The sequence below is a fragment of the Triticum urartu genome, chromosome 4 (assembly GCF_003073215.2).
Source record: "Triticum urartu cultivar G1812 chromosome 4, Tu2.1, whole genome shotgun sequence".
In the NCBI taxonomy this organism is placed as follows: domain Eukaryota; kingdom Viridiplantae; phylum Streptophyta; class Magnoliopsida; order Poales; family Poaceae; genus Triticum; species Triticum urartu.
Window position 1 is genome coordinate 423,977,949 of NC_053025.1, and position 72,089 is coordinate 424,050,037.

Sequence of the window (72,089 nt, forward strand, 5' to 3'; positions counted from 1 at the left end):
AACAACGTCTACAAGAAGAAGGTTGTGTAGTAGACATCAAGCTCTTTTCTGGCGCCATTGTCGGGGAGTCTACGCAAAAAGTCAACATACCAAGTACCCATCACAATCCCTATCTCTCACGTTACATTATTTGCCATTTGCCTCTCGTATTCCTCTCCCCCAATTCACCCTTGCCGTTTTATTCGCCATCTCTCTCTATCCTCCCTCTCTATTTGCCTCTTTTGCCCGCTAGCTCTTGTTTGCTTGTGTCCTAGTTTGTTTGCTTGTCATCATGACTAGTCTCATATCTTCTCCGTTGTCTCCAGAGAGTGAAGTTCTAAATTTTAAACAAAGGGAAGGATAAAATTTAAAATATGCTTGGTATAGAATTTGGAATGCTCAAAATAGATCTAACAGGAAGCAATCTACCTTAGTTCTTCTCCGCAATTTTTATGTAGGTATTAATCCTTGGTATAGATATATCCTCGATACCATTACCGGAGGGAACTTCTTGGGTAGCCATACTTTTGATTCTTATAATGCTATGCTAAATTTGGGAACCGCTTTTTCTTCCATAAAGAATACTCCAAGTCCTCCTACTAAAATTGCCAAGCTTATGTATGTTCCTAAAAATAAGGGTGAATCATCTAAGGAAACTGCGGATCTTAAATCTATAAGCATTCATCCCAATCTTTTTGATATCATTAAGGAACCATTTGCTACACATGAATTTTTTGATCTTGTGCCTAAAATTTTAATAATCACTAGAAAGAAATAAATTCCTAAGGGAAACATATGCTTAATCGAAGAATTGCCTACCAAAGATGGCAATACCTAGATCTATCCTCGCTTTTATGCCTAGTTAGGGGCGTTAAACGATAGCGCTTGTTGGGAGGCAACCCAATTTTATTTTTATTCCATCCTTTTTTTATCCTGCTTAGTAATAAATAAATTATTTAGCCCCTGTTTTGGTTGTGTTTTTTGTGTTTAATTAGTGTTTGTGCCAAGTAGAACCGTTGGGAAGACTTGGGGAAAGTCTTGTTGAACTTGCTGTAAAAAAACAGAAACTTTAGCGCTCACGAGAAATGCTGTCAGTTTTATTTGAAGAGTTCTATTTAGTTAATTATTTTTGCAGATTATTGATATATAAATTCCTCAGGTCCAGCAATTTATTTGAGAATTTTATGAGTTCCATAAGTATACGTTTGATTCAGATTACTACAGACTGTTCTGTTTTTGACAGATTCTGTTTTTCATGTGTTGTTTACTTATTTTGATGAATCTATGGCTAGTAAAATAGTTTATAAACCATAGAGAAGTTGGAATACAGTAGGTTTAACACCAATATAAATTAAGAATTAGTTCATTACAGTACCTTGAAGTGGTGATTTATTTTCTTGTACTAGCGGAGCTTACGAGTTTTCTGTTAAGTTTTGTGTTGTGAAGTTTTCTAGTTTTGGGTAAGGATTCGATGGACTATGGTACAAGGAGTGGTAAGAGCCTAAGCTTGGGGATGCCCAAGGCACCCCAAGGTAATATTCAAGGATAGCCAAGAGCCTAAGCTTGAGGATGCCCCGGAAGGCATCCCCTCTTTCGTCTTCGTTCATCGGTAACTTTACTTGGAGCTATATTTTTATACACCACATGATATGTGTTTTGCTTGGAGCGTCAATTTATTTTGTTAGGATTTGCTTTCTATTATTTAGAATAATTTTTTGCATCTTTTATTTCAATAAAAGTGGCATTGATAGCCTTTACTATGCCTATGTTACAAGTATACATGTTGCTGCTTGAAAACAGAAAGTTTACCGCTGTTACAATAATTCCCTAGAAAATTCAGAATGTGATAAAATGTTGAAACCTTTTGCATATTAATATCTGATAAATTTACTACAGTGTGAATTTTCTTTCATAATTTTTGGAGCTAGGGAAGTATGGATGTTGCAGCATTCTTTACAGACTATCCTGTTTAGGCAGATTGCTGTTATGTTTGCATTGTTTGCATATGTTTTCTTCTTTAATGATTCTATTTGAGGATAGGACTATTAAATATGAAGAGGCATTTATTATGCAATGTTGAATAATAATTTTAGTGGTTTGCTACAGTAGAGTATGATAAGGTTTTTGCAATGGTTTATACTAACTTATCTCACGAGTCCTTGTTGAGTTTTGTGTGGATGAAGCTTTTGAGATTTAGGGAGACCGTGATATGAGAGGAATTAAGGAGACAAAAAAGCTCAATCTTGGGGATTCCCAAGGCATCCCAAGATAATATTTCAAGAAGTCTCAAGCATCTAAGCTTGGGGATGCCCCGGCTGGCATCCCACCTTTCTTCTTCAACAACTATCGGTTAGTATCGGTTGATCCTAAGTTTTTGCTTCTTCACATGATGTTTGCTATTCTTAGAATGTCATTTTATTTTTGCTTTGCTTGCTATTTTCATAGAATACCAAGATCTGAAATTATTAAATGTTAGAGAGTCTTCACATAGTTGCATAATTATTCAACTACTCATTGATCTTCACTTATATCTTTCGGAGTAGTTTGTCGATGCTCTAGTGCTTCACTTATACCTTTTCGAGCATGGTGGTAGTTTTATTTTGAAGAAATAGATGAACTCTCCTGCTTCACTTAGATTATTTTGAGAGTCTTAAATAGCATGGTAATTTGCTTAAAATCCTAATATGCTAGGTACTCAAGAATAATAAAATTCTCTTATGAGTGTGTTGAATACAATGAGAAGTTTGATACTTGATAATTGTTTTGAGATATGGAGATGGTGATATTAGAGTCATGCTAGTTGAGTAGATGTGAATTTGAGAAATACTCGTGTTAAAGTTTGTGATTCCCGTAGCATGCACGTATGGTGAACCGTTATGTGACGAAGTCGGAGCATGATTTATTTATTGATTGTCTTCCTTATGAGTGGCGGTCGGGGACGAGCGATGGTCTTTTCCTACCAATCTATCCCCCTAGGAGCATGCGCGTAGTACTTTATTTCCATAACTAATAGATTTTTTCAATAATTATGTGATTTCTTTATGACTAATGTTGAGTCCATGGATTATACGCACTCTCACCCTTCCACCATTGCTAGCCTCTCTAGTACCGCGCAACTTTCGCCGGTACCATAAAACCACCATATACCTTCCTCAAAACAGCCACCATACCTACCTATTATGGCATTTCCATAGCCATTCCGAGATATATTGCCATGTAACTTTCCACCATCCAGTTTATCATGACACATTCATCATTGTCATATTGCTTAGCATGATCATGTAGTTGACATAGTATTTGTGGCAAAGCCACCGTTCATAATTTTTCATACTTGTCACTCTTGATTCATTGCATATCCCGGTACACCGCCGGAGGCATTCATATAGAGTCATACTTTGTTCTAGTATCGAGTTGTATCATTGAGTTGTAAATAAATAAAAGTGTGATGATTATCATTCAATAGAGCATTGTCCCAAAAAAAGAGAAAGGCCAAATAAAAAAATAAAGGCCAAATAAAAAAAAGAAAGGCAAAATAAAATAAAAAGGGACAATGCTACTATCCTTTTACCACACTTGTGCTTCAAAGTAGCACCATGATCTTCATGATAGAGAGTCTCCTATGTTGTCATTTTCATATACTAGTGGGAATCTTTCATTATAGAACTTGGCTTGTATATTCCAATGATGGGCTTCCTCAAAATGCCCTAGGTCTTCATGAGCAAGCAAGTTGGATGCACACCCACTAGTTTCTTTTGTTGAGCTTTCATACATTTATAGCTCTAGTGCATCCGTTGCATGGCAATCCCTACTCACTCACATTGGTATCTATTGATGGGCATCTCCATAGCTCGTTGATACGCCTAGTTGATGTGAGACCATCTTCTCCCTTTTTGTCTTCTCCACAAGCACCATTCTATTCCACCTATAGTGCTATGTCCATGGCTCACACTCATGTATTGCATGAAGATTGAAAAAGTTTGAGAACATCAAAAGTATGAAACAATTGCTTGGCTTGTCATCGGGGTTGTGCATGATTTAAATATTTTGTGTGGTGAAGATGGAGCATAGCCAGACTATATGATTTTGTAGGGATAGCTTTCTTTGGCCATGTTATTTTGAGAAGACATAATTGCTAGATAGTATGCTTGAAGTATTATTATTTTTATGTCAAAATGAACTTTTGTCTTGAATCTTTCGGATCACAATATTCATATCACAAGTAGGAAGAATTACATTAAAATTATGCCAACTAGCATTCCACATCAAAAATTATCTTTTTATCATTTACATACTCGAGGATGAGCATGAATTAAGCTTGGGGATGCTTGATACGTCTCCAACGTATCTATAATTTTTGTTTGCTCCATGCTATATTATCTACTGTTTTAGGCAATATTGGGCTTTATTATCCACTTTTATATTATTTTTGGGACTAACCTATTAACTGGAGGCCCAGCCCAGATTTTCTATTTTTATGCCTATTTTAGTGTTTTGAAGAAAAGGAATATCAGACGGAGTCGAACAGGAAAGAAATCAACTGGACAAGTTATTTTTGGAAGGAAACACACCTGATGGACTTGGACTCCACGTCAGAAGATACGGGAGCTGCTCATGAGGGTGGGGGCGCGCCCCTGCCTCGTGGGCCCCCCGTGGCTCCCCTGACGTGCTTCTTCTGCCTATATATCTCCATATACCCTAAAACTTCCAGAATGCATAATAGATCGGGAGTTCCGCCGCCAGAAGCCTCCGTAGCCACCGAAAACCAATCTAGACCCGTTCCGGCACCCTGCTGGAGGGGGCAATCCCTCTCCGGTGGCCATCTTCATCTTCCCGGTGCTCTCCATGACGAGGAGGGAGTAGTTCTCCCTCGAGGCTGAGGGTATGTACCAGTAGCTATGTGTTTGATCTCTCTCTCTCTCGTGTTCTTGAGATGATACGATCTTGATGTATCGCGAGCTTTGCTATTATAGTTGGATCTTATGTTTCTCCTCCCCCTCTTCTCTCTTGTAACGAATTGAGTTTCCCCTTTGGCGTTATCTTATCGGATTGAGTCTTTAAAGATTTGAGAACACTTGATGTATGTCTTGCCGTGGATATCTGTGGTGACAATGGGATACCACGTGCCACTTGATGTATGTTAAGGTGATCAACTTGCGGGTTTCGTGACATTGGGAACCTATCCATAAGGGTTCAAAGAGGAAAGGAATGGGGGAAAGTAGTGGGGAAAGTTGTATCGCATAAATCTAGGACGTGGTTCAAAGAGGAAGGGAAGGGGCGAAAGTACTAGTTCAAAAAGGAAAGGAAGGGACAAGGCTGTAGAGTTTGAGCAGGACTAGATTTGCTGCGCTCACATAGGGAAAGGCGTCTAAAGATTACAAAACTGGGACCAACACAAATATGCTCCTTGGTTGCTTGTTCTTTGTTGCAACAGACTGTGCATGACCACAGTACATCGGTAGATGCACATGGTGCTGGTGCGTCCACTGTCTAGTGCAACTCATTAGCTGTTGTTAATCTAAGGCCCTGTTTGGTTAAAAACTCCCTAGTCCCTACCTGCTTGGTTCCAGGGACTAAACATGGACTAGAGGTTATTAAATGACATGCTAAAAGACCATGTTAGCCCTAGTAATGAACTAATAGAGACAAGGTGCGATGCGTGGCAAGGGCAACTGTTGGAAAAAGTCCCAAAAAGACTCCCTCGGGTCTTCTTTCTTTAGTCCCAAATGCCCACTTTTAGTCCCTAAAAGTCCCTCCTCTTTGGTTTAGATGGGACTGACACGGAGTTTTTTTAGTCCCTACACCAAAATGTCCCTATAAACAAACACCCTCTAATAATGCCACTGGAAAATTGATGCGATGCCACAGTTAAAAGCAAATTACATGTTTAACGAATTTTATTGTTAATATAATCTCTATGTTAATATTAATCAATGTCACCGTTTGAGAAATGCTACTGTCTTGCTTTCTTTCCCATTTAGATAAGGTAGATGCTTCTTTTTGTTGGCTTCTGTGTCATCCACCATTATTGACCACTAATTGTTTCCTTTGCACCTCTGTGTAAACAGGGTTATCTGCTTCACCTCATTGCCATTGTGACCTTTTGTTGCACTGCACAAAACACTTTTGTTTTAAGAGTGTTTTGTGCAGTTCAACCAAAATTTCACACCGACAACGTTGCTTGATTGCATGATCTTAGTGGAACCGCACAAGAGGAGATCTTACTTCCTATCCGTTAAGGTGAATTTGGTTCAGATCTTCTTCTTGTGAGTTGTTTGAATTCCGCATCATGAGAGGTCAGTACTAGCCTTCTTTCACATGATTCTGCAGTGTGCATTCATATTTTGTGTGATACGTCTCCAACGTATCTATAATTTTTGATTGCTCCATGCTATATTATCTACTGTTTTATGCAATATTGGGCTTTATTATCCACTTTTATATTATTTTTTGGGACTAACCTATTAACCGGAGGCCCAGCCCAGATTTGTTGTTTTATGCCTATTTCAGTGTTTTGAAGAAAAGGAATATCAGTCGGAGTCGGAACGGAACGAAATCAACTGGAGAAGTTATTTTTGGAAGGAAACACACCTGATGGACTTGGACCCCACGTCAGAAGATATGGGAGCTGCTCACGAGGGTGGGGGGTGCGCCCCCCTAGGGCGCGCCCCCCTGCCTCGTGGGGCCCCTGTGGCTCCCCTGACGTGCTTCTTCTGCCTATATATCTCCATATACCCTAAAACTTCAAGAACACATAATAGATCGGGAGTTACACCGCCAAAAGCCTCCGTAGCCACCGAAAACCAATCTAGACCCGTTCCGGCACCCTGCCGGAGGGGAAATCCCTATCCGGTGGCCATCTTCATCATCTCGGTGCTCTCCATGACGAGGATGGAGTAGTTCTCCCTTGGGGCTGAGGGTATGTACCAGTAGTTATGTGTTTGATCTCTCTCTCCCTCTCTTGTGTTCTTGAGATGATACGATCTTGATGTATCGCGAGCTTTGCCATTATAGTTGGATCTTATGTTTCTCCTCCCCCTCTTCTCTCTTGTAATGAATTGAGTTTCCCCTTTGGAGTTATCTTATCAGATTGAGTCTTTAAAGATTTGAGAACACTTGATGCATGTCTTGCCGTGGATATCTGTGATGACAATGGGATACCATGTGCCACTTGATGTATGTTAAGGTGATCAACTTGCGGGTTTCGTGACATTGGGAACCTATGCATAGGGGTTGGCACACGTTTTCGTCGTGATTCTCCGGTAGAAACTTTGGGGCACTCTTTGAGGTTCTATGTGTTGGTTGAATAGATGAATCTGAGATTGTGTGATGCATATCGTATAATTATACCCACAGATACTTGAGGTGACATTGGAGTATCTAGGTGACATTAGGGTTTTGGTTGATTTGTGTTTTAAGGTGTTATTGTAGTACGAACTCTAGGGCTATTTGTGACACTTATAGGAATAGCCCAACGGATTGATTGGAAAGAATAACTTTGAGGTGGTTTCGTACCCTACCATAATCTCTTCGTTTGTTCTCCGCTATTAGTGACTTTGCAGTGACTATTTGTTGCATGTTGAGGGATAGTTATGTGATCCAATTATATTAGTATTGTTGAGGGAACTTACACTAGCGAAAGTATGTACCCTAGGCCTTGTTTCCTAGCATTGCAATACCGTTTACGCTCACTTTTATCATTAGTTACCTTGCTGTTTTTATATTTTCAGATTACAAAAACCATTATCTACCATCCATATACCACTTGTATCACCATCTCTTCGCCGAACTAGTGCACCTATACAATTTACCATTGTATTGGGTATTTTGGGGACACAAGAGACTCTTTGTTATTTGGTTGCAGGGTTGCTTGAGAGAGACCATCTTCATCCTACGCCTCCTATGGATTGATAAACCTTAGGTCATCCACTTGACGGAAATTTGCTACTATCCTACAAACCTCTACACTTGGAGGCCCAACAACGTCTACAAGAAGAAGGTTGTGTAGTAGACATCATTGTGCTACTTGTATGATAATGTTGCTTGATTTTAGTGAACTGCACAAATGGAGACAAGACTTCCAATCTGTATGTGCACCGTAATATCCCATTGAGGTAAGATAAGGATATTTCACAATTGTTGTCCTGTATTTTGCCACTTTCATCAGAAAATTAAGTTTAGTACTATACTTGTGCTCCCTAATTGACATGCCAAATCTTACATTGAAGGCGAAGCTTGTTTGTTATTGAACCAAGTGATGAAGGGGAAGAACAAGGGGAAGAAAAACAAAAATCAACTCCTGGTGCTGTCATGAAAAAGTGGTATTGTCCTTGAGAAGTGCTTCATCTGTGCTGTTTTAAATATTTCCTTTCCTTTTTTTGAGCAAACAGTGATGCTAGCATTTAGTAGTCCTCTTGTCTTTGCACAACAGGATCATCTTCCTCTGAAGAAGAATATGGAGTACGTGAAGTGACTAGTTCCGATTATGCCAGGATGAAGAAGCCATGTCTATATTATCATCAGAAGGAGCAGTTGAAGGATGGTTACATTACTCCCCACAAGACCAAACTAACTTCAGCTCAGAAGGACTGACAAAATCTCCATTTTTTGTTGTGATGCGCGAGTACAATGTTGTTCTAGGATTCTTTCTGGTGAGTTCCATTTTTATAAAAGTGTGCTCTACATGGACCATGTATGTGCCTGTTGAAACTGTCAATTCATAGTACACTTTGCTCTATACTAATCACTACTTTGTATTTGTGCAAACAGGGGTGCTCAGCTTGATTTCAATGGGAACTGCACAAAATGTTCATGAATACATCAAATCATTCATTTCCACCACAAGAAAGGAGGTGCCGATAAGTTCAAGGCGTTGCAACATATAAGGGCGAAATCATACAAGCTACGCGTGAATTTGGTTGATTTTGGTGGAACTGCACAAAAAGAACAGCTGGTTTATTTAGCACGAGGTGCCATGTCAATGTCTGAAAAATATGGCAAACCCTGCCCATTCCACAATCGTAGGCATTTGATATTTTGGAATGGGACAACCTTGTCAAATTTTGCTCATTGATTTTAGCAAGACATGCGTTTGATATTTTCGAATGGGACGCCCTTGCTGTCAGCAGCGTCGATCAATTTTTTCTTTATTCTTTAGTTGTGAAGTAAATATTGCCTCTAACATGTGAGTCGCTGAGATGCATAATCATCGATTGTTTTGAATGTTCTCTATGAATTGCCAGGCCTGTGTGTTTGATTGCAATGTACAGAAACGCTAAAAACCTGCTCAAACTCTTTGTACTCGTTTTGTTCCTTTTTACTTTGCACATTGTGAAAGTTCATACTTTTTTGTATAAGATTGGTCAAAGTAGAGATACTTTGACTGCAAACAGAACTTGTATGCAGACTAGAAAGGACCGGAGGGAGTACATGTGAAACTGCTGCAAACGAGGTGATCACCCTGGGAATAATACTAGTACATATTGTTTTGCATGTTCATCCAATGCCAGTGATACAGGAATTTGAACTAATCGAAATAAATTCATTCATACACGGTCGAATTTCATATAAACATGCCAGATTTCATTACATTTCATACATTCTTCAACTAAAAAGGGATGCGCTGAAGGCATAATTAATTGACCGAAGCTACCCACCTGTGTCCCGCTGAGCCGAACAGAAGCTTCAGTGACTTAACTGCAGGTGCAGTTGCGTAACTGACATGTGGCCTGTTGGGCCCACGTGTCAGTCAGCCAACTGCACCAGCAGTTAAGTAGAAGCAGCGTTATTCTCCACCAGAACTCCCCGACTCCACGTCCCCGCCAAGAAGCTAACCGACCGTCAATGGTCAACCCGCCTAGCTTGGCTTCAACAGGAGGGTAGCAGCGGTGGCCTTACTTGGACCCGAGCGGTGGTGACCTACCGTGTTCTACTCTTCCTCATTTTCTGTGTGGCGCGGCCTCGTTGGCAGCGGGGCGGGGCCTCGGCAGAGCCGGCGATGTCCTCTGTCTTGTTGCCGGCGGGCGGCGCCTCAGCGGAGCGGTGGAAATCATCCCCCGCGTTGCCGGCAGGGTGGCGCCTCGGCTGAGCCGGCGATGTCCTCTGCCTCGTTGTTGGTGGGGCGGGGCCTCGGCGGAGCCGGCGGTGTCCTCTGCCTCGTTGTTGGCGCCGCGGGGCCTCGGCGGATCAGGGCCTCGTCGACGCCAGTGGAGCGGGGACTCATCAGAGCCGACATTGTCCTTTGCCTCGTCCTCGGTCTCGCCAAACAGCGCCTCGCCCGCTTCGTCGCCCTCTTTGCTAGCCTCTTCCTAAGCGGCTGCAGCCTCCGCCACCCGCATGCGCTCCCGCCAGCGCTCAAGGCGGCCCTTGCGGGCAGAGCGGTACGAGTCAAGCAGCGCCTCCTGCTCCGCCCGCTCCGTGGCGATCTGCTCCTCCGCCTGCAGATGGTCCTGGAAGAGATGGTGGTTGTAGGCGGCATCGGCCCGCGCCTCCCGGAACTGCTCCTGACGCATCTGCCTCACACTGTCCATATATTGGGCACGGGCCTCGCCGGTGGTCATGGTGCAATGCACCGGCGAGGATGGCGCGGAGGAGGGGGTTGGCGCCGGATCATCGACTACCATGTTCTCCATTGGGACGTCGTCGTCCTCCGGCTGCCTGCCGGCCAGCTGGTCGGCAGCAATGGCTTCCATCTCCTTGTGGTCCGTCGTCCGCCTGTCCCGAAGAGCGCTGGAGCGCGAGGAAGCCATGGTGGGGAGTAGTGGTGTGGACAGGAGAAAGGGAACAGATGCAGATGACTGCGGCTATGGCCGGTGCAGCAGTTTATATAGCAATGGTGGGCGGGCGGAGGGACGGATGTGCGGAGTAGCCACCTCGGCAACCGTGTATCATTAATGTGGGCGGCAGATGGACGGACGGACAACACTTGTGTCGTTTGAAGGCGGAGCAATCGCCTGCACCAGGAAGCGGGGCGGGCGGCGCTGACTATTTCGGGCGGAAAGCGCGCGCGGGCGAGGAGATGACTTTACTTGGAGAGGATGACAATGGGGACCCACCAGGTCCATAGCCTATGTACGCAAGTGCCTCCTTATTATATATATATATATATATGTGTGTATAAAACTATACTCCCTCCGTCTAGGTGAATAAGTCATATTAGAAGGTGCATCACGACCTAGGTGCAAGCAGATTGGTGGAAAAGAAGAATATTTGTCTCTTCTAAACACAACATTTAATCACAACAGTTAAGAGGATGCCTTATTAGCTACCCATGCAGGCCATCGTAATTCATAGCATGCAAAGCGCTTTTATTTCTTGCCTAACAACCGCATGGACGTGTTGCATGCATTGGTCCTTGCCCGAGCAAAAAAAATGGAGGAAAGGGGTTTCCACGGGAGACAACTAGGCAGAGGTGGAAGCGCTCGTTGGAGTTATTTATTTTGCTTCCCCCTGGTTTCCTGACATCACGGTCCCACACCATTGTCAACCTATGTAGTACTAGTCAATAAACGAGAGAATTGCACAAGAAGCGGCCGACAGCTGGGACCAAGCAGCTCGAGCAGTATTTGTGTTTTTGAGGTGTGAGCACTGCAGAGTTTTTAGATGTTTAGCCCAGATATTAATTTTTCTCCTCTGAACAACAACGAAAACATCGCTGCAGGTATTAACTAGGCGGGCTGTGGCCCGTCTAGCCCAGGCCAGATATCCAGCCCAGATATTAATTTTTTTCAAGCTAAAAATGGCTAGCCCAGCTATACTTTTTTTTAGGAATACCCAGGCAAGGCCAAGTTGTTATTCTCCGCCCCGCTGGGCTGCAAATCTTTCCTAGGAGGGATGCATTAGGCTTAACAAGAAAATGGGCTTTAAGAAATAATAAATGGGATGTAATTATAAAAACCTGGCAGTAACTATAGAAAATGCACCAAACACGTGATTACTTTATAAAATATTATTTTTGGATATTGAAAATTTTAATTTCATTAATTGTTGCGAGCGCAAGGTTTTGTTGGATTTTTATGTAATATAAATTTATATTGAAATTGTATTTAATCTGACTAGAAATTTCGGAATAAAAATATTTCGGATCCCATCAAAATGTGGGAAATTTTATTGAATTCTGTTTTGAACGGTTGGTTGAAATGGGCTGTACTTTTAACAAACTGTAAATGGGTTGTAGTAAATTCCATTAGAATTCAAAAATGGGCTACACATTCTTACAAATCTCAAATGGGCTATAAGTTCTCTGCCACACACTTCTGGCCTTACTAAGTTGACGCGGCCCCTAAAAAAATAGAGTTGACGCGTATGCAAGGCTTTGTCAACTTATAGTCAACACACGGTTCTAGCAGCAGTGGCCGTTGGATGTCCATCCAATGGATGCCGTGCTTCTTCTTCAATCTCGGATATTCTAGCTTCACCCGCCCAAAAAATGATTCCTCCCACTGACATCTGGGGCGCACCGTTTCGGAAGCTGACCTGTGGGCCTACTAAGTTGACGTACCAAGGGCTTTGTCAACTTAGTCAATATAAACGATTCTAGCTGCAGTGACCGTACGATGTCCATCCAACGGCCGTAGTGCTTCTTCAACCTCTGGTCTTCTTGCTCCAGCCGCCCAAAGCAGCGCCGGTCGTGCCGCCTGCTCCTGCCTCCCGTGGCCGGCTGTGCTGCCGTGGAGGCCTCACCGCCCCTACTATTCCCACCGCTGGCCAGGCCCTGCGGTGACGGCAGCCTCACACCGCAGCCGAACGAGTGAATCGTCATACTCCTCTCCGCGTGGGCATCCACTACCGCGTCTTCACCGGCTCCGCGTTGTCCCCTTCCTAGGCCTCGCCGTCGTCCACCGCCCTGGTGCTCTCGGCGCGGCGTGGTCAACATGGAAGGAACGACTTCCATCGGATGTGGACTGTACGTGGAGAGGCTGACAGCTGGGTCCACGACGGCAGCAAGGAAGCGCCTCCTTATTACACGGAAAATAATGATTCCTCCACCTGACACCAGGGACCCACCGGACGGGCCACCAGTATTTTGCGAAAAAAATCGTTTCCCCATGATAGCTGGGACCCACCGGATGGGCCACCGTATTTCGTGAAAAAATGTTTCCCCCGCTGTCAGCTCAGACCCACCGGAAGTGCCTCCTTATTACGCACAAAAAAATGAATACTCCGCCGGCTAGCTGGGACCCACCTTGCTGGGAGGCTGACTTGTGGGCCTACTAAGTTGATGGGGACGAAGGGCTTTGTCAACTTAGTCAATATGAACGATTCAAGGTCCAGTGACCGTACGATGTCCACCCAACGGCCGTAGTGCTTCTTCAACCTCTGGTCTTCTTGTTCCAGCCGCCCAAAGCAGCACCGGTCGTGCCGCATGCTCCTGCCTCCCGTGGTCGGCTGAGCTGCTGCAGAGGCCTCACCGCCCCCTACTACTCCCATCGCTGGCCAGGCCCTGCGGCGACGGCAGCCTCACACCGCAGCCGAACCAGTGAACCTCGTAGTCCTCTCCGCGCGGGCTTCCACTGCCGCGTCGTCCCCTTCCTAGGCCTTGCCGTCGTCCACCGCCGTGGTGCTCTCCGTGCGGCGTGGTCAACGTGGTCAAGGAACGACTTCCATCGAAAGAGTACTGTACGTGGAGAGGCTAACAGCTGGGTCCACGGCCACAGCACAGTTTTTTTTTGTGATTTGCCAAGTAAGTCGCTTTATCAGGCCTGTTGGGCTATAAATCTATCAAGACGAGGAGAGCTTTCATTCGGCTGACCGAGAAAATGGCCCATCAGTAATGAGAAATGGGCTGTACATTTTTAAAACACATCAAACCGGCAATTAGTTTCAAATATCTTTTTTTTTTCATTTCAAGATTTTAAATTACATTAATTTTTATGCGTGGAGAATTTGTTGGATTTTATATTGATATACATTTATTTTTAAAATCAGTTTGAATGTGAGTCGAAATTTCGGGATTAAAAGTAGTTCGGACCGCACCGAAATATGCAAAATTTCATATAATTTTTTAACCGTTGCCACAATATGGGCTGTAATGCTAACAAAAAGAATATGGGCTCCAAAAAACCCTTAAGAATTAGCGAATGGGCTGTAAATTATTAGAAATAATGGCAGATGGGCTGTATGCTGTTTTCCACAGATTTGAGGCTTTCCTAAAAAAAGGTTGACGCACAAGCACTAACTGTTGGATGTCCATCCAACGGCCGTCGTGCTTCTTCAATCTCTGCTCTTCCTGCTCTAGCCGCTCAAACAAGGGCCGACAGGACTGCCTGCTCCCTCCTCCTTGCGGTCGGCTGTGCTGCCGCGCAGGCCTCACCGCCCGACTGTACTCCCATCGCTGGCCTAGCCATCCCTCTACTCACCGACACCTGTTGTTATTCTCCGGCGACGACAGAAGAACCAGTAAACCCTCGTACAATCGTACTCCCCTCCGCGTGGGAAACAACTGCCGAGTATTCCCTGCCTCCGTGTCGTCCCCTTCCTAGGCCTCGCCGTCGTCGACCGCCCTGGTGCTCTCGGCGCAGCGTGGTCAACGTGGTTAAGGAACGACTTCCATCGGACGTGGACTGTACATGGAAAGGCTGACAGCTGGGTCCACGGCCGCATCAAGGAAGTGCCTCCTTATTAGCAGAAAATAATGATTCCTCCACCTGACAGCTAGGACCCACCAGACGGGCCACTGTATTTCCCGAAAAAACGTTTCCCCTAACTACTGGGACCCACCAGCTACGTCTTCGCACACAAGGAAGTGCGCCCGAGCAAAAAAAACGATTCGCCCCCTGACTGCTGGGACCCACCAGCTACATCTTCGCAGGCAAGGAAGTGCCTGACAGTCGGGACCCACCTGGTCGAAGCGTACGTAGCGTTGTCATTCTGGTCGCGGACATCTACGTACATACTGGTTGATGTAGAGGCGCGCATGTGTCGTAGTAGAGGCGCACACATAGCATGTACACGTACGTACAGCGGCCAGGGTGCAAGAAAGAAAATACGGCCATGTATGTGTACATACGGGCGGGGTCTCGAAGGCCTACTCGCGCATACGTACGGCCAGGGCTCGTGTACATTGCTGGGTTGGAACGGAGAAACAACATGGTCGTCGTGTTCATTGTTGAGGAAATCGTTAACTGGTAACTGCTCGGTTGGCTGGCGAGTAGGGGATTAATAGGCTAATCGGCAAGTTAATCGGCCATTTAATCAATTAACCGGACGATTTATCAGTTTATCGGCTACTCGGTCACCCTATGAGTAGGGATTAATCGGCAAGTTAACTGGTTAATCAGATGAATTCTTGAACAGGGGTTGTGTTCATGGGGAGGCAACGGAATGCGTCGTGTTCATCGGGAGGGCTTGGACAGAACAGGCGATGGAAACGAGGTCTGGCGTACCGCACAACGGAGGAAACGGACCTCCTATGTTCGGAACTGGGTCCTGTTGATCGGGAGGGGTCTGCCGTACCGCAAAATGGAGGAAACGGACCTCCTACGGTCGAAACGGGGGTCCTGTTGATCGGGAGGGGTGTGGCGTACCGCAAAACGGACGAAACAGACTTGTGTTGGAGCGCTACGGTCGAAACGGGCTGTTCATCGGGAGGGGTGTGGCGTACCGCAAAGCAGGACTCCACGGGATACTGTACATCTCCACCGTCGACCCCCTCCAGCCTCCACGAGCTACTGTTCATCCACCGTCAACCTCCTCCAGCCTCCACCTGCGACTGTTCATCCATGGGCTCCTGTTCATCTAGCCTCCGCCACGCGCTACTCCACCGGCTACTGTTCAACCAGCCCTCTCCACGGGCTCCTGTTCAACCACCCTTCCACGGGCTACTATTCATCCTGCCCTCCACCATCTACTGTTCATCCTGCCCTCCACGGGGTGGTCCTGTTCATCCAGCCCTCCACGGGGCCCTGTTCATCCAGCCCCAACCGGCTCGATCGATCGGGGTCCTCTTCATCTAGAGGCAACACCACGGGGTCCAGTTCATCCACCCCCACCGGGAACTGTTCATCCAACCCCCCCCCCCCCCCCCCCCCCCCCCCGCAACGCTCACTGATCATCCAGAGGCAGCATCGATCGGCTTCAGTTAGCAGCTGTAGCGAAGGAATCGCTCGATTGGGTTCAGTTAACAGCCATCGCTCGATCGCTCGGGTTCAGTAACGCGTAGCCTGCAGTGCAATCGCTCGGGTTCAGTTAGAGCCCAATGCCTCGCTCGGGTTCAGTTAGAGCCAACGCCTCGCACACACGCGCGTACATGTATGAGAGAAACGTGCATCGCTCGGCCCCCAACCTCCCACCGTAACTGGGAACTCCCCAAAATTTTCCTCCCCCTCGCTTCTACCATGGTTTTTTCTGTCATGGACGGCCCAAAGAATGTCATGCAGCTGCGTCTCCGGCCCGCCCAGGACGAAAAGCCCATTTTCTGTCATGATTTTTTGTCATAGAAGTAGGAGCCCACCACATCTATGATGATACCGGGTTTTGTCACAATTATCGTCATAGAAGTGTCATATGTATGACAGAAAAAAAATTCATTCGGCCCAAAATGTCACGGATGTGTCTTTTTTTTGTAGTGAAGCATTTAGTCAACACAATGGCGACTTAATGTCCAAAGCCAGGCCGGGTTATCAAAACTCCGGATAGATTCAAATTTGAATCATAAAGATGAAGGAAACATGGCTTGAACCAACTTTAAACCATACATCAATATGGTACAAAAAGGTGAACCCAAACAAAGTTCAAAAACAAATCAAAAAAATCAAGGCTTTCATAGGCGGCCAGGCCTAAGTCATCAAGTGCTTTTCATGGGCTTGCACAACCACTAAGTTAATCCTTCATTCAAACCTTGTAAGCCGGGCCTCACATGACCAACCGCCGTTTTAACCTTGACAAGTTCAGGGTCTTAATAAGATTGACTGTCAAGAGTTCGGCGGGTCATTCCAGGATTACCTAGGCGGAGTGGCAGACGTACAAGGCGGGATCAACTGAATTTTTTTGGTGTATACACCTGGCGTTTCAAGCCAATCAAAAGGGTTATCAAAGCTATGTTCAATGAATAGGGAGCCCCCAAGTGATATATATTTAACCATCAGGGCAAGGTACCTATGTTTGAGATGCGCTCCGCAATAGACTCTCTTTGGTCCCTATAACCCGGGCATCAAGCCTCCAAGTAGGTTGTAGAAATGACGTTCAAGCCGGATCAGTAGGGTAGTCACAGCTCAATGGGTAATAAGCCCCCAAGTATTTTGTAATCATGGCATATAAGCCGGATCAAGAGGGTAGTCATAGCTATGCTCAATAGGCAGGAAGCCCGCAAGTGATCGTATGAAGTAATAATAAAGACTCATATTCTCATAAATGAAACGACAAAGGCCCTGAATTATCAGGGATGCCGGCTTTATTATACTAGTCATAATATATACATTGATAGAAGTATGTACATCACAAGAGTGTCGGTGGCTCAGGTGTAATAAGGCCGAAAATGAGCAATATTCCACGGCTGGCGGGTCTCCTCCTCGGATGTGCGTGAGTCCTTGTGGTCTTGAACATCGATAAGGTAGTATGACCCATTGTTCAAATTTTGCTGACCACAAAGGGCCCTTCCCAAGGTGGGGATAGCTTGTGCATACCAATTTGATCCTGGATGAGCCAGAGCACCAAATATCCTTATTGAAAGGTCCTGGTTTTAACCCGGCGGCTGTGATAACGACGCAAATCTTGCTAATAAATCGCTGAACAAGCCGCCGCATGGTCACGCTCCTCATCCAACAAGTCAAGATTGTCCTGGCGTGCTTTTTCATTATCAGCTTCAACATAAGCCGCCACATGGGGTGAATCCTGACGGATATCACTATGGAGAACCGCCTCTACTCCGTAAACCATGAAGAAAGGCGTGCAACCTGTAGATCTGTTGGGGGTGGTATTGATGCTCCAAAGCACTAAAGGTAACTCCTCAACCCAACAACCCGGTGTTCTCTGCAAAGGGACCATAAGCCGGGGTTTTATGCCTCTCAAAATTTCTTGATTGGCTCTTTCAGCTTGGCCATTGGACTGGGGGTGAGCCACTGATGATACATCAAGACAAATATGCTCTCATTGACATAATTCTTTCATAGCACCTTTAGACAGATTAGTGCCATTATCAGTTATAATGCTGTGAGGATAGCCAAATCAGAAAATCACATTTTTTATGAATTGAACCGCCGTCACCTCGTCACACTTACTGACCGGCTCTGCCTCAACCCACTTTGTAAATTTGTCAACCGCCACCAAAAGGTGGGTCTTTTTATCCTTGGACCTTTTGAAAGGTCCAACCATATCCAGCCCCCAGACTGCAAATGGCCAAGTAATTGGAATCATTCTCAATTCTTGAGCTGGTACATGGGCTCGTCTTGAGAATTTCTGACAACCATCACATTTACTGACCAAATCCTCTGCATCAACATGATCCGTTAGCAAATAAAACCCATGACGAAAAGCCTTGGCTACGAGAGACTTAGAGCCGGCATGATGACCACAATCTCCTTCATGAATCTCTCGTAGAATCTCACAGCCTTCCTCAGGAGAAACACAATGTTGAAATACCCCTGTGACACTGCGGCGATGCAACTCTCCATTGACAATAGTCATTGACTTAGACCGTCGGGTTAGCTGCCTAGCCAAAGTTTCATCTTCAGGTAGCTCGCCCCGGGTCATATAAGCCAAATATGGAACTGTCCAATCAGGAATAGCATGAAGAGCCGCCACCAACTATGCCTCTGGGTCAGGAATAGCAAGATCTTCCTCCGTAGGCAATTTGACTGAAGGGTTGTGCAGAATATCAAGAAAAACATTAGGTGGTACCGGCTTGCGCTAGGAACCTAGCCGGCTCAAAACATCAGCCGCCTCATTTTTCCTGTGATCAACATGTTCCACTTGATAACCTTTGAAATGTCCAGCAATAGCATCAACCTCTAGGCGGTAAGCCGCCATGAGTGGGTCTTTAGAATCCCAAGTGCCTGAAACTTGCTGAGCCACCAAATCTGAGTCGCCAAAACACCTCACCTGGCTTAAATTCATCTCTTTAGCCATCCGAAGGCCATGGAGCAAGGCCTCATACTCAGCTGCATTGTTCGTACAAGGGAACATCAACCTTAAAACATAACAAAATTTATCACCTCATGGGGAAGTCAAAATAACTCCAGCCCCCGAGCCTTCCAACTGTCTGGATCCATCAAAGTGAATAGTCCAATATGTGCTATCCCGCTTCTCCTCAGGCATATGCAGCTCAATCCAGTCATTGATAAAATCCACGAGTGCTCGAGACTTGATAGTTGTCCGAGGCATATACTTCAAACCATGGGGCCCAAGCTCAATGACCCACTTGGCTACCCGACCTGTGGCTTCTCTGTTTTGAATAATATCCCCAAGCGAGAAGAACTGTCCACAGTGATGGGATGACCAAAGAAATACTGCTTCAGCTTACGACTTGCCATGAACACTCCATATACCAGTTTTTGCCAATGTGGATACCTCTGCTTGGATTCAATGAGGACCTCACTAATATAATAAACCGGCCGCTGACCGGATATTCCTTGCCTGCTGTCTTTCTGTTCCACCACAATTTCTACACTTATGTCTCGGCTATTAGTAGCCACATATAACAATAAGGGCTCCTTGTCAATAGGAGCTGCAAGGATTGGCGGCTCAACTAACTGTTTTTTAATGCTTCAAACGCTTGATTGGCAACATCACTCCAGACAAAGTGATATGTTTTCTTCATCATCTGGTACAGAGGGATAGCTTTTTTGCCCAACCGGCTCAAAGTCGTGATACGATCCGCCAGACGCTGGACATCATTGATACACGCCGGTTTAGCCAAAGAGGTGATAGCCTTGATCTTCTCCGGGTTAGCTTCAATACCCATTTCAGAAACCAAAAAACCTAAGAGCTTGCCTACTGCACACCAAAGATGCATTTGGCCGGGTTAAGCATCATCTTGTAGACCCGGAGATTGTCAAAGGTCTCTTTCAAATCATCTATCAATGTTTCCTTCTTCTTGGACTTCACAACAATATCATCCACATAAGCATGAAAATTGCGCCTAATCTGGTCATGGAGGCAATTCTGAACACATCATTGATAAGTTGCCTAGGCACTCTTGAGCCCAAAAGTCATATACACATAGCAGAAGGCTCCAAAGGGAGTGATGAAAGTTGTCTTCTCCTGGTCCTTAAGTGCCATCTTGATCTGATGATAATCAGAGTAAGCATCCAAAAAACTCAAACGCTCACAACCAGCCGTAGCATCAATAATCTGATCAATACGGGAGAGAGCAAAAGGATCAGCCGGACAGGATTTGTTAAGGTCTGTGTAATCCACACACATCCACCAAGTACCGTTCTTCTTGAGTACCAGCACCGGTTTAGCCAACCACTCAGGATGAAAAACTTCAATGATAAACCTAGCCGCGAAGAGCCGGGCCACTTCTTCACCAATGGCCTTGCGTCTCTCTTCATTAATACGACAAAGGAATTGCTTGACCGGTTTAAACTTTGGATCAACATTAAGATGGTGCTCAGTGAGTTCCCTCGGTACACCTAGCATGTTAGAAGGTTTCCATGCAAAGATGTCCCGATTCTCATGGATGAACTCGATGAGCGCGTTTTCCTATTTCAGATCCATATTAGCACTGATACTGAACTACTTGGATGAGTCACCAAGAACAAAGTCAACCATCTTAGTGTCATCTGCCGACTTCAACTGCAATAGAGGACCATGCTCTGTGGTCGGCTTCTTCAAAGGTGTCATGTCTGTCGGGTCAACATTATCTTTGTAAAACTTCAACTCCTATGTTGCACAAACGGACTCAGCATAAGCAGCATCGCCTTCTTCACATTCCAAGGCTATCTTCCTGTTGCCATGTACTGTGATGGTGCCCTTATGACCCGGCATCTTAAGATGCAGATAAACATAACAGGGCCTTTCCATAAACTTGGCATAAGACAGCCGCCCAAACAAGGCATGATAAGGGCTCTTTATCTTGACCACCTCAAAGGTCAATGTCTCAGCTCTGGAATCATGATCATCACCGAAAGCCACTTCCAAAGCTATCTTGCCCACTAGATATGCCGACTTACCAAGCACCACACCACGAAAGACAGTATTAGATGGCTTAAGATCCTTATCAGTCAAACTCATACGATGAAAAGTCTCATAGTAAAGGATATCTATGGTGATGCCGCCATCCATGAGTACTTTAGTGAACTTGTACCCTCCAACCTGAGGTGCAACCACCAAAGGTAACTGACCCAGATTGTCAACCCGGGGCGGGTGATCCTCGCGGCTCCATACAATTGGGTGTTCAGACCACTGCAAGTAGCGAGGGACCGCCGGCTCAACTGCGTTCACCGCCCTTTTACGAACCTTCTAGTTCCGTTTGCATAAATTCATGGTGAACACATGATACTGACCACTATTGAGCTACTTCGGATTACTCTGATAACCAGACTGTTGCTGTTGGTTCCCTTGACCAGATTGCTGATTGAAACCGCCTTGGTTACCTTGCCCCTGAAAAACGGAACTTGAATCGCCGCCTCCATAGCCAGGTCCGTGTGAGCCGGAACCAGACCTTCTATGCGGGCCATTACCATTGTTGCGGTCCTGGTTAAGGCAGTAATCCCTGTATTCCTTCATGATGAAGCAATCTTTCCACATATGGGTAGCCAGCTTATCCGGGGTGCTATGCTTCGGGCAAGGCTGATTCAATACCGCCTCAATATTAAACTTTGGCCCGCCAAGCTGGGGCAGGAACGCCTTCCCTTTACGACGCTGGTTACCGTTCTGAGCATTGGTATTAGCCACAAAGTTTGAACTACCTTCAGCCTTGCGCTTTCCATTATTACCCCGACCCGCCGTATGATGTTGCTACCCCTTTCCATTGCTATTCTTCTTCCCCTTGCCAGCTTTCTCTTCATCAGGTTCTGGATCTTTGGTGCTATCTGAGTCGGCGTATTTGACGAGAGCCGCCATGAGCTCCCCCATATCATTACAGTGGCGCTTAAGCCGCCCTAGCTTCTGCTTGAGGGGAAGGAAATGACAATTCTTTTCTAACATGAGGACAACCGAGCCGACATTAATATTGTCCGAGAAATGAATAATAGTCAGGATCCTGCGCACCCAATGGGTCGTTGACTCACCCTCACCTTGGACACAAGTATCTAAATCAAGAATCGACATGGGCTACTTGCATGTATCTTTGAAATTCGGAATGAAACGGGACTTCAATTCCGCCCATGAACCAATGGAGTTAGTGGGCAGTCCTTTCAACCAGTTACGGGCGGACCCATCCAACAACATGGTGAAATACCTAGCACATGCAGCATCAGTAACATCCAGCATCTCTATAGCCATCTCATAGCTCTCAGTCCAAGCTTCTGGGGGTTGATCCGCCATGTAGTTAGGCACCTTACAGGGCCCTTGAAATCCTTAGGCAAGCGCTTAGAGGCCGAGGAATTTCCAAACTCGAAAATTTGGATTCCTGGGTGTTGTCCAATGAATCCAGCCCGTCGCCTAACTCTAAGTTCAGGTCTTGAGTGATATCCTCCCCTCCGCGGGTATCCGGCTTGGAGGGATCGGGAATCCGGATGTAGCTAGTCCTTAAGATAGATGAAGGGTCGCCGCACTGTCCCTCTACCACAGCAACGTGATGGGTGACTTGGGGAGAGTTAATCTCTCTCAGATCGGGTTTAGGCTCAATCTGGTCGTAATCCGTAGTGACTCCCAGGGCGGCAATGCGATCCAAGAGCTCGTTTATGGAGGAGAGCTCCATTGGATCTAACTGCTCGGCGAGTTCCGAGCTGACATGAGGATTGTTTTCGATGGCTCGAGAGGTCATCGTCGGCGCAGAAGCCGAACAGGCGGTCATAAGAAAACCACCTAGCCGGAGGGTTTGGCCGACAGCCAAAGCTCCCTTAGCAATGGTGCCGTCTTTAAAGACGGGGCGAGGCATCCTTCCTGATGGCGACGACACAGAGGAACTCTCAATGAAAGCACCAATGTCGGTGTCAAAACCGGCGGATCTCGGGTAGGGGGTCCCGAACTGTGCATCTAGGCCAGATGGTAACAGGAGGCAAGGGACACGAAGTTTTACCCAGGTTCGGGCCCTCTTGATGGAGGTAAAACCCTATGTCCTGCTTGATTAATATTGATGATATGGGTAGTACAAGAGTAGATCTACCACGAGATCGGAGAGGCTAAACCCTAGCAGCTAGCCTATGGTATGATTGTTGTGTCCTACGGACTAAAACCCTTCGGTTTATATAGACACCGGAGAGGGTTAGGGTTACATAGAGTCGGTTACAATGGTAGGAGATTTACATATCCGTATCGCCAAGCTTGCCTTCCACACCAAGGAAAGTCCCTTCCGGACACGGGATGAAGTCTTCAATCTTGTATCTTCATAATCCAGGAGTCCGGCTGAAGGCATAGTCCAGCTATCCGAACACCCCCTAATCCAGGACTCCCTCACGCCTGTTGAGCAATTGCTGTCTGAAGAAGCTCTCTGGCCCTCCGTGTCTCTACCGCCCCTGGATACTCACCTTCAACTGGGAGAGCCGCCAATCATGTTGCCGCGGCAATCATGTTATCTAGAGGGTTAGAATAATGACCCGGAGGTGTCGGAACATGCTGAGGTGGAGTCATATCCAAACGAGGCAGATTCGCAATACGCGGCTGAACCGACGCTCCGGTCACGAGCGCCTCAACCGCCCAGTTCACCATAGGCGGGTCACTGGTCCCTGCCCCAGGTGTGTTGAAGAGGTTTCTCGCTTCGTAAACCGGAGGTAAGCAACTCTGGAGCCTCCTCCTCATGATGGCATTTGAAGCGTTTTGATCCAAAGTAAGCCGAAAAGAGTCTACATGAATCCTTGTGCCTAAGCGTCCAAAGCAGCTCTCTCTATGGCCATCCTAGCATTCTCCACTGCCAGCTCCTCCTTAGCCTGTGCTATCTCATCTCGTAGCTTCGCAACATCCACTTTATGTTGCTCTTGAGTGTCTGGGGTCACCTCTACCCCTCAAAGCCGCCAAAGCATCCAACAATTCGGTCAGAACCTAAGCTGGCGGGCGCGCAGAGCCGCTAGCCCCAGTCGTTGAGCTGGAGGTCATGGCTGCGGCGGTCGTCGAACCGAGCACTGGTTGTGTGGCAGCCACGAAGATTGCAACCCTGTTCGGCGGCTCATAGGGCCCGGAATACTGTCGCCATCGGAACAACCCCCAAGCCGGCCATCATGCACTTGGTACATTGAATAGGTCTCACCGGTTGACGACTCACCATCAGAGTAGATGTCCGTCTCACCACCAGACACAGATCCTTCCTCAAGTTCCGCCCCATGGATGAAACCCACGAGGGTGTGCTTCACAGCGGTTTGATTCTTGGCGGGTCGCGCATGCTGAGCCATCTCGATGATGTCGGTGCAGGTGTCCGGCTCAAGGCCCAATTCGCCAATCTTGTCGCTGAAGACGTGGATTCCGCCGAAGGGGACCCGGTACCCGTACTCGATTGAGCCGGCCTCGGGATCCCAGCCTGCATCGTCGATGTAGAGCTTGTCGCGACGACTCTTGGTCATCCGGCCCATGGCGTATCCCTTGATCCCTGTGAAGTTGCCCTTCAAGAACTCGAAACCACCATGCGCTGGCCCCACGGTGGGCGCCAACTATCGTGGATTTAACATGGCACATGCCCTAGCGAAAGGACTTAGGTGTGGAGCCATCGCAATTAGGTTAGCTTGAAGGGGTTAATCTGGACAAAGGACTTAGAGAGTTTATACTCGTTCGGCCCCTCGCAAGGAGGTAATGGCTTAGTCCAGTTTGGGGTTGTATTGCTTGGGTTTCGATTACCAGGGAGCGAATATGCTTGACCTAGTTCTCGACTTGTTGTTTCTTATCTTAACCAGCCGCCGGGTCACCCCTTTATATACACAGGTTGATGCCTGGCGGCTTACAGAGTCCCGGCCGGCTCATACACAACGTGTCCGACCCGGTGACTAACTAAGCATGCCTTGTAATACAAGTTACACAATACTGCGGTTCATACCCATGGACCTCAAGTTACCTCCGGGTCTTGGGCTTTCAATGAGCTTGCTCTATGGACCGCCATCCTCATCGTCCTCTTGGGCCATCTCTTCTTAAGCCGCCAATGGCATGACCCGGCCCCTCCTGGGCGGGTCATACCCAATAGTTATATCCCCAACACTAGGGCTAGTTGAAAGTGGTAGTTTTTTGTTAAATACTCTACATACTATAAGTAGGAGTGAAAGTTAAGCTTTGGAAGCCAATAAGCACGGCTAGTTACATAGTGCCTATGTGTACGTAATTGAAACGAAATATCAACCATGAGTGACTAATATCTTGATGGAAAACTCGAAACAATGGAAATACTAGCATTTTTTGCATGGTTGGAAATACTAGAAATGTTCACGTGTATTGCAACAGATCATAATTAGAATAATACTTATTCACAAACTTGATAGAAAACTCTCTAATTTTGATCTACATATATCACTAGAGATATATTATGTTTCAATCAGAATATATTCCTTGGGCTATTTTGGTGAGGTGAGGGAGGGATGTGGTTGGTTTTAAGATACTAATTATGGGTTTTTCTGCAAATTGGTAGAGAAGTGGGATGTTGGTGAGAAAAGGCAACAACTTACCTCATAGTCATTAGATGTAGATCTAATGGTCAGAAATGAAGGATGGCAGACACACCATCATCACCAACTAAGTCTTCTGTAGGAGTACTAGCAAGATGTCCGTGCATTGCATGGAACATCAAGAAGCATTTTTTTTATAAAACACCTGTTGTGATTGACCCATGCGGGAGTAATCCCATGTGTAAAAACTAATGATATCTCGAGAAAGAGGAGAGATAAGGTGAGGAGGAGTGGGGCGTGGTGGTGATTGGTGGTCGGACTGAGCGGAGGCATGGGGATGGACGACGCCGGCAGGGACCACCATGCCAGTTTGTTCCAGAGGCTTCCTTTATTAATTGCTCAACAATGAGGTTGTTGGAGATAAGGATGAACGAGGGAAGGACTTGTCTGCAAATGTGGAGACAGGTGTGGGTATCTTTTAATTTAATTTCTATCTGTCAGATATAGATCGGACGGTCTTTATTGCAAGAAGGCAGGCGTATACCATCGTCACCAACTCGGTTTTTTATAAGAGAATAAATAAAAGTATGGAGATACAAACATATTATCGATACTTGTTTCCGTAAACTTGGATCTACATTCTATTCAACGGCTCAACATGTGGGGCCTTAGCACTATGACTTCTCGACTGTGTAAAACATAGGTTTTCCCGTCGCCGATAAGGAGAGGGTGACGGCGTCACGCTTTCGTCTTGCTCTAGTCCTAGTAGTCATACTAGGTGGTCTAGCACGTGTAGATTTATTCTTTTCCACATCTCATGTTTGCCATACTGCCACGATTGTTGATGAATAGACGGTAAGTTATTCACGGGAAAACCTTTGTTGAGCGTGTGTGCGAGAGAGAGACAGTGTGCGTGTGTGATATGTGTAGACACTAAGGCAATGATAAGAGATTCTTTGTGTCTCTGTGTGTGGAGGATAGAGAGAGACATGTGCATGGGGCTTTACATTGTGTAACATGGAGACACACAGACATAATTAGAGAGTAAGTGTGTGAGATACACATGCGGACATGTGGAGAGATGTGTGAGTTAGAGAGATGGAGAATTTTGGTGTGCATCTAAGCTAGAGAGAGGGGGGGATATATACATACCTAGAGCTGGAGAGAATATGCAAGGGTGTGTGTCTTAAAAGAAGGATCCAAATAGATGGGTGTTTGTGCGTGTTTGTGTGCGTTTGTGCGTGTGTGTGTGTGTGTGAAAAGTAGTGTGTGTATGTGGAGAAGAGAGACCACTAATGATGTAAACCTAGTATAGGGAAGGGGGAATGGTGTGACATGTGTGTCAAAGAGAGACGAAGGCATGTGTAGTAGCGGGATAGCATGGGTGCGGGCGGGGAGCAGACTATTTGGAAGAGACATCGAGTGTGTGTGGGAGAGGGGTGTGAGAACGAGAGAGAGCTAGCGAGGGGGAGAGAGAGAGAGAGTAAGAGAGGGGTCGTTTGTGTGCAGAAGTGGCGTATAGATAGGGAGACAATGTTGATGTTGTTCGAAAGTGGCCTATGTATGGAGACGCAAGGGAAGCGAGTCATCGTGTGTGTGATAGGCACTTCATGAAAGATCTAGAATATATGGTGTAGAGAATAATGTGCGAGATTGAGAATGATGATATAGTAGGGAGCTATGGAAAGAGTCACGACATATATGTATACAGGGAAGGAGCTAGGGCGGGCCCGCATGTGGGAGAGATAGAAAGAGGAGAGTGGTGCACAAGGGGACAAAGTGTGCTTGTTTGTAGTGGGGGTGGTGTGTGAGGTGAGTGTGCGAGAACCACATAACTAGGGAGATAGAAGTTTGGGGGCGACATTTTGTGTGTATGGGAAAGATACACTCTATATAGTTTGTGTGCTTGGGAAAGAGAGATGTCAGGAGACCTAGAGAGTGGGGGAAGATATCCGTGCATGCCCAAGAGACTAAGGATGGCAATGGGTAGGGTATGGGGCGGGTAGAGCAATACCATACCCAAACCCGTGTAGTTAATGGATACAAAGTTGTACCCATACCTGTACCCATGGGTATGAAACTTTACCCGTACCCATATACCCATTGGGTACCGGATGGGTAGATCAAATTGTACACAAGTTATTCATAATTTTATATTCATTCATAACACATTTGACGAAAAACATTTATCTAAACTCAACAACAAATAGATGAGCACAAGATAATCTCACTTCAAATTGACAATTGGGGGCAACTTTAAAGTAGGTTTACAAACTCACCAAATAACATCAGAAGTGTAACATGCATGTCAGTATAAATGGGTAGGGCATGGATATACCCATGGGTATAAGGCTATACCTGTGCCCTACCCATGACTTAACGGGTAGGGTATGGGTACTCCCCATGGGTATAAAATTGTGCCCATACCCTGCCGATATGGGTACAGTATCCGCGGGTACCCGTCCCCGTCAGTAAAATTTCCATCCTTACAAGAGACAAAGTCATAGAGATCTATATTGGGGTCGGGGCTTTAGAAGAGAGGGGGAGTGTTAATGTGCTCGTGTGTTCGTGTCCGGGGGAGAGTGATACGTCTCTAATGTATCTACTTTTCCAAACTCTTTTGCCCTTGTTTTGGACTCTAACTTGCAAGATTTGAATGGAATTAACCTGGACTGACGTTGTTTTCAGCAGAATTGCCATGGTGTTATTTTTGTGCAGAATAAAAAGTTCTCGGAATGACCTGAAACTTCACGGAGATAACTTTTGAAATTAATAAAAAATACTGGCGAAAGAATTAGCACCAGGGGCCCACACCCTAGCCACCAGGCGCCCTCTAACCTTGTGGGCCCCCTGGACCTCCACCGACCTCAACTCCCACTCCATATATTCTCTCTTAGGGAGAAGAAATCAGAGAGAAGGATTCATCACGTTTTATGATACGGAGCCGCCGCCAAGCCCTGTTCTTCCTTGGGAGGGTAGATCTGGAGTCTGTTTTGGGTTCCGGAGAGGGGAATCTGTTGTCGTCATCATCATCAACCATCCTCCGTCACCAATTTCATGATGCTCACCGCCGTCTGTGAGTAATTCCATCGTAGGCTTGCTGGACCGTGATGGGCTGGATGAGATTTTCCATGTAATCGAGTTAGTTTTGTTAGGGTTTGATCCCTAGTATCCACTATGTTCTAAGATTTATTTTTCTATGACTTTGCTATGCCTAATGCTTGTCACCAGGGCTCGAGTGCCATGATTTCAGATCTGAAACTATTATGTTTTCATAAATATATTTGTGTTCTTTATCCGGTATTGCAAGTTATAGTCACCTACTATGTGTTATGATCCAGCAACCCTGGAGTGACAATAGTCAGGACCACTCCCGGTGATGACCATAGTTTGAGGAGTTCATGTATTCACTAACTGCTAATGCTTTGGTCCGGTACTCTATTAAAAGGAGGCCTTAATATCCCTTAGTTTCCAATAGGACCCGCTGCCACGGGAGGGTAGGACAAAAGATGTCAGGCAAGTTCTTTACCATCAGCACGTATGACTATATTCGGAATACATGCCTACATTATGTTGATGAACTGGAGCTAGTTCTGTGTCACCCTATGTTATAACCGTTGCATGGTGAATTCCATCCGACATAATTATCCATCATGGGTCCATTGCCTACGAGCTTTTCACATATTGATCTTTTCCTAGTTACTTCTCCGTTGCCACTTTTACGATTGCTACAAAACTGCTACTATTACTTTTGCCACTGTCACCGTTACTTCCATACTACTTTGCTAGTAAATACTTTCCTGCAGATATTAAGTCTTTCTGGTGTGATTGAATTGACAACTCAGCTAATATTACTCAAGAATATTCTTTGGCTTCCCTTGTGTCAAATCAATAAATTTGGGTTGAATACTCTACCCTCAAAAACTGTTGTGATCCCCTATACTTGTGGGTATCAAGATCTTTTTCTGGCGCCGTTGCCGGGGAGCATAGCTCTATTCTCTGAGTCACATGGGATTTATATCTGTTGATCACCATGAGGAACTTGAAAGATCCAAGAACTAAGATTTTTCCCTCAACTACGAGGGGAGGTAAGGAACTGCCATCTAGCTCTACACTTGATTATCCTTCAGTTTTGAGTAAACTTGCGACACCTACACCTGCTATTGATTCCGATACGTCGCATGTTATTGATCAGGCCACATCTGCTATGCATGATGCTTATGATGAAACTGATTTTGTGCTTGATGATACTGTGCCACTAGGTGAATTTCTTGATGAACAACTAGCCAGGGTTAGAGAGAATGAAATTACTGAAACTGATGATATTATTGAAAATGATGATTATGATTCTCCTCCTAGATATGAATTGCCTGTTGTTCCTGAGGGTTATGTTATGGATGAAGAAACTGCTAGAGACTTCTTTGCTTGCAATTGTCGGCGTTCTAGGAACGGGGGTCCCCAGACTTGCCTGCCTGCGGCCTGCGTCGTGGCTCAAAGGGGGGCCCAGCACGGCCCATCTTCACCAACACAAACTCAAGACCCTCGTGAGGGGCCAAGCCTCGCGGGGCGGACGACACGGAGCTTCCTCGGGCACGGCCTCGTCAGGCTGGCTCACGAGGAGGCGGAGAGATCAAGGCGGGGTACCTCGCGAGGTACCCGTGACGCAAGCCATGACGACTCAGGGTGCTAGGCGGGTGCCAGCCCGCGCAGCGTCCTCCTTTCCTCTTTGGTGCAAAGGGGGCAAGCACAGCCGCGGAGTACGGAGGCATCAGGCAAAGGTTGCCATTTCGGTGCAACGAGACCAAGACCAGGAGGATTACGAGACGGAGGTCACCATGGAGCCCAAGACGGCGTCATCACCAGAGCTTTGCACAGGCGAAGACTACTTTTGTTAGGATAGTTGATACTTGTTGTCCCCTTTCAAATTAGTGCGCCATTGTTGGCTCCCTTCCCGCTCAATATTTGGGGAGAGGACCAGGGCCACTATAAATAGGACCGGCCACCCACGTAGCAAGGGGTTCGGCTCAGTCTCCTCCAAGGGCTCGACAAGTAGAGTGGTGGTAAGCAGAGAGAGAGAGTGAGATAGAGAAAGGTGGCCGAACTCCTCCCAGCAGTTCATCGCCCCAGCCAAGAACAGACCCTCGCGAGGCTATTCTTCCTTATACTGTTCATCAGAATCAGCCCAAGAGGCAATCCACCACACCACACACTGGAGTAGGGTATTACACCACAACGGTGGCCCGAACCAGTATAAACCCTGTGTCCCTTGTGTTGTTCTTTTCATAGCTTTGATCCTAGCGTGGCGGAGGGGTGTAGGAAGGTAGGAGGCGAAATCTCCGCGCGCACCCCAGTGTTCGAACCTCAAGGGTCTGCCGGAACCCGAAATTCGACATTTGGCGCGCCAGGTAGGGGTGCGCCGGAATTCGTCTTCCACCGCTCCGCTCTCCTCCGACCATCACACTCATGTCTGACGCACGTCGGGCCCGCGCGGCGCGCCGGGCCGCCCTCGCTTCCCGCGTCGCCCAGACAGCCCCTGTCGGCGGGCGTCCTCGCCGTTCCCCGTCGCCCGCCATCAACGCCGCCACCGGCCCGGCGGGGGACGAGAAGCAAGCATCGTCTCAGCATCCATCCGTGCGCCAAGACGGCCGCACCGCAACTCACTCGCTCACCCCAGCTGGTTCTTCGTCCCGCGTGCTCCGCGCGCCCACGGAGCCCCGCAACCTCTTCCCCGCCTATCGCGCTGCACCAACACCCCCAGTTGTTGCGGCCCTATTGGGCGGCTCGCAGGCGCCGCCTACAAGTTACCACGTCAAGCCGTTCATCCGCCGGGTCAGCGCCGCTTCCACACGGTAGGGGGCTCCCCTGGGTCGGGCGGCGCCCGAGACCGGCCTGAGCTTCAGCCCGGAGGACCACCCCTCCAACTCGGTCGGCTCGGGCGCGCTCCCCATGCTATGCACCCCCACCATCTGCCAGGTGGTCGTCACCAGAACTCTTATCGATGGCGGGGCGGGCCTCAGCGTGCTCTCAGTCGAGGCCTTCAACCTCCTCTGCATACCCCTGGAACGGTTGCCGCCCAGCCGACCCTTCTCAAGCGTTGGGGGCAGGTCGTCCAGCTCCTTGGGGCAGATCCGGCTCCCAGTGACCTTCGGCACCTACGACAACTTCCGCACGGAGCTGGTCGACTTCGACATCGCCCACATCGGCCTCCCCTACAACGCCATCCTCGGCTAAACAGTGCTGCCCAGTTCATGGCCGCGACGCACCCGGCGTACAACCTCATGAAGATGCCCGGGAGCAGCGGTGTACTCACCGTGCACGGGGATACTGGTGACTCTCTGCGGGTGCTCAAGCTCGTCTTCAGGACAGCAGCGTCGGCACAGCCTGCCGACTTGGTGGCCCCGAGCCCAAGGGGGCTGCGCCCGCCAAGAAGAAGCAGTTGTTCACCCAAGACAAGGCAGAAACCAAGCAGGCACCCGTCGATGAGGACGGGTCCACCAATGCCACTTTCACCATAGGCGCCCACCTCAAACCCGAGCAGGAAGAGGCCCTGGTCGCATTCCTACGCGCAAACAAGAAGGTATTCGCTTGGGAGCCGGACCTGTTGGAAGGGATCCCCAAGAGCGTAACCGAGCATCACCTCTGTAAGTGCATCTAATGCCACCCCTAGTTGGTTTTGGAGTATTGACGACAAACCTAGTTGAGGGACTAATGTGGTTGTGAGAATTGCAGGAAAACACAGGTAGAAGTCCCTCATTGATTCGGTTTTACTACCAGAGATGACCCCTAAAAATGTACGAAGACATTGAAGACAATGGTAGTTTATGAAGATATTTATATTGAAGACAATGACATGAGAAGACTCCCTATGAAGCTTATGGAACTCGAAGACTTAGATCCTTCGTAGTTTCATTTCATTTATGTTGTGTCGTAGGAACCACCGTACTGTTAAGTGGGGTCCAAGAGAACCAGTCAGAATGACTGAAGTGATGCCTAATACAAATCCTATGTCTTCGAGCGAAGACTATGAGAGCAAATCTTGTCCAGAGTCAGACAAGTCAGCTTTACTTGAAGCACAAGTAAAGTTGCCGTGTGAGTTCAAAATTCGACCGTTGGTACACGTGTCAGTTCCTTAGAGACCCAGGGTCATTTCGGACAAATCAGGTCGGGTTGCCAAGTGGCTATAAATAGCCCACCCCCACAACCATAAACGGTTGGCTGCTCAGATTTCAGTGCACGGCTTTTGTCGTTTGAGAGCAACCCACCTCAAAGCCTTTGAGAGAAAATTCCTAGCGAGGAGAAAAGCCCTAACCACCCAGAGCCAGAGTAAATTGGGCATCACTTAAGTCTTCGTGTCTGAGTGATCTGAAGACTTATTACACTTGAGGACTGTGCATCCTCCAGACGGTTAGGCGTCGCGTTCTGAGCATCCAAGAGAAATTGTGGATTGCCAGTGAACGAAGTCTGTGAAGGTTTGGAAGTCGCCTGAAGACTTACCACGAGTGATTGGACGAGGTCTGTGTGACCTTAGTTCAAGGAGAATACGGTGAGGACTGGGTGTCTTGGACTAAGTGTCCTTGACTGGGTGTCCGGGACTGTGTGTCCTAAGGTTTAAATACCTAGCCGGTCCAACTAGACGTACAGTTGTCACAGCAACTGGAACTGGTCCAACATATCATTGTCTTCAACGAGTCACTGGTTTCATCTTCACTTCCTTTGACTTACTGTTATTCATTGTGAAGCCATTGCATGCTTGCTCTACTATCTTTTGTCTTCACAACGTAACTGTATGAGTTGTTTGGCTTCATAACTTCTTCCTACCTGATCCTTATTACACTGAAGCTGTTTGTCACTGTGCTTTCACTATACTGAATACTTGACCATGGCTTGCCTTGTGTAATCTAACTTCCGCTGCATAGTAATAGGCATAATCTTCACTGTTTGTCTTCATAACTCCCAAGTTTTGAAGACTTTCATAAAAATCGCCTATTCACCCCCCTCTAGTCGATATAACGCACTTTCAACCTCAACGTGTGCCCCAACGTGCGCCCTGTGAAGCAGAAGGCCAGGCGGCAGTCCACAGAAAAGCAGGCCTTCATCGTCCAAGAGACCCGCAAATTAGAGGCTGCTGGGGTCATTCGTGAGGTCCGATACCCAGATTGGTTGGCCAACCCTGTCGTTGTGCCGAAGAAGGGAGGGAAGGAACGCATGTGTGTCGACTTCACCAACCTCAACAAAGCGTGCCCGCAAGATCCGTTCCCGCTCCCCCGCATCGACCAGATCGTTGATTCCACTGTGGAATGCGACCTGTTGTGCTTCCTGGATGCCTTGTCTGGGTATCACCAGATCAAGATGGCGGTGGAAGACGTCGAGAAGACGGCCTTCCTAACCCCGTGCGGAGTGTACTGCTACACCTGCATGCCATTCGGGCTGCGTAACGCAGGGGCGACCTTTCAGCGGCTGATGCATATCACCTTGGGCCCACAGCTCGGGAAGAATGTTGAAGCTTACGTCGATGACATCGTGGTAAAATCTCGGGAGGCCAGGACCTTGATACAAGACCTGGATGAAACCTTCACGAGCCTCAACGCAGTGAACCTACAGCTCAACCCAGAGAATTGTGTGTTCGGAGTCCCCTCGGGCAAGCTCTTGGGTTTCCTCGTGTCCTACCAAGGCATCGAGGCTAACCCGGAGAAGGTCAAGGCAGTGGAATACATGAGCCCGCCAAAGACCCTCAGAGAAATGCAGAAGCTCACGGGGCGCGTGACCGCGCTAGGGCGCTTCATCTCCAAGTTGGGGGAACGAGCCCTGCCCTTCTTCTAGCTAATGAGGAAAAAGGGGCCCTTCGAGTGGACTGAAGAGGCCGACAAGGCGTTCTAGGATCTCAAGAGATACCTGACCAGCCCACCGGTCATGGTGGCCCCGCGCCCTCAGGAGCCCCTGGTGCTCTACCTCGCCGCCACTCCCTACTCCGCCAGCTCAGCCTTGGTAGCAGTCAGAGAGGAGCGCCGGATCAAAACCATGGCAGCAGCCCGGGATAAGGCAGGACAGGGACAAGGAAGGCCCACAGAAACCGCCATCACGACTGAGGAGGATCAGCCGCCATAGAGGGGCGCACCAGAGGCGGAAGAGGCCCCTCTTCCAGATGGCCAGTCTCAGGAGGCCCCATTGCCTCAAGAGGCGCCACGGTCTCCGAAGGGAGCCACCAGCACTGACGCACTCCACCTCGTTGAGCACCCAGTGTACATCGTCAGCACAGTGTTGCGGGATGCAATAGCATGGTACCCCATGCCTCAAAAAATCCTCCTCGCGCTACTGGTGGCTTCGCGCAAACTGCGGCACTATTTTCAGGGTCACCCCATTAAGGTCGTCTCGTCATACCCCCTGGAGAGGGTGCTCAGGAGCCCCAATTCAGCTGGGAGGGTCACTGAGTGGACCATAGAGCTGCAAGCGTTTCAGCTCGAATTCAGCACGACCAGAGTCATCAAGGGAGCAGCGTTGGCACATTTTGTGGCAGAATGGACGGAGGCGCCAGGCCTCAAGGCCGACGAGGATCGGTCCCTGTCCCCGGGAAGCGAGGCGCCAGAAGGCTGGGTCATGTACTTCGATGGGGCGTTCTCCAAACACAGCGCAGGGGCTGGGGCGGTGCTTATATCGCCCACCTAGGACAAGCTCAATTACGCCGTGCAGCTCTGTTTCTAGCAAGGCGAAAAGATCTCCAACAACATAGCGGAGTATGAAGGTTTAATAGCGGGCATGAAGGCCGCAGCTGCCCTGGGGGTGAAACGCCTCACCATCAAGGGTGATTCGCAGCTCCTTGTCAATTTCTCCAACAAGGTGTATGAGCCGAAGGATGAGCACATAGAGGCCTACCTTGCAGAGGTCCGCAGGATGGAGAAGCAGTTCTAGGGGTTGGAGTTGCAGCATGTGCCCCGTGGCACCAATCAGGAAGCCGATGACATCGCCAAACGCGCGTCCAGGCGGTTACCTCAGGAGCCTGGCATTTTTGAGGAGTGGCTCTTCAAGCCTTCATCCTTAACGTCATTATCAAACACGGCTCAGCCCAGGGAGGAGCTCCCTCAGCCACCTGCCTCAGGAGCTCCGGCTTGTGGCCCGGCCTCGGGAGCACGCCTGCTCCTGACGATGGAACCTCAGGAGGGATGTTGGATCACAGAGCTCCGGAGCTACCTAACGCAAGGGACCTTGCCGGAGAAGGAGGAGGAAGCAGAGCGAGTGGCGCTCCAGGCCACGGCATACTGCATCAAAGATGGAGAGCTCTACCGGAAACGACCAAACGATGTATCCCTGCGCTACATCTCCAGGGAGCAAGGGAAGGAACTACTGGAAGATATACACGGCGGAGACTGCGGACATCATTCATCATGATGGACCCTTGTTGGCAAGGCGTTCCGCAATGGGTTTTACTGGCCCACCGCGCTCAATGACGTCGTTGAACTAGTGAAGGCTTGTGGGGCCTGCCAGTTCCATGCCAAGCAGATCCATCAGCCGGCAGGGGGCATGCAGACTATCCCCCTTTCGTGGCCATTCATAGTCTGGGGGCTCGACATCTTGGGTCTGTTTCCTCGGGCGCCAGGGGGCTACCGCTACCTTTACGTTGCTGTGGACAAGTTCACCAAGTGGGCTGAAGTGGAGGCTGTCCGCACCATTCAAGCGGGTTCTGCAGTCAAGTTCATCAAGGGCATCGTGAGCCGGTTCGGTGCGCCGAATCGCATCATCACGGACAACGGTTCGCAGTTCACCAGTAACCTCTTCAAAACATACTGTGCTAACCTTGGAACGCAGATATGCTACGCTTCAGTGGCGCACCCCCGAAGCAACGGCCAGGCCGAGCGAGCCAACGCGGAGGTCCTGAGGGGCCTCAAGACCAGGACGTTCAAGAAGAAGCTGGAGGCTTGCGGCAGAGGTTGGTACGACGAACTGCAGTCCGTGCTGTGGTCCATCCGCACCACCGCGACCAAGTCGACTGGAGAGACCCCGTTCTTCCTGGTCTACGGAGCAGAAGCAGTCCTCCCTCACAAGGTCAGCATCGCTCCGCGCGGGTCCTGGCGTTCAACGAGGCGCAGCAGGACGCCATGCGGGGGACGGACCTCATGCTAGGGGAGGAGCATCGCCGGGAAGCCGCGCTGCGATCGGCGAGGTACCAACAAGCACTGCGGCGATATCACTGTCGCAACATCCGCCCCAGGACTCTTGAGGTAGGAGACCTCGTGCTCAGGCGGGTTCTCTCCAGGGAGGGATTGCACAAGCTCTCTCCTATGTGGGGGGGCCCGTTCAAGGTTGTTCATGTTTCCAGGCCCGGCTCCGCGCGCTTGGAGACTCAAGAAGGATTGTCGGTCCAGAATGCATGGAACATCCAGCACCTCCGGAGGTTCCACCCCTGAAAAGGCCCGGAGCCTGTGAAGCAAGGCGAGTGCCTGTGAAGCTATCGCGTTTTGGAAAAGGCCCGGAGCCTGTGAAGCAAGGCGAGTGCCTGTGAAGCTATCGCGTTTTGGAAAAGGCCTGGAGCCTGTGAAGCAAGGCGAGTGCCTGTGAAGCTATCGCGTTTTGGAAAAGGCCCGGAGCCTGTGAAGCAAGGCGAGTGCCTGTGAAGCTATCGCGTTTTGGAAAAGGCCCGGAGCCTGTGAAGCAAGGGGAGTGCCTGTGAAGCTATCGCATTTTGGAAAAGGCCCGGAGCCCGTGAAGCAAGGCGAGTGCCTGTGAAGCTATCGCATTTTGGAAAAGGCCCGGAGCCTGTGAAGCAAGGCGAGTGCCTGTGAAGCTATCGCGTTTTGGAAAAGGCCCGGAGCCTGTGAAGAAGGCCAACGGCTGTGAAGCTCGCCGCCCGTGACACTCTCACGTAATAATGAGTTGGGGCTGTACACGCCCCGGAGTCTTAGGAGCGCCGGCCTCAGGCCCTGGGGCTCCCTCCCACGCCCAGTGGCAGCACTTAGCTCCGCGCTGGTGAGAAGACGTTGAAGACTAGACTAGGTGCCGGACGCGGCTTTTCATTTGCTTTCCGCAGTTGGCTTGTTCCTCTTCGTTTGGAGTTTTATTGAAGTTGCTGCCGTCTTTGGCTTGCGGTTCTTCGGCTTTTCGCACTCCTGCCTCGGTTTCTCTTGTGCAAGGCCTCGCGAGGGGAAGAGCCGAGCACCCTCGCAAGTGTTCCTATCCTAGTCACTCAAAGAGTTCGCGACTTGGGCCCCTTACAGGAGCACCCCTCTAGTCCGTGCCCCACGGGCACCATGACAAAAACAAAGGGCCTGGGTCGGTCGCCCCCCCACGGCCGGGGCCGGGAACTATCCACGCTCGGGCACATAGCCGGAAGGTATGGTAACGAAAGGAAAACGATGATTAACAAGAAATAACACAAACACGGCCCCGCGGGGCTCCACACTATTGTCTTTGTTACGCAGGAAAAAGGGAAAAGGAAGAACAAATCTGGCGCGGCTCGCCTCACACCGGCCCGCAGGGAAGGCCCGAGCTGCCTCCGGAGCTCAGGTGGACTCCCTCTCGCGCTTCACCAGGGCGCGGCGGCGGGCGGACACGTTGCCACCCCCCGAGAAGACACGACGACGTGGAGACTGATCGCGGCCACTGCTAGAGGAGTCGCCGCATGAAGAAGAACCGGAGAAGCTTGGGGAACCCCGAACGCCGCCAGCCGTGCGAGCGCTGCTCTCTCCATCATCACCAGAGCTGGGTTCCCAGCCGCGGTCGTCACCCTCGGGGCAACACCCTGCGCGGCGACCATCTTCCCCAAACACCCTCATGTAGAGGGTGGCGTCGCCGTCAAACTTGAAGTGCAGGGTGCACCGACGGCTCAGGCCACGTGCGCGGGCAAACATCTGCCAACCGCGGGCCAAGGACAGGCTCCCGGCCGCGGAGACCTCCAGAGACACCCATGAGGCCCGGCTGCAGTAGCCGTCGGCCTGGAGCCAGAGGCCGCCCGGGGCGCCGGCCGAGAGCTCGCCGAGGAGGAAGCGAGGAAGCGGAAGCCGGGTGCTAGCCGGCTCCGCCGACCACACGATGAACTCCAGCAGCACTTCAGCAGCACGAACGCGCGGCCTGGGGGGATGCGCAGCCGGAGCGCGCCCCCCGGCTGCAGCAATCCGCCCGTCGCCATGCTGAAGATCGCCTCCACGGCCACAGGATGCTTGCGTGGGCGCCCTCGGCCACGCTTGGGTGGGGGAGAGGCGGGCTCAGACTGGCAAGCCTTCCCCTTCTCGGCGGTTGAGAACCTCCTCGACGGGGCCATGAAGAAAAAGGAGAAGCAAGGGGGAATGAAATGGAAGGGCGCGCGCTGGTCCGTACTTATGGCTTGCGATGGCCAACCAACGGCCCCCACGATCGTAGGTAATCATGACCCGTTTTGCATGCAGGGACTTGTCCAATCTGAGCAATTGCCGAGGCGCTGTGGGGAAGTGGAGACGCCCACGTCCAATCAACCGCCACGCGGTGCCCAAGGCCGCAGGCTGTTAGGGCCCGCGGCGCTTCGCTCTTGCCCTTCCGCCTCCCTGCACGGCCAAGTCCAGGCGCGCCTTGGGCCCGGGGGCTACTGTCGGTGTTCTGGGAACGAGGGTCCCCAGACTTGCCTGCCTGCGGCGTGGCTCAAAGGGGGGCCCAGCATGGCCCATCTTCACCAACACAAACTCAAGACCCTCGCGAGGGGCCAAGCCTCGCGGGGCGGACGACACGGAGCTTCCTCAGGCACGGCCTCGTCAAGCTGGCTCACGAGGAGGCGGAGAGATCAAGGCGGGGCACCTCGCGAGGTGCCCGTGACGCAAGCCATGACGACTCAGGGTGCCAGGCGGGTGCCAGCCCGCGCAGCGTCCTCCTTTCCTCTTTGGTGCAAAGGGGGCAAGAACAGCCGCGGAGTACCGAGGCATCAGGAAAAGGTTGCCATTTCGGTGCAACGAGACCAAGACCAGGAGGACTACGAGATGGAGGTCACCATGGAGCCCAAGACAGCGTCATCACTAGAGCTTTGCGCAGGCGAAGACTACTTTTTTCAGGATAGTTGATACTTGCTGTCCCCTTCCAAATTAGCCCGCCATTGTTGGCTCCCTTCCCGCTCAATATTTGGGGAGAGGACCAGGGCCACTATAAATAGGACCAGCCACCCACGTAGCAAGGGGTTCGGCTCAGTCTCCTCCAAGGGCTCGACAAGTAGAGTGGTGGTAAGCAGAGAAAGAGAGAGTGAGATAGAGAAAGGTGGCCGAACTCCTCCCAACAGTTCATCGCCCCAGCCAAGAACAGACCCTCGCGAGGCTGTTCTTCCTTGTACTGTTCATCATCATCAGCCCAAGAGGCAATCCACCACACCACACACTGGAGTAGGGTATTACACCACAATGGTGGCCCGAACCAGTATAAACCTTGTGTCCCTTGTGTTGTTCTTTTCATAGCTTTGATCCTAGCGTGGCGGAGGGGTGCGGGAAGGTAGGAGGCGAAATCTCCGCGCGCACCCCAGTGTTCGAACCTCAAGGGTCTGCCGGAACCCGAAATCCGACAGCAATGATAGAGAGGATCTTAAGAAATTGTTAGCTAAGCTGAAAGAAAAATCCTTGAATGCTAGAATGAAATATGATCCTGCTTTTGCTGCTTCACCTATCTTTGTTACTGATAAGGATTATGAATTCTCTGTCGATCCTGAGTTAATTACTTTGGTTGAATCTGATCCTTTTCATGGTTATGAATCTGAAACGGTTGTGGCACATCTTACTAAATTAAATGATATAGCCACCCTATTTTCTCATGAGGAAAAAATTCGCTATTACTATACCCTTAAATTGTTTCCTTTCTCATTAAAGGGTGATGCTAAGATATTGTTTAATTTTGTTGCTCCTCGTTGTGTGCGTAGTCCCCAGGATATGATTTATTACTTCTCTGCAAAATATTTCCCCGCTCATAAGAAACAAGCCGCCTTAAAGGAAATATTTTGAAGAAGAGAGTCTCCCACAAGCTTGGGGAGGCTTCTCCGATTACTTAATGCTTTGCCTGATCATCCTCTCAAGAAAAATGAAATACTTGATATCTTTTATAATGGACTAACCGTTGCTTCCAAAGACCACTTGGATAGTTGTGTTGGTTGTGTTTTTAGGGAAAGAACTGTTGAGCAAGCTTAATGGCTATTGGATAATATATTGAGTAATGAAAATGATTGGACACTTCCTGAACCAACTCTGAAGCCAACTCCGAAGAAAAGAGGTATTCTATTTCTCAGTCATGAAGACATGCAAGAGGCAAAGAAATCTATGAAAGAAAAAGGTATTAAAGCTGAAGATGTTAAAAATTTACCACCTATTGGGGAAATACATGGTCTTGATAACCCGACACAGGTAGTAGAGGTAAACTCTCTTGGTAGATTTGATGATGGTGATATTCCTCATAATAAGTCTGCTAGACAATGCTTAGATGAGTTTGATAATTTCATTATTAAACAAGAGAGCTTCAATGCTTATGTTAGTAGACAATTGAAAAGTAATGCTTACATGCTCGACCACTTGGGTGATTATATGAGTAGAACTGTTAATCATCTTAAGTTTATTAGTAAACATGCTTCCATGGTTACAACTCAAGTAGAACAAGTACTTAAAGCTCAGGATGATTTGCTCAATGAGTTGAATAGAAAGAATAATGGTAATGCTGTTAGGATTATGACTAGAGGTGGTAAGATGACCCAGGAACCTTTGTATCCTGAAGGCCATCCTAAGAGAATTGAGTAGGATTCTCAGAGAACTAATACAGATGCACCTAGTCCTCGTACTAAAAAGAGAAAGAAAACTGATAGGACTTTGCATGCTAGTGAACCTGCTATAGACACACCTGAGAATCACAATAATATTTCTATTTCTGATGCTGAGACACAATCTGGTAATGAACATGAACCTAGTGATAATGCTATTAATGATGTTCATGTTGATGCTCAACCTAGTAATGATAATGATGTAGAGATTGAACCTGCTGTTGATCTTGATAAGCCACAATCAAAGAATCAACGTTATGATAAGAGAGACTTTGTTGCTAGAAAACATGGTAAAGAAAGACAACCATGGGTTCAGAAACCCATGCCCTTTCCCCCAAAGCCATCCAAGAAAAAGGATGATGAGGATTTTGAGCGCTTTGCTGAAATGATTAGACCTATGTTTTTGTGTATGCGTTTGACTGATATGCTTAAAATGCCTCCTTCTGCTAAGTATATGAAATAAATTGTTACTAATAAAAGAAAGATACCGGAAGCTGAGATTTCCACCATGCTTGCTAATTATACTTTTAAGGGTGGAATACCAAAGAAACTTGGAGATCCAGGAGTACCAACTATACCATGCTCCATTAAAACAAACTATGTTAAAACTGCTTTATGTGATCTTGGAGCCGGTGTTAGTGTTATCCCTTTATCTTTGTATTGTAGACTTGATTTGAATAAGTTGACACCTACTGAAATTTCTTTACAAATGGCTGATAAATCAACTGCTATACCCATCGGTATTTGTGAGGATGTGCATGTTGTGGTTGCAAATGTTACTATCTTAACGGACTTTATTATTCTTGATATTCACGAGGACGATAGTATGTCGATTATCCTTGGTAGACCCTTTTTGAATACTGCAGGGGTTGTTATTGATTGCAACAAAGGCAATGCCACTTTTCATGTTAATGGTAATGAGCATACAGTACACTTTCCAAAGAAACAACCTCAAGTTCATAGTATCAATTCTATCGAAAAAAATTCAACTATTACTATTGCAGGTTTTGAATTTCCTCTTCCTACTGCCAAAAACAAATATGATATTCTTATTGTTAGGCACATGCATATCCCCGTTGAGGTAACCTTGTGTTATTCAAAAGTTCTCCGGTTTCATGCCAGTCATAAGAAATTTATTAATAAGACTTGATCAACCTTGTTAATGGATTCCTTTTGATGAGCATGAGATGGATGAATTTAGAAGGCACAACTTTCTGTACCCATCTTTCACTTTCTGTTATTTAGTTTAAATAAAGCAAAAATAATATTTTTTGTTTGTTTTCTGAATTATCCATGCAATAAAAAATGTCCCGAAAATAAAAGTTCTCCAAATGCCTTGAAAATTTGATATGATTTTTATATAATATTTAAGAATTTCTGGTGCAAAGAACACACCAGGGGGCCTCACCAGTTGGCCACAAGGGTGGAGGGCGCGCCCACCCCCTAGCGCACGCCCCTGACCTTGTGGGCCCCACGTGGCCCCCTCCACTTATTCCAGCACCCATCCTCTTCCTCTTCCTCTAGAAAAAATCACTCCATAGCTCAAACCCGTGTTCTTGCTCATCTTGCTGCCATTTTCGATCTCCTTGCTCAAAGATCCATTCACAAAACTGCTTTGGGGGATTGATCTTCGGTATGTGACTCCTCCAATGGTCCAATTATTTTTTGTTCTAGCTCTTTATTTATTGCAATTTTTTTCTGCTTTGGTGACCCTGTTCTTGAGCATGCATGTCAAATTTATATGGTCCAAAGTACTTTTGATGCATGATATACCCTCTAGGCACTTGTAGGAGTAGTTGCTCTCAATCTTGTTGAGTTTGGTTCACTTTTATTTTGAGTCACTAAAAATTTCAGAAATTTTCCCGAGGAAGAAAAATGTCTAGGAAAATGTACCAATGTGGTTCTTCAAGGAAGCAAGGACCCAGGCCTGCGAATCGTGAGCAGGACCTTGAACCGCCAAGGGAGGCTCTAGTGAAGCCGTGTGAATAGTCGTCGGATGAATTTACGGATCGTGCAGGTTTCAAGGATGAATTCTATGCGTACATACAAAATGCTGGCCTCGAGGATTTCTTATCGGACCAATGCTTACAGTATTATCATCTCACCGATTCCTTCGTGTGGAGGTTTGAGTTTTCATCCAAGCGCAATATGAAGGAAATATGCCCTAGAGGCAATAATAAAGTTGTTATTTATATTTCCTTATATCATGATATATGTTTATTATTCATGCTAGAATTGTATTAACCGGAAACTTAGTACATGTGTGAATACATAGACGAACAGAGTGTCACCAGTATGCCTCTACTTGACTAGCTCGTTAATCAAAGATGGTTAAGTTTCCTAGCCATGGACAAGACTTGTCAATTGATGAACGGGATCACATCATTAGAGAATGATGTGATTGACTTGACCGATCCGTTAGCTTAGCACTATGATTGTTTAGTTTATTGCTATTGCTTTCTTCATAACTTATACATGTTCCTATGACTATGAGATTATGCAACTCCCGAATACCCGAGGAACACTTAGTGTGCTATCAAACATCACAACGGAACTAGGTGATTATAAAGATGCTATATAGGTGTCTCTGATGGTGTTTGTTGAGTTGGCATAGATCGAGATTAGGATTTGTCACTCCGATTGTCGAAGAGGTATCTCTGGGCCCTCTCGGTAATGCACATCACTATAAGCCTTGCAAGCTATGTGACTAATGAGTTAGTTACGGGAGGATGCATTACGGAACGAGTAAAGAGACTTGCCGGTAACAAGATTGAACTAGGTATTGAGATACCGACGATCAAATCTTGGGCAAGTAACATACCAATGACAAAGGGAACAACGTATGTTGTTATGCGGTTTGACCGATAAAGATCTTTGTAGAATATGTAGGAACCAATATGAGCATCCAGGTTCCGCTATTGGTTATTGACCGGAGATGAGTCTCGGTCATGTCTACAATGTTCTCAAACCCGTAGGGTCCGCACGCTTAACGTTCGATGACAATTGGTATTATGAGTTTATGTGTTTTGATGTACCGAAGGTTGTTTGGAGTCCGGGGTGTGATCACAAACATGACGAGGAGTCTTGAAATGGTCGAGACATAAATATTGATATATTGGATTACTATATTCGGACACCATATGAGTTCCGGGGGTCAACGGATATGTATCGGAGAGCCAGAAGGGTTAGCGGAACCACCGGAGAAGTAATGGGCCTTATTGGGCCTAGGGGAGAGAGAGGGGCTGCCAAGGGCTGGCCGCGCGCCCCCCATGGGCCTAGTCCGAATTGGACTAGGGGGAGGGGTGGCTCCCCCTCCTTCCTTCTTCTCCTAGTAGGACTAGGAAAGGGGGGAGTCCTACTCCTACTAGGACGAGGATTCCTCCCCCCTTGGCGCGCCTATGAGGGCCCGCCGGCCTCCCCCTCCCTCCTTTATATACATGGGGAAGGGGGCACCCTAGAACACATCAAAGTTGATCTTAATCGTGCCCGGCACCCCCTTGCATAGATTTCCACCTCGGTCATATCGTTGTAGTGCTTAGGCGAAGCCCTGCGTCGGTAACTTCATCATCACCATCACCACGCCGTCGTGCTAATGAAACTCTCCCTCGGCCTCAGCTGGATCAAGAGTACGAGGGACGTCACCGAGCTGAACGTGTGCAGATCGCGGAGGTGCCGCACGTTCGGTACCTGATCGGTTGGATCGCGAAGACGTTCGACTACATCAACCCTGTTACTTAATGCTTCCGCTTTTGGTCTACAAGGGTACGTGGACTCACTCTCCCGCTCGTTCCTATGCATCACCTAGATGGATCTTGCCTGTGCGTAGGATTTTTTTTGAAATTGTTGCGTTCCCCAACACAATATTCATACTGTCATGTTTGGTCTTTACGATGAATCTTATACCATGGACCTAGAAGACTTTCCATGTAAATTTCCACAATGAGGCAGTCTTAGCGAGCCTCACAAATCTGAATATAATGATTTCCTTGCTAGTATCACTGTTGGAGAAACTAGAAATATTACACAAGCAACCGTAGGGATCATTCACATTCCCGCCATACATTATTTTGCTCTCTTTACCGGTAGGTGTATCAATGGTAAACATGATCTTTTCCATGTTTGCGTCCCAGATCTTAGTGTCCTCAAGTGTGCGGTGTTAGGTGATAAACGATATAATCTAGGGGTCATTTTTGCTTGGAGGTTACACCTTAATTCTAAAGATGGAGATTTATTTGGTGGGATTTATGCAACTTATTTAGCCAACTATTTGAATTTCCTATTAGAAGTTATGATATCGAGTTGCCACCTACTTTTTTGGATTATGAGGCTATGTTACGTCACCATTTTCTTAAGAGGAACGAACAGATCCTCCAGTACTGACTAATCTTTGATAGATGGTGTGTCGTCCTTGTTACTCTTCCTGCTCCTTCTTTCTTTAACTTTCAGGCAAAGGGACGATATTTTCTAACTAGAGAGGAGGCAGACGAGTATGAGAGAACAGCGGAGGCTGCGTGCCTCCATGCTACAGCCCTCTAGGAAGTAGCTGATGCGTCTTAGTACAACCCCAACTACAAATTTGCATACCCACTAGGCCAGTGGCCGTAGACCAACTTAGTCCAAAAGCCTAAGCTTGGGGGAGTACGTATTTCTCACCGACATTATATTCATGTTCACACACTCATTCTAGTTGTCGGTGCTCATCCTTTTTCATTGTAATATCCATGCTAGTTTATTTTCTTTCTCCACTTTATTCTTGTGTGTTTGATAAACCTTAAGAAAAACCCAAAAAAAATTAGTTGTAGTTTGTTTACTTTCTATGCATGCTTAGTAGTATTAATAAAAGAAAACCCAAAAAGATTTCTCGTTCTTCTTTTGCTTGTTGGGAGCTTTCCTGTGTAAATAGTTTTTCTCGTTCTTGTTTTACCTTCATTAGAAAAATAAAAACTCCTAAAATATTTTAGTGTGTTTCGTTGAAATTCTCTTCTTTTCTTTGGGGTCGAGAGGGGAAGACCATGATGAAAATGTTGAGTGGCTCTCATATGCATTATTGTTGATCTAACAAAGAGCCCTTATTACCTTGTCTTCTCCTTTGAATAAATGTTCGCATATGCCAGCTTAGTCGAATGCATGTGCGCTCTTATTATTATCCACACCGTTCGGTCGTGCAAGTGAAAGGCAATAACGACGATATATGATGAAATGATTGAGATGAGGAAAAGCTGGTATGAACTCGACCTATCTTGTTTTTGTAAATATGATTAGTTCATCATTCCTAATTCAGCCTATTATGAATGAAACATGTTTGCAATGACAATTAGAGAGTATAGTTACTCATGCCATGCCTAATTAGCTAGGACTTTATAATGGTTTACCTTGCATGCCAACATGGAAATTAAAATGGTTGTGATGTGGTATGATAGGATGGTATCCTCTGAATGATTCGAGTGGCTTGACTTGGCACATGTTCACACATGTAGTTGAAACAAACTCAACATAGCCTCCATGATATTTATGTTCGTGGTTCTTTATATCCTACTCCTGCTTGCATTCAATGTTGGTTAATCTCAATGCATGTTTTATGACTATTGTCGCTCTCTAGTTGGTCGCTTCCCAGTCTCTTTCTAGCCTTCACTTGTACTAAGCGGGAATACTGCTTGTGCATCCACTTCCTTAAACCCCAAAGTTGTTCCACATGAGTCCACCATACCTACCTATATATATGGTATCTACTTGCCATTCCAAGTAAATTTGCATGTGCCAACCTCTAAACCTTCAAATAATAATCTGTTTTGTAATGCTCGAATAGCTCATGTATCAACTATAGCTTTCAATATCTTCCACGCTAGGTGGATTATTCTCACGATGAGTGGACTCCGCTCATCATTCACGAGAAAATGGCTGGTAACCGGGATGCCCAGTCCCATGCTCAAAGCAAATCAAATCAAAATAATTGCAAACAAAACTCCCCCAGAACTGTTGTTAGTTGGACGGTACCCATTGTTTCAGACCAGCCGTGGAGTGTGCTTGTTGGTGGTGGGGGAGTATAAACTTTACCATTCTGTTTGGGAACCGCCTATAATGTATGTAGCATGGAAGATACCGAGATCTCTTAGTTGTTATGTTGACAATGAAAGCATACCGCTCAAAATATTATTCCTCTCTATTTCAAAACTCGAGCTCTGGCACCTCTGCAAATCCCCGCTTCCCTTTGTGAAGGGCCTATCTATTTACTTTTATTGCTGAGTCATCATCCCCTGATAAAAAGCACCCGTTAGAGAGCACCACTGTCATTTGTATGCATTGTTATTAATTTATATTGAGTATGACCGTGACTGGATCTCTTTTACCATGAATTACAATGTCTAGTCAGTCCTTGATCTTCGGGGGTGCTCTGCATTTATGTTTTGCAGTCTCAGAAAGGGCTAGCAAGATACCATCTTGTTATATCATATCATGATTGTTTTGAGAAAATTGTTGTCATCCAAGTTTTATTATTATTGCTCGCTAGTTGATTATACCATTGATATGAGTAAACATGAGACCTAAAAGTTATTGTGAATATGGTTAGTTCATGATTTTGCTGAAAACTTGAATGCTGGCTTTACATAATTGCAACAACAAGATCAAACATAGTTTGTAAAAGTTTTTCTTTATCACTTTCAGTTTGTCAAATGAATTGCTTCAGGACAAGCAAAGGTTTAAACTTGGGGGAGTTGATACGTCTCCAACGTATCTACTTTTCCAAACTCTTTTGCCCTTGTTTTGGACTCTAACTTGCATGATTTGAATGGAACTAACCAGGACTGATGCTGTTTTCAGCAGAATTGCCATGGTGTTATTTTGTGTAGAATAAATATTTCTCGGAATGACCTGAAACTTCATGGAGATAACTTTTGGAATTAATAAAAAATATTGGCGAAAGAATTAGCACCAGGGGGCCCACACCCTAGTCACAAGGGTGGGGGCGTGCCCACCCCCCTAGGACGCGCCCTCCGACCTTGTGGGCCCCCTGGACCTCCCCCGACCTCAACTCCAACTCCATATATTCTCTTTCAAAGAGAAAAGAATCAGAGAGAAGGATTCATTGCGTTTTAAGATACGGAGCTGCCGCCAAGCCCTGTTCTTCCTCGGGAGGGCAGATCTAGAGTATGTTTTTGGCTTCGAAGAGGGGAATCCATCGCCATCGTCATCATCAACCATCCTCCATCACCAATTTCATGATGCTCACCGCCGTTCGTGAGTAATTCCATCGTAGGCTTGCTCGACCGTGATGGGTTGGATGAGATTTACCATGTAATCAAGTTAGTGTTTTTAGGGTTTGATACCTAGTATCCACTATTTTCTAAGATTGATGTTGCTATGACTTTGCTATGCCTAATGCTTGTCACTAGGGCCTGAGTGCACTGATTTCATATCTGAACCTATTATGTTTTCATGAATATATTTGTGTTCTTGATCCAATATTGCAAGTTATAATCACCTACTACGTGTTATGATCCGGCAACCCTTGAGTGACATAGTCGGGACCACTCCCGGTGATGACCGTAGTTTGAGGAGTTCATGTATTCACTAAGTGCTAATGCTTTGGTCCGACACTCTATTAAAAGGAGGCCTTAATATCCCATAGTTTCCAATAGGGCCCCACTGTCATGGGAGGGTAGGACAAAAGATGTCATGCAAGTTCTTTTCCATAAGCATGTATGACTATATTCGGAATACATGCCTACATTATATTGATGAACTAGAGCTAGTTCTGGGTCACCCTATGTTAAAACCATTGCATGATGGATGCTGTCGGTGTCAAAACCGGCAGATCTCGGGTAGGGGGTCCGGAACTATGCGTCTAAGGCGGATGGTAATAGGAGGCAGGGGACATGATGTTTTACCCAGGTTCGGGCCCTCTTGATGGAGGTAAAACCCTACGTCCTGCTTGATTCATATTGATGATATGGGTAGTACAAGAGTAGATCTACCACGAGATCAGAGAGGCTAAACCCTAGAAGCTAGCCTATGGTATGATTGTATGTTGTAGTTGTTGTGTCCTACGGACTAAAACCCTCCGGTTTATATAGACACCGGAGAGGGTTAGGGTTACACAAGGTCGGTTACAAAGGAGGAGATATCCATATCCGTATTGCCTAGCTTGCCTTCCACGCCAAGTAGAGTCCCATCCGGACACGAGACGAAGTCTTCAATCTTGTATCTTCATAGTCCAACAGTCCGGCCAAAGGATATAGTCCGGCTGTCCGGAGACCCCCTAATCCAGGACTCCCTCGGTAGCCCCTGAACCAGGCTTTCAATGACGATGAGTCCGGCGTGTAGTATTGTCTTCGGCATTGCAAGGCGGGTTCCTCTCCGAATATACCACAGAAGAATTTGAATATAAGGATAGTGTCCAACCTTGCAAAATAAGTTCCACATACCACTGTAGAGAGAATAATATTTCCACAAATCCAATTTACTGACTTGTTTTGGCAACACGACATTATGTCATTGCCCGGTGATTACTCGAACCGTTTCCTTTAACTAGCCCCGCACATAACGCGGGGCAGTTTTTTGACACGTCTTGTCAAAGTAGAGATCGTGTTCCCTTATCACGGGATTCTCATCAATATGGGCATGGGTAACCCAACCGCGCCATCGATTACGGCGCTTGGGGGATAAGCGAGTTTTACCAGGCTAGTGGGGACGCTTAGTTTCGTCCGCCCATATAAACGGATAAGGATTCACCTTTTCATCCACGCCTTCTTCCTCCTTTGCTCATCCGTTTTCGCACACTCGAGCTCCAGCGCCCAAGTCTGCACTTCGCACCTCAACCTTCCCCGACCATGTCCGGAGCGGGAGGCAGGTGGATGGTTTCCTCCATCACGGAGGGAGATATCAAGAAGCTGAGGAGAGCCAGATACCTGCCCGACGACATCGCGCACCGGCTCCCAGATGAGGGGCGGCTCATCCCCACCCCTGGGCCCCATGAGAGGGTAGTGTTCCTTACCCATTTCCTCCGTGGACTGGGATTCCCTCTCCACCCATTCGTCCGGGGGCTCATGTTCTACTATGGCCTGGATATCCACGATCTGGCCCCGAACTTCATCCTCAACATCTTGGTGTTTATCGTCGTGTGCGAGGCCTTCCTCCGCATCAAGCCCCACTTCGGCTTATGGCTGAAGACCTTCAATGTCAAGCCGAAGGTTGTGGGCGGCCGCCAGGCGGAGTGCGGAGGAGCAATGGTGGGCAAGATTCCCAATGTTACATGGCTCGAAGGCTCCTTTGTGGAAACCATAAAGAGGTGGCAATCGGGGTGGTTCTACATCACCGAGCCGCGTGACCCTGCATGGGCAGTGGCCCCCGAGTTCCGATCTGGCATCCCCACGTGGCTCACCTCCTGGAAAGAGAAGGGCCTATCCTGGGGTAGTTCGGGAGAGCTGACCGGACTCCAAACATGTATTCAAAACATGGTGAACAAGAAGCTCAAACTCGTCAACGTAGTCCAGGTCATGCTCCACCGCCAGATCCTCTCGTGCCAACAACGGGACTTCAACTTGTGGGAGTTCGACTCGGTGCAGCACCGAACTCTGAACAGGCTCTTCGACACAACTCACGAAGATGCCTGGAGGGTGCTATTCAAAAGCGTTGAGGTCCCCCCTCCCATTACTGAGGATCGTGGATTCAGCGCGAAGCGCCAAGCCAGTGCGGCAAGCTGCTTTACCTTTCACAGGATACTTATTTTTTATAGATTGACTCCATGCGGTATCTAAACTCCCGTACCTTTGACAGGACTGGCAGGAGACGGCCGGACAGATCGACTGTCTGGCTCCTTTGCCCGAAGGCCCAGCAGACACTCTTTTGGCGAAGATGCTGACTCCGGCTCCTTATACGGTGCCGGAGAAGACCAAGAAGGCCAAGGGAACCCGAAAGAGTTCCCGACGCCAGGCGTCGTCGGACTCACCGTCCGAGGAATCTACGGCGCAATCCTCCCCCGAAGACAAGGAGGTAGAAGAGGATGCTCCCCCTCTAGACGGCGAAGACAAGAAAAGGAAGGCCGCCCCAACTGGGGAGGCCGAAGGATCCAAGAAGAGGAGAACTCTCCTTCCGGACTACTCTACCATCGCCGCCGACAGCGAAGACGAGTGGCTGCCCAGGGCCAAGCCCCTGGGGAAGTCGTAAGTATTCGGATACCAGAGTAAGTCATAGTATTCCTTAGCCGCACTACTTCACCTAACACCGAAATATGATTATGCAGGCCACCCCGAGCCCGTATCGATGTATCATCGAACGGATCCCTAGTCTCGTCGGACATGGATAGCGATCCAGTCCCGACCGCCACCTCCCCCTATCCTGCGGACAATGCCGAGGTGCTGTCTCATGAGGCACCGGGTTGAGGGGAGACAATCCCGGAGGCGCCTCAAGGCGGCCTTCCAGACTCCGGGAGCTGAGGGGACAAGGCCCCTGAGAGCTCCGAGTTCGGCCCTCAGCCGAACACCACGCCGAAACCTCCAGTGGTTCCGGGCTCGGGCAGGCGGCCTCCTTCTAAGAGGGGCAAGATGCCTGTGCCGGTGACCTCTGTCCGTCCAGAGGCGCCGGACAATCTGCTGGAAGCGCTTCGCAACGCTTCCATTGACGAGGAGCACCGTACTATTATGAGTGCAGTGGTCCAGAAGGTTCAGTCTGCCAAGAACGGATTGACTGAAGCCTGTGCCAGCCTTCTAACAGGCTTTGAGGTAAGTGTTTTAAAATATTGGAAAAATATTACCGCATAGACAGTAGCCCCTGATGCTTTGTTCGGTGTTCACAAAGAAAAGCCGAACAGAGGATCAAATAATATCGCAGGAGTCTAATATAAGTATGTCAATATGCAAATGCAGGCCTCGCTGCTGGTGTCCGCCGCACTGACTGCGGAGGTCGCCGTACTGAAGCAGGACATCGAGGGGTCCAAGAAAGAGCTCGGCCTTGCCAAGAGGCAGCTCAAGGAGAACAAGGGTAAGTAATACCCTGTCTGTAGATATGTATATATAAAAGAAGACGCGATTGCAAAATGACAGGATCATCGTATATTTGCCAGGGGCCATGACCGATGTGGCGACCCTGAAGCAAGCGCTAACCAAGGCCGAAGATAAAGCGGCCAAGGAGCGCATTGAGCGGGAAAAACAAGAGGCTCGTGTGGGCGAGGTGCAGCAAGAGCTCCAGGCTCTCGTGACGAATCACGGGGCGTTGGAGCTTGACTCGAAGACGCGAGAGTCTGAGCTTGCTGCAGCCCTCGAGAGCGCAAAGAGTGCCAAGGCCGAGGCCCAAAAGGCCCTCCAGGAGATTGACGCGATGAAGAAAATAGTGGTGGGTAAGGCATTCTATATGCAAAGCAAGCATGTGAAAGTAAATTACCGATTACTTACCCGAATTTGGAGCTCTCCAGGAGCATTCACAGATTTGCCTCGCAGCATGTCGGATGCTGCACAATTTTACCAGGCAGAGGAGGGAAGCTCAACAGAGAAGCTGTTCTGGTATCAGTATACTGAGACCAAACACTCGATGCCTCTGAGCGACCAGCTAAAGCAGCTGGTCGAGCTGCACAAGGCGGCCAACCAGGCCATGAAGGGCCTTATAGTCCGGATGTGGCCTGGCGACGCCCTTCCGAACAGCTACTTCGGCCTTGTGAGGCAGCTTGTGGATGCTTGCCCACGGCTGGAGGTCGTCAAGTGGTCCGTCTGCATCGAAGGTGCACGCCGGGCTTTCGCCCGTGTGAAGGTGCAGTGGGCCAAGCTAGACGCTGTGAAGCTGATCAAGGAAGGGCCGCCGTAGGGTAAGGAGCATCGCACCCCCGAGATTTATTATGAGGGTGTCCTGAAGGGTGCTCGTCTTGTAGCGGACGAATGTTCAAAGGATGTAATATTTAAGTAAACTTGCTCGTGTGATCCTGTATGATGAAAACTTGTTTCATATGCGCTATGCAACGCTTGTGTGAATTTAAAATATTACCTTCTGTTTGGCCGTTTATCCAATCTGAGAGATGGATAGTCCTCGGCTTCTGCCCCCATGCCGCGAGTGCTGGGGTGTTCGGGATAAACCTGAGCACTCTTGTTCCCATGTTTGGGTCGTTCAAGGGAGGTGCTCGGCACAACAAACAAGGCAACCGGACTAATAAAGCTTTATCACTCTCACTTAGCCATAGAATTCTACAATTTTAAATTTTGGCGAAGCCCCTAGTATTCGGAAGGCCGAATTCGGGGCGCTATACATGCCTTAAGCCGGACAAAGCCGACTCCTCGCTCTAAGCGGCATGAGTCTTTAGGGACTCAAGACCTCTCGAACAGCGACCAGCTCTCGCCTTATCATGACAGTCAGTTTTAGCTTTCTCTACTGAGGTGATAAGCCTGGCAGAACCGGGGCACAATCGCAGTAGTTCTCCTAGCGCTACCTTAGCCGATAGAACGGAACGTAAGGTACCAAAACATAGGAGCCGGGCAAACCCAACTATTGACCCCAGACATGATTCGGAGCTGATGCATATAATGCTATAAGTTCGGGGTGTCGCACTGTCGAAAGTGTTCGGACTTCTGTCGGTGTACTAGAGTAGGGGTACCCTAGTATCCCGAACTCGTGCACGGGCAGTCGCAGCACCCCGCGGCAAGGCTCGCCGGGTGACCGCCAAGACCCTCCGCGGCTACTTTGAAGACCATTCAAGAACAAAGTACTCAAACCAAGGCCCCGGCGTGGGGAGCCGGCCGGGAAGAAGACAAGACCCCGGCAAGAGGAGCTTGCCGGGAAGGCTATCAAAAAAGCATCTCGAGACCCCGGCAAGAGGAGCTTGCCGGGAAGGCCAACCAAGTCATACCAAGAAAACTTGCCGCGGCGCGCCACGCGTCACGGCAAGGTCCGGTGAGCGACAAGCTCCCGGACGCGACAAGACAACAACCGCGGCAAGACACTTGCCGCGGCAAGCCACCACTTCGTGCCCGCGCCCCAGCACGCCCGCCACGTGTCGCTCTAGGACCCTCCACGAAGCACACGTGGCAGGAGGCCGTGCAGCTAGGGGTGCGCGGTGGCAAGCAGGCGCTGACAAGATAACCATCATGGCAAACGGTGGCGTCCCTAGCGGTCCCTTTCGGTACTGTTTAGGCGACACAGACGGGCATTTAATGCCCTTGTCCCCTGCCGTTAGGGTTAGGTATGATAACACTGTAGCGGGTAGCTGTGCCTGCTACAGCACCTTTCCATTTTTGCCCTTTACCTCCGTTGCTATGTCGGTAACCCCTTGAGCATATAAAAGGAGGCCCGTATGCAACGGGGGGAGAGGGAAAAAAGGAGGCCAGTTCACGCACTCGCGCTCGGTCTTGCTAGCTGCTGGTGTGTACTGTAGCACTCCGCGCTCCCGAGCTAGAAATCAATACTCCGTGCGGCCCGAACCTGGGTAAATCGCCCGCGTGCTTCGCCTCGATCTGCTCTTTGCGCGACCTCCGCCCCCGCCGAACCGAAAGGGACCCGGTTCGCCGGTCCCATAGGTGCCCGTGGATCAGCAATCCCGGCAACTTCTCACGCTGTATTATGGGGTACGCTTAAGCCCCTGGCGTATTGGCCGTACCAGAGTGTACGGTTGATGAATGTCATGAATGGACATATATAAAAAAAGAAGAATGCGATAATAGTCTAGTGCTATGCATTGTTTATTCAAAATGGTGCATCGAAGCAGAATGATACAAGTAGTGCGATAAGAAAAAAGTAGGACTATTTGACATGTCCCCTCCAAGGGCAAGCTGAGGAATGGTATTTAAAGCAGGTATTTCACTCGTCATCAGAGACCACCTGGGAATTCCTTGATGCGTCGTAGCTTTCTGCCTCCTTGGTTGTTTCATCGTGTGTCCGGCAATCGTACTGCCGGACGGGGCTTCCAGAGATTAAAGTCCTGAAAGAAAGAAAAATAACAAAGCGGGAAGCCCCTAGTGAGGTTGAGCCACGTCTTGGGGCGTGCCGTAGTCGTGCCCCCTCCCCACATGTGCCCATGGTATTTTCAGTGCGTAATTATGTACGCGTGGCACGGATTTCGCCGTTTGGCTGGGACTGGGGTGGGGGACGCATTGCTATGCGAGCTCGGAAGGTGTTCGAGTCCTTAATTACCGAACTGGTGGATGGCCTTAAGAGGCTCATTTGTGCTTCTGCTGCGAGGGTCGCAGTGTGCTCCTCCGTGCGGAGAGAGCGCTCTGTGTTTCCATTGACTGTGATGACCCCCCGAGGTCCTGGCATCTTGAGCTTGAGATATGCATAGTGCGGTACCGCGTTGAATCTCGCAAATGCGGTTTGCCCGAGTAGTGCATGATAGCCACTGCGGAATGGGACTATATCGAAGATTAACTCCTCGCTCCGGAAGTTATCCGGGGATCCAAAGACCACTTCTAGTGTGACTGAGCCTGTGCAATGGGCCTCTACACCTCGTATGACGCCTTTGAAGGTCGTTTTTGTGGGTTTGATCCTTGAAGGGTCTATACCCATTTTTCGCACTGTGTCCTGATAAAGCAGGTTCAGGCTGCTGCCGCCGTCCATAAGGACTAGAGTGAGGTGAAATCCGTCGATGATTGGGTCTAGGACCAGTGCGGCGAATCCGCCATGATGGATACTAGTGGGATGGTCCCTACGATTGAAGGTGATCGAACAGGAGGACCATGGGTTGAACTTTGGGGCAACTGGCTCCAACGCATATACATCCCTTAACGCACGCTTCCGCTCCCTCTTGGGGATGTGGGTTGCGTATATCATGTTCACCGTCCGCACTTGTGGGGGGAACCTCTTCTGTCCTTCGGTGTTCAGCTGCCGGGGCTCCTCCTCGTCATCGCTATGTGACCCCTTATCTTTGTTTTCGGCATTTAACTTGTCGGCCTGCTTGAACACCCAACATTCCCTGTTGGTGTGGTTAGCTGGCTTGTCGGGGGTGCCATGTATTTGGCACGAGCGATCGAGTATTCGGTCCAAACTGGACGGGCCCGGAGTGCTTCTTTTGAATGGCTTTTTCCGCTGACCGGGTTTAGAGCCTCTGAATCCGGTATTGACTGTTGTATCCTCGGTATTGTCGTTGTTGATGCGGCGCTTGTGTTTGTTGCGACGTGACCTGCCATTGCCATCCTTAGTATCCGAAGTACCATGGTTCTTTGATATATTATTGCTGCGAGCTAGCCAGCTGTCTTCTCTCGCGCAAAAGCGGGTCATGAGTGTCGTGAGGGCTGCCATAGATTTCGGCTTTTCCTGGCCAAGGTGCCGGGCGAGCCACTCGTCACGGATGTTGTGATTAAAAGCTGCTAGGGCCTCTGCATCCGGACAGTCGATGATTTAATTTTTCTTTGTCACGAACCGTGTCCAGAATTGCCTGGCCAATTCATTTGGCTGTTGAATTATGTGGCTCAAGTCATCGGCATCTAGTGGTCGCACATAAGTGCCCTGGAAGTTGTCGAGGAATGCGGCTTCCAGATCTTCCCAACAGCCGATGGATTCTGCTGGCAGGCTGTTGAGCCAATGCCGAGCTAGTCCTTTGAGCTTGAGTGGGAGGTATTTGATGGCGTGTAGATCATCACCGCGGGCCATGTGTATGTGCAGGAGGAAGTCCTCGATCCATACCGCAGGATCTGTTGTGCCGTCGTATGATTCAATATTTACAGGTTTGAAACCCTCTGGGATTTGGTGATCCATTACTTCGTCTGTGAAGCATATGGGGTGTGCGGCACCTCTATAGTGGGCTATGTCGCGATGCAGCTTGAATGAGTCTTGTCCGCTGTGTTCGGCCCGGTCGGATTTACTTTTACTGTATCCGGTGTGACGGTTATCGTCTTGCGTGTTTTGCTTTGTCCTCCAATACATCTCGCAGGTCTAGCATGTTTCCCCGTGCCTTGTCATTTTTATTTGAGTGGCGTCGGGGTGCGGGCTGAGTTTTTGGATGAAATGCCTCTCTGTCACAGCCACGACGTGGCCGATCAGCCACATCATATGCTGGAGATGTAGGTTTTAATGCTTCCTCCTCCAGTCGGGGTAGCAACATGCGCTTTGGGTAACTCTTGGAGGGGCGTTCGAGTTCATATTCCTCTGCCGCAAGGACTTCACTCCATCTGTCATCTAGCAAATCTTGATCAGCTTGAAGCTGCTGCTGCTTTTTCTTAAGGCTATTTGCCGTGGCTATAAGCCGGCGCTTGAAGCGCTCTTGCTCAACGGGATCCTCCGGCACGAGAAATTCGTCATCGTCGAGGCTTGCCTCGTCTTCGGAGGGAGGCATGTAATTATCATCCTTCACCTCTCCATCTGCCGCTCTCTCGGGAGGGTTGGCTTCTCCATCCTCCTGCTCTAAATCTTGCTGGAGGGGATTGTTGTCGTCTTCGACACTGTCCGTAGTGCTATTATCTCCTGTGCCGGTGTCACCGCTTTTGCTTTGGAGAGACTTAGAGCGGCGCCGCGGACGTGGCGCTTGGGTTGCTTCTTGGAGGGGTCATCCTCCGCTGTCCCGTCGCCATTGCCTTCTTTGGGTGTGTCAACCATGTATATATCATATGATGAGGTGGCTATCTAGTGCGCTGCGGGCAGTGGTTCCTCTTTGTCTCCCGCATCGTCGTCCATACCGTCGATGTCTTCGGAGTCGAACTCGAGCATGTCGGTCAAATTGTCGACAGTGGCTACTAAGTGGGTGGTGGGTGGGCGGCAAATTTCTTCGTCATCCGCATCCCAATCCTGCAGAACATAGTTCGGCCAGGACTCTCCTGACAGGGAGAGAGACCTTAATGAGTTCAGTATGTCGCCGAAGGGCGAGTGCTGAAAGATATCCGCGGAGGTGAACTCCATGATCGGCGCCTAGTCGTATTCGATAGGCACGGGCGCAGGCGGTTCGGAGTCCGTGGCTAGGGAAGAATCCGGTAGATCGGCATCACGGCTCCCGTGAAGGGTAATGTCGATACTCGGCTCGATCGCTGCTGAGAATACGGCCTCCGTGGCGGGGTCTATCCACCCATCCAAGGATGGCGCAATTGGCTCTGAATTGAGGGTCGGAGTAGTTGCCGGTGCGGTCTCCTGAACACTGTCCGATGGTAGAGCTAAATCATGCTCATCGTGACCGTGCGGCGCACTCGGCAGGGGCTCGAATCCGTCGAAGATCAAGTCTCCGCGGATGTCGGCCGTGTAGTTTAAGCTTCCAAACCTGACCTGGTGGCCAGGGGCGTAACTCCCAATCTACTCAAGATGGCCAAGCGAGTTGGCCTGCAGTGCGAAGCCGCCGAATACAAAGATCTGTCCAGGGAGAAAAGTCTCACCCTAGACTACATAGCTATCGATGATCAAAGGAGCCATCAAGCCTAACGGTGATGACACAGAAGAACTGTTAATGAAAGCACGGATGTCGGTGTCAAAATCAGTGGATCTCAGGTAGGGGGTCCCGAACTGTGCGTCTAAGGCGGGTGGTAACAGGAGGCAGGGGACACGATGTTTTACCCAGGTTCGGGCCCTCTTGAGGAGGTAATACCCTACGTCCTGCTTGATTATTCTTGATAATATGAGTAGTACAAGAGTTGATCTACCACGAGATCAGAGAGGCTAAACCCTAGAAGCTAGCCTATGGTATGATTGTATGTTGTCCTACGGACTAAAACCCTCCGGTTTATATAGACGCCGGAGTGGGCTAGGGTTACACAAGGTCGGTTACAAAGGAGGAGATATACATATCCGTATTGCCTAGCTTGCCTTCCACGCCAAGTAGAGTCCCATCCGGATACGGGACGAAGTCTTCAATCTCGTATCTTCATAGTCCAACAGTCCGGCCAAAGGATATAGTCCGGCTGTCCGGAGACACCCTAATCTAGGACTCCCTAAGTGATCATCACCTTTCCTTTTTACACTTTTTCCTTTGGCAAGAACTTTGTGTTGGAGTGATCCCGATATATATATCCACTTGGATGTAGGTTTTCATAAATTATTATTGTTGACATTACCCTTCAGGTAAAAGGTTGGGAGGTGAAACTATAAGCCCCTATCTTTCTCTCTGTACGATTAAAACTTTGAACCCATACATATCACGTGAGTGTTAGCAATTGTGAAATATTAAATGATAGTTGAGTATGTGGAGTTTGCTGAACCAAAGCTCTTACATAGACCCTTCCTGAAAATAAGATTAATTGCAATTGTTTGATGACTAAGAGCATGGTTTGTTAGTTTTCAAGAAAGTTTATGATCTATACTTTAACATGTGAATAGCTTGTTACTTGATCATGAGAAGTTTTATGAGTTGAGCTACTGTTGTGATATATAATGATGCTAGAAAAAGTGATTGAAAGTATCATTGATCAAACTTAAGCACTTGCTAGCATTCGCACTTCATAAATTATTTCTTTTATCGTTTACCTACTTGAGGACGAGTGGGAATTAAGCTTGGGGATGCTGATACGTATCCAACGTATCTATAATTTATGAAGTATTCATGCCAAGTTTACAATAGTTTTATATGATTTTGGTATGATCTGATTAGAACTAACCCGGACTGACGTTGTTTTCAGCAGAACTACCATGGTGTTCTTTTTGTGCAGAAATAAAAGTTCTCGGAATGCGATGAAAATCAACGGATAATTTTTCTGGAAAATATAAAAAAAATACTAGAACAAAAATCTACCGGAGGGGAGCACCGTGGGCCCCACGAGGGTGGGGGCGCGCCCCCCCTCCTGGGCGCGCCCCTGTGCCTCGTGGACTTCACGTGGGGCCCCCTGACTTGTTCTCGATGCCAACTTCTCCTATAAATGCCCAAACCTCCAGAAAATAACCTATATCGGAAGTTCCGCCGCCGCAAGCCTCTGTAGCAACAAGAAATCAATCTAGGCCCTCTCTGGCACCCTGTCGGAGGAGGCCATCATCACCGGAGGCTATGAAGGAGGATCCCGGAGGGGCCATCATCACCATGAAGGCCAAGGACCAGAGGGAGAACCTCTCCCCATCTAGGGGGAGGCCATGGAGGAGGAAGCAAAAGGGGGAGAACCTCTCCTCCGCTCTCTTGGTGGCACCGGAGTGCCATCGGGAGGGGAATCATCGCAGCAGTGATCGTCTTCATCAACATCACCATCATCATCACCATCCTCATCTCTTTTACGCGGTCCACTCTCCCGCACCCCACTGTAATCCCTACTTGAACATGGTGCTTTATGCTGTCGGCGTTCTGGGAAAGGGGGTCCCCAGACTTGCCTGCCTGCGGCCTACGGCGTGGCTCTTTGGGGGGCCCAGCACGGCCCATCTTCACCAACACAAACCCAAGACCCTCGCGAGGGGCCAAGCCTCGCGAGGCGGATCACACGAAGCTTCCTCAGGCACGGCCTCGTCAGGCTGGCTCACGAGGAGGCGGAGAGATCAAGGCGGGGTACCTCACGAGGAGCCCGTGACGCAAGCCATGACGAGTCAAGGCGCCAGGCAGGTCCAGCCCGCGCAGCGTCCTCCTTTCCTCTTTGGTGCAAAGGGGGCAAGCGCAGCCGCGGAGCACCGAGGCATCAGGCAAAGGTTGCCATTTCGGTGCAACGGGACCAAGACCAGGAGGACTACGAGACGGAGGTCACCGTGGAGCCCAAGACGGCGTCATCACCAGAGCTTTGCACAGGCGAAGACTACTTTTGTCAGGATAGCCGATACTTGCTGTCCCCCCTTCAAATTAGCCCGCAATTGTGGGCTCCCTTCCCGCTCAATATTTGGGGAGAGGACCAGGGCCTCTATAAATAGGACCAGCCACCCACACAGCAAAGGGGCAGAGCAGAGGTTAGGGAGAGAGAGAGAGAAAGGTGGTTGAACTCCTCCCAGCAGTTCATCGCCTCAGCCAAGAACAGACCCTCGCGAGGCTGTTCTTCCTTGTATTGTTCATCATCACCAACCCAAGAGGCAATCCACCACACCACACACTGGAGTAGGGTATTACACTACAACCGTGGCCCGAACCAGTATAAACCCTGTGTCTCTTGTGTTGTTCTTTCCTTAGTTTAGATCCTAGCACGGCGGAGGGGTGCAGGAAGGTAGGAGGCGAAATCTCCGCGTGCACCCCAGTGTTCGAACCTCAAGGGTTTGCCGGAACCTGAAATCCGACATTTGGCGCGCTAGATAGGGGTGCGCCGGAATTCGTCTTCCACTGCTTCGTGCCCCGTCGCGTCGTCATCACCATGCCCGGTGACCAGGAGGGCAACCCAGACCCATGGGCGGCATGGCCCGCCCGCGCAGAGCCGCTCGCCTCAGGTGACCCCATGCCCCAGGCAGCTCGCGGTCCGCAGGGCGCTACGGGTCGCGGGCGACGCGGACAGGCTTCGACAGCTCTCACACCGCGGCAGGCGCGATCGGCAGCAAGGGCCTCCAATCACGCCGCGACCACGACACCGTACACCCGTGGGAGCAAGCGAACTCGAGGGCCGCGCTCACGGTGGCTCGAGAGCTGCTGCCGTGCAGGCTGCTGGAGGGCGGCCGTGACGTGCTGCTGGAGCGGGTGGCAGAGCTCCTGGGCTTCGCCGCCTCGGGGGCTCACCCCTTCTGCACCCAGCTCCCATCTCCAACCCAGGGCGGCCCACGCGGGGGCCCCGCGCGCGCCCGCCGGCTCCAAGGCTACACCAACACTAGCGAGGCTGTTAGCACCGGACCGGTGGCGGCGCAGCCCCCGCTCCTGGTCCGCGAAGAAGAAGGGCTCGACGCGACCCGCGGCCCCAGTGGACAGCCGCGCTGCCACCCCACGATAGGCGCATCAGGCAGGACCGCGTGGTGCGCAAAGCACTACGGCGCGGCCTTCGGGGTGGCGGCGCCAGAGGAATACGTGCCCCTCATGATGGATCAAGGACACTCACACGAGGGCGAGGCAGGCTCGCTCCACAGCCCGAGCCGGGGGGACGAGGCGCCAGAGGCTGAGCCCTTCCAGGATTCTTGGGACGGTCCCACTGGGCATGCTGGATTATCGGGTACCGCTAATTCTTCAGCAGGCATACGCTAACCATGGATCACAGGAGGTGCAGGTTGCCGCAGCAGGCAGCTGCCCCGCTCCCACAGCCTCCTACCCCTCGGGAGGAGGACGCAGGGGGCTGCAGGAGAGGGGCAGGGATTCGACATCACCACCGCGGCGTTCAGAGCAAGGTGTTCTCAGGAGGTAGGCCCTCTGCTGGGGAGGTGCCCCAGGGCCTGCCCCCGGCGGAGGACCCGTGGTCGTCGGGGGAACCGCTGGCGACCGCTCTACCCCATCGGCGGCATCCTAGTTTCCAGTCATCGTTGATGGCACTAGAGTGCGGCGCAAGGCGGGGCCCTCATCTGGCGATATGAAGTAAGGCCAGTACCTGTGAAGAAGGCCCAGTGCCTGTGAAGCTCGCCGCCCCGTGACAGTCTCACGTAATAATGAGTGGGGCTGTACACGCCCCGAAGTCTCAGGGGTGCCGGCCTCAGGCCCTTGGGCTCCCTCCCACGCCCAGTGGCAGCACTTAGCTCCGCGCTGGTGAGAAGACGTCCAAGACTAGACTAGGTGCCGGACGCGGCCTTTTGTTTGCTTTCGTTGCTCTTCCCCCTGGTTGTCGCTTTCCCCCATTGGATTCAAGTTGGATTCGAATTTGAGATTTGTGTGTGTTCGGGGAGGGGTGCTTAGTCCCGTTCGAGCAATTTCTCACGTTTTGGTTACCCCTTCGCCTCAGCCGCCTCCCCTCGCGAGCCCCTCGCGAGCCGGGTCAGGCCTAGCTTGCGTGCAGCCCAGACTACCGCCGCCGCGTCCTCTCAGGAGGGTGTTTTACTGCAGATCCTATGGATTCAATCAGGGGACACTCAGGACACCACAACCCCCCGTGGGCTGCCTCAAGGCCAGCGCGGAACAAAGGTATACTAGCCGACCGGCGCGTCGCTTGAGCCAGCTACTTGGCGTGGGCGCATGGGCGATGTGGCTTCTACTGATACGATAAACACAAGTTTTACATAAGGGGGCCCCCCTCCAAAATGCTCTCACAGTCATCAGGCCAAAACCTGAGTTCTATTCATGCAGGGTAAGGAAGCAGGAACGATGTACAGTCAGTCGGACAAATCCCCCAATGTGTCCTCAGGAGCACCACCTGGGCCGTTGCTGGCGCCGCTGAACTCGCCATCGCTGTCCGCGTCGCCACCGGCGGCGTCAGGGCCGCCCATCGCGCCGCCCTCGTCTGCCGCCACGATCGCATCATCGTTGTCTGAGGCAAAGGCCCTGATAAGAGCGTCCACATGGTCCTCCACCCAGTGCGCCAGGTCGCCTCGGACAGCCTGGGGGACTGGGGCGATGGCGGCATCAAAATCAAAATGGGGATCCATGTTCCGGAGGTGACTGAAGACTTGGGAAAAGGCGCGCCTGAGCAGGGCGCGGCTCCTCTCCTCCACCAACCTGTCAGCCCTGGTCGACCGCGCCTCCAGCTGCGTCACCACATTAGTGAAGAACTGGAGATTGCCCGCGTAGTTGATTGCGTGCGGCTCACCGACGGCCTCCTCGCAGATGTTGCCCTAGGCCGCGTTGGCTCTCTCCCGGAGAGTGGTGAGCATGGGGCCGTGCTCATGCTCCAAGATCCGCCGCTGACGTATCTCGTCTGCATTCTGACGCGCGACGGCCTCAGCCTCCTCCACCCGCTGGCGAAGAAGGAGCACCTCAGCCTGGGAGGTGGTTAACTCACCTCGCGCCACCTCAAGGGCGGCCCGGGAAGCATCGGCCCGCCGCATCGCCTCCTCCAGCTTGGCCCTCAAAGCGGCAGTCCTGCCTTCAGCTTCGGCCCGGATTAACCCCAGCTTCTCTTCGAACTCGTGCTCGAGGTTCAAATGTGCCATCGCCACTCGACGTCCGACCTCCTCCAGGACGCGGGCTTCCTGTGCAGCAACATCATCCTCCGCCTGCGTCACCAAGCGCTCCCTCGTCTCCAGACGCTCGTACTCGCGGGTACGTTCGGCGGCTTCCAGTGTCAGCGCCTCCTCACGCCTATGGAGCTCTGCTGAGTCGCCAGAGGCCACCTTCATCGACGCGAGGGCTGCCTCGCGCAGCTCCACCTGCTCCTCCAGCGAGTGGCACCAGGCTAGAAGCTCCCGAGCCCGCTCCTCCGCAGTCGTTCGCCGCCGGTCAGCCTCCCGAGCCTCCTCAGCGGCCCGAGACCGGGCCTCCCGAGAGGCCACCAACGACGCCTTGGCCTCTGCTTCATCAAGATCACGCTCGCGGCGCGCAAGGGCGATGTCGGCCTCCAGCTCGCGCCTCTCTGCAGCCAGGCGTAGGCCCTCGGCCTCAAGGCGCGTGTCTTCATCAGCAAGCTCCTCACCAAGCAGGCTCACTGCGTCAGTCGCCCTTTAAAGGAATCCTTGGCGGAGAGCGCGACGCTCCCGAGTGCGCTCGAGCAAGTCTTCCACACCATCATCCGCCCCAGCAAGCGCCGGGGGCCGCGAGTCAGCACTCCCCCTCCGGGATGGGGGCTGGGGGCTGGCACCCTCGCGACGGCCAGGCACGCCGCGTTAGAAGCCCGGCCTGGGGCTAGCCCGTCCTCAGGAGAAGAGCGCAAGAAGCGCCTCAGCCAATCGCAGTTCACGACCAGGCGAGAGGCCCATGGAAGGCTGGCTATGCCACGAGAAGGCCCGCGAAGGAGGATCGCGAGGTGCGCGGGGCTGCAGTGCGCCTCGGGATGGTTCGCCTCTTCGATCGCCCCCATCACAAGGGCTCCGCTGCTCGGGGCGCTCAAGGACGGTGGAGGGGGCGAAGCCAAGGGGGACGGCTCCTCAGCCGTCTCTGCAAGCTCGGCTGGAAGGGGCCTGCGGAGCAAGGGTCAGTACAAGTAATAGAAGGATCGGGAGCCGGGAAAGGAAAAGGCTTACTCATCAGTGGCAAAGTACTTCCTACGCTTCAGCAGGCGACAAGGGTAATCGTCGCCCAGGGCCTCCCTTCTCTTCCGGAGAGCCTCGAAGTTCACGCGGAAGCGGCCCAAGAGTTGGGCGCATGGATCAACCTCCGACGAAGACGGAGCGGCAAGGTGATCCACGGCAGAGGCGCCTGCCCGATGTGCGCTGCCAATCTCCTCCCCAAGAGACGCAGCTGGAGCCTCAGGGGCCCCAGTCGCAGGCATTGAGAGCAGCTGCTCGCCACCCTCAGCCTCAGCGGCACGGGCCCCGAGAGCTGCTTCCTCATGAGCCTCGCCCGGCGCTGTCACCGTGCCGGGAGCCCCCTCGGCTTCTGGCGCCTCGTGCCTCCTTGCTCCGCCACTCGAGGATGAGTCGCCTTGGCCGACTGGTAGGGCAGTCACCACCACTGGGTTCTCGCGAGGCCCCTGAAGGCCGGCGGGGCACGGCCCCCACTCATCAAAGACAGGCATCTGCTTCACAAAGTCGCCCCTGCTCTGGCAGAGGTACAGCAAGGCCCTCCCTGCCGGACGCTGCCAGGGTTGGGGTCCCCAGCCAGGGTCAAGAGCGCCGTCCTCAGCACCTCAGGAGTCAGGTCCTCTTCCTGGAGCCTCATACGATCCTCGCGCCCACGGAAGGCCCACATCCGGTGAGAGTGGCGTTGAAGAGGAGCAACGCGGCATAGCAGGAACTCCTTCACCACCTTGGGCGTTGTCGCGCCAAGCGACCTCAGGAGCGCGAAGCGGCGCCAGACGAGGACGAGCCGGGGGCTCTCAAGCGTCTCCTGGCCCCAGCCCAAATTGGGGACGGCAGGCGAGGTCGGCTCCAATAGCAGGGGGCTGGGCACCCCTGCGTCCACATATAGCCACCGCTCGCGGAACCCGACCGCGGGCAGGGGAAGCTTGAAGTCAATGCCAGAGGCCGCCGTCTCAGGCGCGGCAACGAAGCTCACACAAGCCCAGCATTGGGAAGGGTCTAGAAGATGCAACGAGAAGAAGTGGCGCAGCAGGGCAACCGAAGGAGGGATGCCCACCATAGCTTCGTAAACAAAGGCGAAGACCGAAAGGAGGGTGATGGATTCAGGACCCAGATGCATCATGTGGATCTGATAGTGGGAAAGCACGGCGCTGAAGAAATCAGAAAAGGGGGAACCAGACCCGCCCACAGGGCGTCGGCAAGATACGGGACCTCGGTGGCTGTCCTGTCGATGGAGAAGTGGGACGGGGGCCAGGCCGTCGTCCTCCCGCATTCATTGAAGATGGTGGCCAGAGCCAAGCTGACTTTGCCCAAGCCCTCGGCAGGGGCCGCCGGCAGCGGCGGGCAAGGCGGAGACACGGGTTTCTTCCCTCTCCCCTTCTTCGTCGGAGCCATGGCGATGGGAAGGGGGGGAAGCTCGAGATTGAGTTGAAAACAGAAGCCGGAGTTCGAGCGGAGGAAGGACAGAGGGCGCTCTAGCAATAAAAGGGGAACGGCTATGTGCGACTACGGGTCCGCCTAGCACGGCGCAAGATAAGGAGGGCGTGGGGGAACGGTGCCGCCCACGTCCAATCAACCGCCACGCGGTGCCCAAGGCCGCAGGCTGTTAGGGCCCGCGGCGCTTCACTCTTGCCCTTTCGCCTCCCTGCACGGCCAAGTCCGGGCGCGCCTTGGGCCCGGGGGCTACTGTCGGTGTTCTGGGAACGGGGGTCCCCAGACTTGCCTGCCTACGGCCTGTGGCGTGGTTCTAAGGGGGGCCCAGCATGGCCCATCTTCACCAACACAAACCCAAGACCCTCGAGAGGGGCCAAGGCTCGCGAGGCGGACGACGCAAAGCTTCCTCGGGCACGGCCTCGTCAGGCTGGCTCACGAGGAGGCGGAGAGATCAAGGCGGGGTACCTCGTGAGGAGCTCGTGATGCAAGCCATGATGACTCAGGGCGCCAGGCGGGTGCTAGCCCGCGCAGCGTCCTCCTTTCCTCTTTGGTGCAAAGCGGGCAAGAGCAGCCGTGGAGCACCGAGGCATCAGGCAAAGGTTGCTATTTTGGTGCAACGAGACCAAGACCAGGAGGACTACGAGACGGTGGTCACCGTGGAGCCCAAGACGGCGTCATCACCAGAGCTTTGCGCAGGCGAAAACTACTTTTGTCAGGATAGCCGATACTTGCTGTCCCCCTTCAAATTAGCCTGCCATTGTTGGCTCCCTTCCCGCTCAATATTTTGGGAGAGGACCAGGGCCTCTATAAATAGGACCAGCCACCCACACAGTAAAGGGGCAGAGCAGAGGTTAGGGAGAGAGAGAGAGAGAGAAAGGTGGTTGAACTCCTCCCAGCAGTTCATCGCCTCAGCCAAGAACAGACCCTCGCGAGGCTGTTCTTCCTTGTATTGTTCATCATCACCAGCCCAAGAGGCAATCCACCACACCACACACTGGAGTAGGGTATTACACCACAACGGTGGCCCGAACCAGTATAAACCCTGTGTCTCTTGTGTTGTTCTTTCCTTAGTTTAGATCCTAGCACGGCGGAGGGGTGCAGGAAGGTAGGAGGCGAAATCTCCGCGCGCACCCCAGTGTTCAAACCTCAAGGGTCTGCCAGAACCCGAAATCCGACATATGCCACATATTATGATCCAATGATGTGTTTCCATCCTATGATGTTTTGAGTAGGTATCCTTTGTCTTTGGGTTGATTGATGATCTAGATTGGTAAGAGTTGTATGTTTTATTTTGGTGTTGTCCTATTGTGCCCTCCGTGTCACGCAAGCGTGAGGGATTCCCACTGTAGGGTGTTGCAATACGTTCATGATTCATTTATAGTGGGTTGCTTGAGTGACAGAAGCATAAACCCGGGTAAGGGGATTGTTGCGTATGGGATAAAGGGGACTTGATGCTTTAATGCTATGGTTGGGTTTTACCTTAATGATCTTTAGTAGTTGCGGATGCTTGCTACAGTTCCAATCATAAGTGCATATGAGCCAAGAAGAGAAAGTATGTTAGCTTATGCCTCTCCCTCATATGAAATTGCAATGACGACCACCAGTCTTGTTAACAATTTCCTAAGACAATTCCGCACACCGATCCACCATTATTCCACACTCGCTATTTATAATACTTAAGTAATATATTCTAACTTTATGATAACAGCACCTACTTTTATATTTTAGCTCTCTGATACCATGCAAAGTTATCCTCTTCATACCCACAACGTAGTTTTATTTCTCGTTTCTAGTTGAAAGCAAACGTTCAGTGTACATAGAGTCGTATCAGTGGTAGATAGGACTTGAGAGAATATTGATCTTACCTTTAGCTCCTTGTGGGTTTGACACTCCATATTTATCACTTCCACCTTTGGGAATTTCAATGATGATTCCCTGCACTTGGGGATTATCACCGGATTATCTTGCAGCTTCTTATTCCAAAAAGGTGAATCGGCCTAGAAAAATCAAATGGGTATGAAAGGGAAATTTAAGTAAAGATATGATTCAATTGTGAAGTTAGTTAAAAGCTTACAGCTGGCGGTTTGTTAAGAACAGAGAAAGGGTTTAAATCGGCCTTGTTGCAATCCTCCAAGCTCTCATTTAATTAACAGAGACTTGGTCATGTTATTGATGTCTTCGTCAGTCAACTCAATCTGGTAGTGGCATTCTGGATCTTTTAAATCGCTAGTATAATCGCACATTAAGCCGGGGCGGCGGCTTAGGGGCAAGACTCTCCAAGCGACCCAGCATCGAACCAGATCCATTCCGGTCAAGCCGTCGACCATCAAGGCTCGGATTTTTGAAAAGACTTGCATATATTTCTTCCGTTCTGTTGTACTGATGCAATCTGGAAGAGGATGCCTATTGGTAAGCCGGTTGGTGCGATAACACGGCAGAGGGTTTTCCCCTTCTGGAGAAGTGTCTTTACAATAAAACCAAGTTTGGTTCCAGTCTTTAGGATGACTGGGTAGAGTGCCGGCTAGGAAAGTGCCTTCTTTCCGTCCCTGAATAGATATGCCTCCTAACTCTAGGCTGGGCCCATCAGTGAACTCAGTATGCCGGTTTAGGTAATAAAATTCCCTGAACAGTTCCACAGTGGGCTCCTATTGAAGGTATACTTCACCGAACACTTGAAAGTTGCAAATATTTGAGACAGAATTGGGCCCTATATCTTGAGGATGGAGCTGGTAGAAGTGTAACACATCCCGAAAGAATTTTGAGCCGGGGGGGGGTGAAGCCCCGGAGCATATTATCAGTAAAGACAATTATTTCATCGTCCTTCGGCTCAGGAAGAGTTTCTATGCCTGGAACCCTCCAATGGATGACATCTTTTTTGGCCAGGACGCCTATTTGAACATACTCGTTCAATTCTTCCTCGGTGACCGGGGAAACAACCCAGTTGCATGTAGTAACAGTCTTGCCCATTTTGAGGATGAAGGCCTAAAAGAAAGAAATTTTGCCAGTTTAAAACCATACTATTAAGCCAGACTATCGATTCAAAATTAAAATGCTATAAACTGCCAATGTGTTAAGCCGGAAGATGAACACTAAAGTACACGGATGTTCATATTGGCGGCTTAAAAGGGGACTAATGATACTTGTCGGGTTAAGAATTATGTTGTTAGGCCGGCCAGAGTTTAAAGGGTCATACATTGTGCAGAACCAAATTATGAGGATGAATAAGCAAGCATGGTTAAACCGGAGAATATTACTAGGTTATGCAGGTTATGAAGCATATGATGGCGGCTAAAACAGGGCCTAAGGTCATATGGCGGGTCACAGTTGTTGATATAAACCGCCATGACAATTATGATACTTATGATCTATCAGTAAAAAATTGGCTAAGTGCTGGACAAACAAGATTCTGCAGATTAATTCTATGGTTTTGGATCTGTCGTAGTTTGGAAAAAGAAAATAAATTCTAAACCTAAAGGTTGTGACATCGGAGGAACTTGTTTGCTAGAAGATTTTCTGTCTAAAAGGGATGATTGCTATGATTGAGAAGAAGCGTTAAACTACTTCCGCGTGGTTTCCATGGTGGTTTTAGATCAAACTAGGGGCGCTATGGAAGAACACTGAAGAATGGTGAAGAACACCGACGAACAAAGTGAACCCTAATGCAGATCTGAGATATATGGAGATGAGTACTTACCGACGCTGATGGACAACGGTGGCGCGCCGGCGTTCTCTAGTCTAGTCAGGCTGATGCAGCGGCCTGAGTTGATGCAGTGGACGGAGGTTGACGGCGGTGGAGCTCAAGCGCGTGCGTGGTGTTGTGGAGAAGAAGACGAAGACGAGGAGACAAAGGTGGGGAAATGAAAAGGACCCCTATCCCTATTTATAAGGAGATGGATAACAAGCATGCATGAGAATCGAGGAGGCTGAAAATGATTATGTGGCTGCGCGGGCGCCTTGAATTTCAGAAGGTCCATTAAAGATAAAGATCTATTGAGATATTTTGGGTTTTGTGTGAAGCTAATGTCAAATGACATCATGGCAGGTTAACATGATTCTATGAGCTGAGGTCATGGTGGGTTATAACAGGTTCATGAAAATTGACGATGCAAGACTCTGTCAAGTCAAGTATTGAAGATTGATGTGAACAAGTTCAAATCAACCTGGGGCCTAATGTTGGGGGTATAACTATTGGGTATGACCCACCCAGGAGGGGCCGGGTCATGCCACTGGCGGCTTAAGAAGAGAAGGCCCAAGAGGACGATGAGGATGGTGATCCATAGAGCAAGCTCATTGAAAGCCCAAGACCCGGAGGTAACTTAAGGCCCATGGGTATGAACCACCGTATTATGTAACTTGTATTATAAGGCAAGCTTGGTTAGTCACCGGGCCGGACACGTTGTGTATGAGCCAGCCGGGACTCTGTAAGCCGCCGGGCATCAACCTATGTATATAAAGGGGTAACCCGGCGGCGGGTTAAGACAAGAAACAACAAGTCGAGAACTAGGTCAAGAGTATTCGCTCCCTGGTAATCGAAACCCAAGCAATACAACCCCAAACTGGAGTAAGCCTTTACCTCCTTGCGAGGGGCCGAACCAGTATAAACTCTCTGTGTCCTTTGTCCCGATTAACCCCTTCAAGCTAACCTAGTTGCGATGGCTCCACACCTAAGTCATTTTGCTAGGGCATCTATTGTGTTAAATCCATGACACCTAAGAAACTATTGTACAAAGAATAGCAAAAACATATCCAAAATTTCTTAATCCACGCCAAAAACTACTACCTAGTGCTGATTAGGCTCGTTTAAACCCGTTTATGACAGGGTTGGCCCACACGTCGGTGTTGACGAGGCAACTTAAACCAACACATTTTGTTTGACCATTGACACGAGGGACCCACATCTGACCTTCTATCATGTTCTTCCTCCTCAAATCATTATTTTTTCTGAACATTACTTCAAACAGTACTGATGCGTGTCCGTCGGTGGCGCCGATGATGAGCGAGTTGGCCGCCGCTCTGCCGGACAGGTCGGACGCCACGCTGGCCTCCACATGGGTTGGCTGGCTGGCCCGAGCGTGACTCACACGCGAGAAGGCCGCAGCTCTGGCTTTCGCTCGAGCCAGATGGTTGGCCTTAGTGCGGCATGTGCGAGCAAGCCGTCGCACCACTGTGCCAACCTAGCTAGCAAATCTTGCAAACAAGCAGCTGGATGCATCCAACAGGGTGTGTGCTATCTTGGCTAGCTAGCGTCCGCGAGCGCAGGACAGAGCTGGCATCCAGGCTGCCGCAAGATGGGCTCTGCACCGCCAGCGGTTTTGACCTCGCCTTCTGTCGGCGGCGGTAGATGTGTCCCATGGCCGAGGATGACTAGGTGGACGGACCGGAGGTAGGAGGTCACTCGGGGATTTTTGTCCAGACTGACATGTAAATCCCACAAGTCATAACTCCTAACTTGCCGGTCAAATAGAAGGCGTTGACTTAAGGGGCGACATGGGTTGAAACGTGCCTATAACGACACTTTA